The sequence below is a fragment of the Equus przewalskii genome, chromosome 13, assembly GCF_037783145.1.
Source record: "Equus przewalskii isolate Varuska chromosome 13, EquPr2, whole genome shotgun sequence".
Lineage (NCBI taxonomy): Eukaryota > Metazoa > Chordata > Mammalia > Perissodactyla > Equidae > Equus > Equus przewalskii.
The window spans coordinates 34,946,115-35,002,456 of NC_091843.1; the positions used below are offsets into that span (position 1 = coordinate 34,946,115).

The 56,342-nt window shown below is 37.1% G+C and overlaps 1 protein-coding gene across 1 annotated transcript; it reads right to left on the reverse strand.

Annotated features, from left to right (window-relative positions):
* Positions 1 to 4,455: 4,455 nt before the first annotated feature.
* PCDHB1 (protocadherin beta 1) lies at positions 4,456 to 9,746 on the reverse strand. The gene has a single exon (XM_008519677.2). The coding sequence runs from the start codon at positions 9,499 to 9,501 to the stop codon at positions 7,045 to 7,047; it is 2,457 nt and encodes an 818-aa protein (XP_008517899.2). The 5' UTR covers positions 9,502 to 9,746; the 3' UTR covers positions 4,456 to 7,044.
* Between the last annotated feature and the right edge of the window lie 46,596 nt (positions 9,747 to 56,342).

The following is a 56,342-nucleotide window of genomic DNA, read 5'->3' on the forward strand; positions in this document are numbered from 1 at the left end:
CTTGTGTCATTTTAAATTTCTTTCAGCAACGATCTATAGTTTTCCATGTAGAAGTCTTTCACCTCCTTGGTTAAGTATACTCCTAAGTATTTTATTATTTTTGATGCTAAGGTAAATGGTATTGTTTTCTTGATTTCCTTTTTGAATAGTTTGTTGCTAGTGCATAGAAATGCAACTGATTTTTATGCATTGATTTTGTATCCTGCAACTTTACTGATTTCATTTATTAGTTCTGGCAGGGTTTTTTTGTGGAGTATTTGGGGCTTTCTACATATGAAATTCTGTCATCTGCAAACAGAGAAAATTTTTCTCCTTTATCTCCAATTTGGATGCCTTTTATTTCTTTTTCTTGCCTAACTGCCCTAGCTAAGACTTTTAGTACTATGTTGAATAGAAGTGACAAGAGTGGGCATCCTTGCCTTGTTCCAGATCTTAGAGGAAAAGCTTTCAGTTTTTCATCATTTTCTATGGTGTTAGTTATGGGCTTTTCATATGTGGCCTTTATTGTGTTGAGGTGAGTTCCTTATATACTTAATTTGTTGAGAATTTTTGTCATGAAATGGTGTTGAATTGTCAAATGCTTTTTCTGCATCTGTTAGGATGATCATTTGATTTTTATTCTTCATTCTGTTAATGTAGTATATCACATATATTTTCATATGTTGAACTGTCCTTGCATCCCAGAGATGAATCCCATTTGGTCATGGTGTATGATTCTTTTAATGTACTATTGAATTCAGTTTGCTGGTCTTTTTTTGAGGATTTTTGCATCTAAGTCCATCAGGGATATTGGCTTGTAGTTTTCTTTTCTTGTGGTGTCTTTGTCTGATTTGGTATCAGGGTGATGCTGGACTCATAAAACGAGTTTGGAAGTTTTCTCTCTTCTTTCATTTTTTAGAAGAGGTTAAAAAGGAATGGTATTAGTTCTTCTTTAAGTGCTTGGTAGAATTCACACATGAAACCATCTGGTCCTGGGCTTTTCTTTGTTGGAAGGTCCATAATGTTTTGATCTATGATTCTTCCAGGACTGATCTTGGAAAAGGGTATCTGCAGCCCATGCTAACTTGCCATTTTGGCAGGAACCAGAATTAATATTCTCTCTACTCTCTTTTCCTCCATGCTCTTCTTTTGGAACTTCTATTGGTCCTGCATTAGGGTTTTTCAATCTATCTTCCATGTCTTATGTGGCTGTTTTAAAACCTGGTCCAAAGAGTTTTTGACACATCTCTATTCAAGAAGTAGGACCTGTCCCCTTGCCTTGAATCTGGTCTCTGACTGCTTGACCAAAGTCAAGAAAGTATGGTGAAAGTTATATTTGCTCTTGGACCCCAGCCACCATGTTGTAAAGAATCCCAGGCAATATAGAGAGGCCACATACAAGTATTCCAGTTGTCTGCCAGCATCAATCATGTAAGGGAAGTCATCTCCAGATGATACTAGCCCATAGCCACTATGTCACCCCCAGTCTTTGAACCTTTAAACCTGAGGCCTTGGGCACCCCAAAACAGAGACAATTCATCCCCACTATGCTCCCACTGAATCCTTGACCCACAAAGTCCATAAGCATAATAAAATGTCTGTTTCATGCTACTAGGTTTTGGGGTGGTTTGTCACATAACAGTGCATAACTGTAACATCTTTTACTACTCTTTCATAATTTTTATCTTTTTGTTCTGTGCTATTGATGAACTTCTTAGTTATATACCAATTTACTAATTTGTTTTTCAATAGCTCCCAGACTAAATTTTATCCCACTTACTGAGGTTTTATTACATGATTATGTTTCATTTCTAAAATTTCTAATAAGTTATATTTATATCATCTATTTTTGTTTTATTTCAGTCTCTTTGGGTTTTTTTTTTTGTTTCTTTCAGAATTTATTGTCCATTTTCTGGGTGTTACTGCTGAATTAATCTCTACTGACATCTTGAAAAGTTTTATTTTGAATAGTACATTTAAAAAAATTTTGTCTTCTCTTTCTTTCCTCTCCCTACATATGTGCATCTCCTAAACCACCAAGACATGGTCTAGAACCAGATCTTATGATAATGATTTAGGCTTATGTCCCAACATGATACTCAAAATAGTACAATTGACTTCACTGAGCCTTTTGGCTACAAGGTTCAGTACTTAGTCTGTATCCTCCAGCCTCCATAGATCTGAAACATACTATAATGTACAACTTCAGGAATCTTTTGGCAGTGGCTTTTCAAACTTTTTTTCGTGAACAAGATAGAACCATCCTAGCTCCTGGCTGTAGTCAGTGACCCTGGCTTTTATTCTCCATCTTTCACAGAGCACATTTTGTTCCTGATAGCCCAGAAGAGCCAAACTAATGGCAACCAATGCCAGCTTCCCATCCTGTAGCTTGGAAATGCAAGAATTTCATCTCTGCTCAGTTTTATGATTGCTCCATTTCTATTTTTGTGTTTTTAATTTTTGTGCTTTGTTTAGAGCAGAGCATGGTGCACAGAAGCATAAGCTTGCTTCACCAGAAAAAAGGGTTTTAACCAGAAAACTCTTGTTATTTTTACTTTTTAATATCACATATAAGTGTTATATAAACACAACTAATACTTTAATAATATTATAAAAAATGTTACATAGATTTGGAAATGAAGTCAAATTTTTGGTTGAAGAACGAGTGTCTGATTAGTCACAAATTTTTATGATGCTCAACTCTATGGAAAATAGACTTTTATATGAGGGAGTTATATAAATTCTGCTTCCAGAAATGAGACAAATTCATCATTAAATAGAAAACAAGTATAACAAAATACACAGACATGACAGAAAAACCAATATATTTATTTATTTTCAGGAGAATTAAATGAAACCAGACAGGCTAATTCAATTTCTTATATATCTGTATGTCTAATTTCAGCATATAAGTCTATTTTCAAAAGACATCTCTATTATACACCGCTTATAAATATAAACATGTCTACTAATAAAATTTAAAATTTCCATGGTTTAATATCTTATCTAATAGTTTTATAACTAATGGAAATTTAAAATCAAGTTAAATTAATTTTCATTTAAAGTTAAGACAGCATTATGAATAAACCTTAAGATTAAAGAAACTTATGCTTGTTTAAGAAAAGCTAACATATAGAAATACTAATTTACTAATACTAACTAACTAAATACTAATACTAACATAAAAGAAATACTAATTTTAATCAAAAGGTGATCTATGTGGATAATTCCAGTCTTAAAGATCTGCTCTTCATCCCAGCTAAACAGGTTTGCTGAGCAACAAAATAAATAATGATAGCTTTGGATGATAACCTAAATAATAAAGTAAATAGCCACAAGTCCAGATATAAAGAAATAACTAAATAAATAATAAATGGAAGAGAAGTGGCAAGTGTTCCTTACAGAAGAATTTCAACTAATTAGTGTAAAAGGAATTAGGGAAATAGAAAATCACCATTTGAATCTCCATAGTATTAATTGCCTCAGGAAATGTCCAGCAAGGGATACTAAAATTAGTGGGCAAATGTTTAAGCAGAAACATGATACCTGCGTAGTTTCAAAGAGTCTCTCCTGAAGTCTGTATTAATTACAAATAGAAAAACAGTAACTTTACAGTGGAGAAACTTGGCAGATATTATCTTAACCAAGTGCTCAAAATTAACATCACCTTAATACTACTGAATTGTATGCTTAAAAATGGTTACCATGGTAAATTTTGTTATGTTTTTTACCATAATAAAAAAAGATTAATATCACCAGTTAATACAACATATTGACAACATGTGCCACTTGATATGATGCACTGAGAAGGACACAATATCATTTCTGTGGTATTCTTCCCAATAATGCATGAAATTAATCTAATCATGAGAAAACGAAAACAATCTCAGTTTGAGGGACAATTTTGATAACTAAACTTATTGTGGTAATCATTTCACCATACATGCAAATCAAGTCATTATGTCGTATGCCTTAAACTCATACGGTGCTATATGTCAATTCTCTCTCAATAAAACTGAAAAAAAAATTGAGGGATATTTTACAAATAACTGACCAGTACTCTTCAAAAGTCTTAAGGTCATGAAAGACAAGGAAAAGTTAAGGAACTATCATGGGTGGTAGGAACTAGGGAGACATAACGAAATGCATTGTGGAATCCTGGATTGGATCCTTGAAAAGAAAAAGGGCATTAGGGAAAAAACGGTAAAATCTGAATAAAGTCTGTAGTTTAGTTAATAGAATTGTACCAAGATTAATTCCTTAATTTTTATAGCTGTGCTATGGTTATGTAAGATGTTAATATTAAGGGAAGCTAGGTGAAGGGTATATGGGAACTCTATACTATTCTTGCAGTTTTATAAGTCTAAAATTATCACATAAAAAGTTTTTTAAAGAATTTAAATTCCTTATAATTTAAAACTTTCATTAGAAATGTAGATCTATATTCATTTCAAAGTTAAATAGGTAATTGAAGGAATTTGCCCAAACTAGTTAGATATTGTAAATTAAATATTTATCAGGTTGGGTTTTTTTTAAGATTGGCACCTGAGCTAACAACTGTTGCCAATCTTTTTTTTTTCTTTCTGCTTTTTCTCCCCAAATCCCCCCAGTATATAGTTGTATATTTTAGTTGTGGGTCCTTCTAGATGTAGTACGTGAGATGCCGCCTCAATGTGGCCTGATGAGTGGTGCCATGTCCGCACCCAGGATCCGAACCCTGGGCCGCTGTAGCAGAGTGCGCAAACTTAACCACTTGGCCACGGGGCTGGCCCTATCAGGGTCTTTTTATTCAAGAACACATCAAGGCACTTGGGTTATAGCTTTAAATAAATGCAAATAGTTCTAATGTCATTTGACATTGAACTTGAATAATTGTCCTAATTATTTCCATTCTTTATGTTAATTTGCTGATGGAAACCTGGACTTAATTTCAGCTGGTATATAGAGTTCACTCCAAATACAAATAAGTCACATTGTATTCAGCAAGTTGATACAAAGATGTTCTTTGTTTTTAATCATCAGGTACAATGAGAATTTTCTTGGGAACTTGAAGTCTGTATAAAAACGAGGTTTGATCATTGATTAATTCAGCAGTTCTCAATCTGAAGTCAGTGGCAAAATTTTCACTGGTCTAAGGCAAAAATGATAAAGATGATGGCAAAATACATTTTTCATAAAACTATATGTATTTTAAATTTAAAGCATAGTTTCCTCTATGAGATTATCTTTTTTATATTAAAATGTCATTTGCTTTATGAAATAATGGCATGAAATGACAGGTTTTGTTTCATTTAAATTTGATATATATACATGGGAAAAATAAAAAGTTGACAAATCTACATCTCCTGTCCATTTTGTGTATGTGTCATGTGAACTTTATTGCTGTTTGAAATTCAGTCTTAAAATCACTAATCTACATTTTATTTCCAAGCCAGACTCCACTGATTATGCTCACATCACTAAATATAATCAAATATAGTTAATCAATGACAACTATATAATCAAATGCAGTTAATCCTAAGTGACTTTTAGTTAATAACATGTTAACTAATATTTACCCATAAAAGTTAATTCTATGTCCTTTTTCTCTTAAAACCTCTGATTTCAGCATGACAACCAATCCTAACCCAAATACATTAGAACATTATTCTATGTTTTGTGCAAGAAAGATCTTTATTCCAAATGAGCAAGATTATAACTCAATTTATGGAAAATATTTAATATTAATCAGAAAGACAATTAATTGATATTCTGCATTTGCTTCATCTATTCTCAAAATATTAAGGAGAATATTGAAGTCGGCAATAGGTTACACCAATTCTATCCTAAGCGCATCTCCCACATTTAATAAGTAACTTAGCACTAAATTTTAGTATATCCTGGCCACCACATAGACAGTCAGATGGTACCACTAGGTATCAGCCATAATTCCAAGAATGAGGCTCAGATCAGTAAATATGATTTGTTATATTTGAGAAGTATTTCAACAGGTACTGCTCTACCCTTGGAACTCCAGGACCAATACTGTGCCCTTCTGTGTGGGACATATCCTTGTGGGTCTGAATTTACACACATTTTTATAACCTTAAAGCACATAAAGCCTGATTGAAGCAAACATTTTTTAACTTTTAAGGCACAGTTAGTATTATTGATATATTACTGAAATATGTCATTGTTTTAATATTGACTTCTTTAATTTTAGAATGAGAGAACTTAAAATAGCTTATGAAGGTAAAACAAGGATGATCAAAAAGAAGCCCAACTTGATTTCCTACTCCACTGCATTTTATGAATGATTTTCTAGGAAATACCTCTTTTTTCTCAGTTTCCATGTCATCACTTCAGAATGCTCAGAGGGGAAAATGGCTTAAATCAAATCTGGTAATATTCAAAAATGTATTTTTTCCTAAGGCCACTTAATTGGTATTAATGAACTCTTTTTCCTTTAATATATTTATTATTTTGTTGTTGTTCAATAGCACTTGTCAACTACAACAGGCTTAATTTATGTTTTCCTCATCCACCTTTTATTCCCCACATTCAAATAACTGCTCTCTGATAAGGAATGGGATAGACTTCTGTGTATAAAGAGATATTTGAAACTTCCATAAGGCCCCAAAGAACCTTTAAGAAATCTACATCTAACTTAATTTTAGAGAACATTCTTGAAGTGAATCTCTTTAGCCTTATATCTGTTCTTACTCATTTGCAAACAGGTCAAAACCTTTCTTTTCCTTTCCTCCTACCTAATTATCGATGAAGACCACCATTTACCAGGCATTTGTGTGATTATGAATGATGGCACGCAAGATGTTGATTAAAAGACAATTGCCACTCATCAAGGGACAAAAAACTAGAAATTTCTGAGTAATGATAAACTATATTTCTGCTTCTCAAACCTAATTGCTTCCTGATATAACAAAACTAGAAGCTAGTTCTCTTCCTCGTGCATGCATAACTTTCTACTAGAAAATAATTTAAAAGCAAAATAACAGGATATCTCTATGGAACTAAGCATTTTCAGGGCCAGGACTAATGAACTTCCAGGGGAAACATAAATATGAGCTACATATAGTCACCAGATACTCGACCATGGCCTTCTGACCCGCGAGACCTATTGCTATCAGAATCTGGTGGTAAACTGGAGCCAGCCTCTGTTTTTACCTCACCAGTCCCATGAGGGAAGGGGAAGTTGGGCATAAGGCGCTTAAGAAACCGGAACTCACTATTGCCAGTGCCAGTGGCCGAGCACATTTCATAGGGACAAGGCCGGGATAAGGATCCATTGGCTCCTCCTTGCATCAGGTTGTTAGGGAAATTACAGTCATCATAGAAATGCTCTTGAATTGTGAACTTTTCCCTGCATTTAATCTTCTGGTAGATGTGTATAACAAAGATCACTGTGACAGAGAGCAGAAAGAGAAAGGAAAGCACAGCCAGAGAAATGACCAAATATTTAGTGGATGGATTTACCCTTGCAGACTGCTTGGATGAATCCCGGAACTGCAGATAGGGCTCAGAAAAGCCATCTACCAGCAAGATGTTGAGTGAGGCAGTAGTGGAAAGAGCTGGTTGGCCGTGATCCTGAACAAGAATGACCAGTTTCTGCATCATGGGGTCTCTCTCAGATACCTGCCGCAATGTACGGATTTCCCCATTTTGTTGTTGAACAGAGAATAACCCAGGGTCAGTGGCCTTAAGTAGATGATATGAAAGCCAAGAATTCTGACCCGAGTCACCATCCACAGCCACCACCTTGGTCACCAGGTAGCCTGCCTCTGCAGACCTGGGCACCAGGTCATTGCAAGGCAAGGAGCCATTCTGCAGAGGGTACAAGATCATTGGGCAGTTGTCATTGTCATCCAGGACAATCACTCTGACAGTCACCTGGCTACTCAGTGACAGGAAGCCCCCATCAGTTGCCTTTACCACAAACTGAAAATCTTGAATGGCCTCATAATCCATGGTTCTCAGCGCATAGAGCTTCCCATTGTCTGAATTTATGGAGATGTAAGCGAAGACTGATAGATCTCCACTCTTTGGAGGCAGCAAAGAATATGTTACTTGGGCATTCTCCCCCAAATCTAAATCCTCAGCATGAACTTTGCCAATAAAAACCGCAGGGCTGTTGTTTTCTCGAACAGTCAAGATGTAGGAGTCTTCCTGAAATACTGGGGGATTATCATTAATGTCAGATATTAGCACCTCTATCACAGTCTCCGTGGACAGACTGGGTGGTCCAGTATCCACGGCAACAAGGGTGATATTATAGCCTGAGACCTCCTCTCGATCCAAGCCTCTGTCAGTAACCAGCGAGTAAGAATTCCGGAATGTAGGTTTGACTGCAAAAGGAAGGTCTTCTCTTAGGAAGCAAGTGAGTTTTCCTCCCACTCGAATGTCCCGGTCTCGGATAGAGAAAAGGGCCACTACAGTCTGTAGTGGGGAGTCCTCAGGGAGAGGGCTGGACACAGAGGAAACCGTCACTTCAGGAGGATTGTCATTCACATCCACTACTTCCACCAGGACTTTGCTGTGGGCAGAGAGGCCTCCTCCGTCTGTGGCTTGAATGTCAATGTCGTATGTTTCAATAGCTTCAAAATCTAGGGGCCCTCGTAGTCGAACCTCTCCAGTTTGAGGGTCAATCTGGAACGTCTGGAGAATTGCTTCTGTGTTCTGAGCTAAAGAGTAAGTTATCTCTTTGTTGGAGCCCTCGTCTAGGTCCGTGGCAGTCACCACGGCCACCAAAGAACCATTGGCGCTATTTTCTGGTACCTGAGCGCGGTACACCAGTCGCGAGAACTGAGGCACGTGGTCATTGACGTCTAGAACCTCCACCCGGATGTGGGCGGTGCCAGACTTGGGCGGGGACCCGCCGTCCACAGCAGTGATTGTCAAGTTGACCTCAGCCTGTTCCTCTCTGTCCAGGGGTTTATCCAGCACCAGCTCGGCGTATTTGGGCCCGTGGCTTCGGAAGCGGGTGTGCAGGTGGAAATACGCATTGGCGCTCAAGGTGTAGTTTTGGAGACCGTTGAGGCCCACGTCCAGATCCTGGGCGCTCTGTAGAGGAAAACGTGAACCCAGGGGAGTGCTCTCTGGAATCTTTAAAAGAGGCTCCTTGTTTAGGAAAATCGGGGCATTGTCATTGATATCAAATACCCTGACCTCGGCGCGAAAGGACTGCAGGGGCTCCACCAGGACTATTTCAAAGTGCAGAACACACGGGTCGGCTTTGCCACAAAGTGACTCCCGATCCAGTTTCTCCTTCACGAACAGATCCCCCGTCTTGCGGTGGAGCCGGAAATGCAGTTTGCTGCCCTCGGAGACAAGCCGCGCCCCGCGGGCAGCCAGCTTCCCTACCTCCAGCCCCAGGTCTTTAGCCACATTAGCCACAAACGAACCGCTCTCCATCTCCTCCGCCACCGAATAGCGGATGGTTGCCGCACCCCCCACCGACACACACAGAAGAAGGAGAAGACACCTCACTTGCCTGCTTTGCAAGAGTTTTCTGCGCACAACTGCCATCCCTTCTCACAAGCGCAGGTTCTGCAGCAGCCGCCACCTGTTGCGGAAATACTTTCACTTTTCCGCCAGCAGATTCAGGAGACCTCCGCTCTCGGCTTTGCTGGCCTCTAATGGTAGCGCCGCCAATGGCGAGCCAAGCCGGGTAAGCTGTTTTGCACTTGGAAGAAAATTTGCATTGAGCAACTCAACTCCCCAGTCTATCGAATGTATTAATAGATATGTTCTCATTCGGGCGAGTTGGGGAGAGGTTGAAAGTTTGTTGCCAAAGCAACGGCAGACTCGCCTTGTAATTCCCGTTTAGAAAAAAAGTCCTTGGGAATTGAGAAACCAATGAGAATACTCGCTCAAGCTGAAGTCACCGTGTATGTGAGCCGGCTGGGGCCGCTGCAGCAGCTCGCAAACAGAGAGGAGTAAGCTACTCCGCACGCTCCGCACTAGTCCGCTCAGAGACCAAGGGAGAGGAAAAAAGATCCTGCCGTGTCTTCTGGAGTCCGAACCAAAGGGACGGGGGGTTAATGAGGGGGCCTTGGAGGAAGTGCTCAGTAAGAAAAGTAAAGGGGACAGGTAGACATCTTTTAGGAAGCTGGGGTCCAGTAGGTACACTGATAGGGAGAACTGGCCAACCAGCCTCTTGATTTGCACAAATCCATTCTTTTCCCCCAGAACCCCCGAACGCCTAAGCAGCAGCTGGCTTGTCACTTATGATTAGGATGGCAGTAATACTTATGGGGTATGATTTCTGTATACTGGTACCGTGTGAAGTTATTTACATGTATTATCTAATTTAATCCTTGCAACAACTCTGTGAATTGCACAGTACTATTATTATTTCTTTTTTATAGGCAAAGAAGCTGAGACTGGAGAGCTTATGTCGCTCCCCCAAGGTCCCATCCCTGGTAAACGTTAGAGAAGGAACTCAATTTAGTTTTTTATTGTGGTCATAATAGTTTATAACATAGTGAGATTGCAGTTGTACATTATTGCTTGTCATACACCTTATAAGTGCACCCCTTCACCCCTTGTGCCCACCCTCCACCTCCCTTCCCCCAGTAACCACTTATTTATTCTTTTTGTCCGTAAGTTTGTTTATATTCCACATATGAGTAAAATCATATGGTGTTTGCCTTTCTCTGTCGAACTCAATTTAATTTTGTCTGACTCCCAAGTCTATGCTCTTATCAGTACATTACTCTGCTTCCCAGATGACATAGTAGATAAATGAAATGGAGAAAATGTTTGGCTTTGGATTTTAAAGGAAATAAAATAATAGACTACTTACATATATTGAAAATGGCCTGATAGAAATGTGGGAGCTATTTGTCAAGAGTTTTTTTTACAATCGTAAGATCATAGAATGTTTGAGAATGATAAGGCACCTCAGAAAGATGAGGTCCAATTTCCCCCTCGCTTTTTTTATAGATGAAGAAACTAAGGTCCGAATGATGAAATTGCTTACCCAGTTCATACAGATACTCGTGGCAGTATAAGAACTAGAACCTGTGTGCTGACACCCTGTCTCATGCTTGTTATCAAAAGCATTATCAAGCCCAGTGGCGTAGTGGTTAAGTTCTCGAGCTCTACTTCAGAGGTCTGGGGTTCTGGGATTTGGATCCAGGTGCAGACCTACATGCCACTCATCAAGCCATGCTATGGCAGTGTCTCACATACAAAATAGAGGAAGATTGGCACAGGGACCATCTTCCTCAAGCAAAAAAAGAGGATATTGACAACAGATGTTAGCTCAGGGCCAATCTTCCTCACCAAAAATAAAAAAGGCTCCTTATCAAAAGAAATGTTGATTTCCCATTTGTGCTCAGTATTTTGTATACTAGATGCTATAGAAAGTTATTGCCTCTTAAGAGGAGTCTACACCATATTTTCCAAGTGAGAAAAAAGTGAATGAAAATAGCATACATAATGATGACATCCTCACATGAAGAAGTTAACTGGTCCCTCAGTCTCCATTAGATATTTTAAATCTGCATTAAGTTTGCACCCCTAAACAGTTTACATTTGCCTCTTTTAAAAAACTGTGTATAAAGTACACAAAAGGTAATCTTTTTTTGTTGTTATGGTCAAAAAACACACAACATTTATGGTAGGTAATCTTTGAGTCTAGTTTCTTTCCTTCATTATTTAGTTCAATGTGAGATTGATGTTGTTGTATTTAGCTCTGGTTCATTCATTTCCATTGCTATATAGAATCCCAGTGTATTGTCAATGCCCTTCAGCCACAGACCATCAGGAACACACTTGTAGTTGAACAAAGTTATATTTTCTGACATTGCAGCAAGGGAGACTGCACAGAACAGAGACTCATGGGGCATCTCAGTAAGAGGATGTTAGAAAGGACTTATGGCATATAGTCAAGGTCGTTTGGGGGTAGTTTGAAACAGGACTTTGGATGGAATGCTGTCAGAAACAGAGTTAATTCTGTGATTGGGTATATTAATAGTTCTTATGTAGAAGGTGAGAAGAATGGAAAGAGGGTAAAGCTGTGATTGGTAACCAAGCTGAGATTGGTAATTCATATTAGCCAGGATAGAGAGATAATCGATCACTTTGCGGATTGGACAATGTTCTTTTTTGTCTGAGTTCAGACATAATGATAGCATGCTCTTGTTTTTCTCTTGATCCATCACACTCACAGAGTGGACCTGTCTAATGCTGTTGTGCTGTAAGATCGGTTTTGTTTAACAGGAGAACACCATAGCCTAGTTCTAAGTATCTGGCCAGCTCCTAGTTGTCAGGTACAGCTTTTGCCTTTTTCAGTGTGAATACAGCAAAATTCATTTACTCATTCTACTGTTCACAGCAGTACGTCATTGTATTTGTCACTTTGTGCACGTGTAACATTTTGGGGGAGGGGGCATATTCCTAGAAGTGGCATTGTTGTTATAGGGTATGTTCTTTTCAGCTTTATCTGATATTGCCAAACTGCTTTCTAAGAGGTTGTACCAATTTACACTGTCATTAGCAGTGTAACTTCCACTTGTTCAAATTCTTACCAACACCTAGCATTACTAACATTTTAAAATTTCAACCATTCTTGCCATCTCATTGTGGGTGTAATTTGCATTTCTCTGGTTATTAATTATTGATAAGGAAGGGCACTATTTAATATATCTTTAGCCATGTTGATATCCTTTGCATGGGGGAAGGGCTGTTCAGTTCTCTTGTCCATTTTTCGCATTGGATTGTCTTTGTCCTATTGATTTGTAGTAGTTCTTCATATATTCGTAATACGAGTTCTGAGTATCTCTTTATATGTAAGAAAAAGAGACATATTTATCCTTAGTCAACATATATCTACAGTGTTTTGTTAAAGAAAGGAGGTATTTCTCCCAGCGATTCATACGTTATGCAGAAGCTTATGGCATCCTAGGAAGTCTTTTTTTAAATTGAGATATAATTGACATATAACATTACATTAGTTTCTGGGGTACAGCATAATGATTCAATATTTGTATATTTTGCAAAGTTATCACCATGGTAAGTCTAGTTCACATACCTCACCACACGTAATTACAATTTCTTTTCTTTTCTTTTATTATTATTATTTTTTCCCTTTTTCTCCCCAAAGCCCCCCAGTACATAGTTGTGTATTTTTAGTTGTGGGTCCTTCTAGTTGTGGCATGTGGGACACCGCCTCAGCATGGCTTGATGAGTGGTGCCATGTCCGCGCCCAGGATTCGAACTCGCGAAACCCTGGGCCGCCAAAGCAGAATGCGCAAACTTAACCACTTGGCCATGGGGTCGGCCCCTAATTTTTTTTTCTTGTGATGAGAACTTTCAAGATCTACTCTCTTAGCAATTTTCAAATATACAATACAGTATTATTAACTATAGTCACCACCTAGGAAGTCTTAATACAATTTCCAAATAATTCATCCAAAACTCATAATTTAAAAAAAAAATACATTCTTGTGAGTTGAAATAGAAGAAATGCTCCTCTTCAATTGGATTCCTTTCAATCATAATCTGTTTGGTTAGTCCCCAGGGTATGTATTAGTATCTGCTTGATGGGATTAAATTCCAAAATATTTTCTTTTTCCTCTAAAACGTTGAAACCTTTAAATGAGGTGGTAATTTTAAAAAGTCTTCATTCTTTCCAGTGAAGATGAAGATAATAGGGGCCCACAGAATACATATGCCTTTAGGTTGTAGTGTCAGGGTCCTTACCCAAAATCTAGATATTGGGAAGAGGGGCCAACCACAGCTAGAAGAATATCGTGAAGTTTTGGGAGAATGAGAAATCCACTTTAAAACTAGATCTAAGTACTAACTTTTAAGTTCTTAAAAATCTTATTTTGGGGGCCAGCCCAGTGGTGTAGTGGTTGAGTTCACACACTTCGCTTCGGTGGCCTGGAATTCGCAGGTTTGGATCCTGGGCGCAGACCTACACACCACTCATCAGGCCATGCTGTGGGCTGCATCCCACATACAAAATAGAGGAAGATGGGCACAGACGTTAGCTCAGGGCCCATCTTCCTCAGCAAAAAGAGGAAGACTGGCAACAGATGTTAGCTCAGGGCTAATCTCCCTCACCAGAAAAAAAAAATAAAGAAAAAGAAAACAATCTTATTTTGAAATAATTTAAACCTTCAGAAGTTACAAGAGTGCTTACAATTGCCCATTATTTACCCATTGATTTAGCTTGACCAAACGTTCGTCAGGCTTCTCTTCTCCCCATAGGCTCCTGAACTTTAATTTGCCCCAAAACTTAAGCCCTAAAATGCAGACCATGCCCACCTAATGGCTCATTCTGAGACTTGGCCAACCACAGAGAAAAAACATTTCCTGTTAAAGCACCCTGATAATGCCATCTGCTCAGCCCATCCCCTTCTCTACTCTCACGCAAAGTCCTGCTAAACCTGCTTACCCCTCTCTATTAAAAAAAACCCAAACAACTTTTTTTCCTGTTTGATTTTGAGACATTTGCAGAGTTTGTGGTCGGAGAGTTATGCTATTGCAATAGTATTTTTTTAAATTGAGGACACATTGCTTTATAACATTGTGTAAATTTCAGTGTATATCATTATATTTTGGCCTCTGTAGAGAATGCATCATGTTCACCACCAAAAGTCTAGTTTCCATCCATCACCATACATATGTGCCCCTTTACCCCTTTTGCCATCCCCCCACCTCCTTCCCCTCTGGTAACCATCAGTCTATTTTCCTTATTTATGTGTTTATTTATCTTCCACGTATGAGTGAAATAATATGGTGTCTTTCTCCGTCTGACTTATTTTGCTTAGCATAATACCCTCAAGGTCCATCCATGTTGTCGCAAATGGCACAATTTCTTCTTTTTTATGGCTGAGTAGTATTCATTGTATATATATTTGTGTATATATATATATATATATATATATATATATATATATATACGTTGTATATATTGTGTGTATATATATATACACCACATCTTCTTTATCCATTCGTCTGTTGATAGACACTTGCATTGCTTCCAGGTCTTGGCTATTGTGAATAATGCTGCAATGAACATAAGGGTGCATATATCTTTCAAAATTAGTGTTTTCATGTTCTTTGGATAAATATCCAGAAGCGGAATAGCTGGATCATATGGTAGTTCTATTCTTAATTTTCTGAGGATACTCCATGCTGTTTTCCATAGTGGCTGCGCCAGTTTGCACTCCCTCCAGCACTATATGAGGGTTCCCTTTTCTCCACATCTTCTCCAACACTTGTTATTTCTTGTCTTTTTAATAATAGCCATTCTGATGGGTGTGAGGTGATATCTCATTGTAGTTTTGATTTGCATTTCCCTAGTAATTAGTGATGTTGAACATCTTTTCATGTGCCTGTTGGCCATCTGTATATCTTTTTTGGAAAAACGTTTGCTTAGATCCTCCGCCCATTTTTTGATCAGATGTTCTTTTTGTTGTTGTTGAGTTGCATTAGTTCTTTATGTATTTTGGAAATTAACGCCTTATCAGATATATGATTTTCAAATATTTTCTCCCTATTAGTGGGTTGTCTGTTTTGTTGGTGGTTTCCTTGCTGTGCAGAAGCTTTTTAGTTTGATGTAGTACCATTTGTTTATTTTTTCTTTTGTTTCCCTTGCCTGAGGAGACATGGTATTCAAAAAGATGCTGTTAAGACTGATGTCAAAGAGTGTACTGCCTATGTTTTCTTGTAGGAGTTTTATTGTTTCAGGTCTTACATTCAAGTTTTTAATCCATTTTGTGTATGGTGTAACAATGGTCTGCTTTCGTTCTTTTGCATGTGGCTATCCAGTTTTCCCAACACCATTTATTTATTTATTTATTTATTTATTTTTGAGTTCATAATAGTTTACATCATTGTGAGATTTCAGTTGTACATGATTTCTTGTCCATCACCACATAAGGGTTCTCCTTCACCCGCTGTGCCCATCCTCCACTCCCCTTCCCCTGCTAAACACTGAACTGTTTTCTTAGTCCATGTGTTTGTTTATATTCCACATATGAATGAAACCATATGGTGTTTGTCTTTCTTGATCTGGCTTATTTCGCTTAGCATAATACCCTCCAGGTCCACCCACTTTGTTGCAAATGGAATGATTTTGTCTTTTTTTGTGGCTGAGTAGTATTTCATTGTATATGTATACCGCATCTTCTTTATCCATTCATCAGTCAATAGGCACTTGGATTATTTCCAGGTCTTGACTGCTGTGGATAGTGCTGCAATGATCATGGGGTACATATCTTACTTTGGATTGTTGATTTCACGTTGTTTGGGTTGATACCCAGCAGTGGGATAGCTGGGTCATATGGTATTTCTATTTTTAGTTTTTTGAGGATTCTCCACACTGTTTTCCATAGTGGCTGTGCCAGTTTGCATTCCCACCAGCAGTGTATGAGAGTTCCCTTTTCTCTACACCCTCTCCAACATTTGTTATTTTTAGTCTTAGTGATTATAGCCATTTTAATAGGTGTAAGGTGTTATCTTGGTGTAGTTTTGATTTGCATTTCCCTGATGACTAGTGATGTTGAACATCTTTTCATGTGTTTATTGGCCATCTGTATAGCTTCTTTGGAAAAATGTCTGTTCATATCCTCTGCCCATTTTTTATTGGAATGTTTGTTTTTTGTTGTTAAGTTCTGTGAGTTCTTTATATATTATGGAGATTAACCTCTTGTCAGATATATGATTTGCAAATATTTTCTCCCAATTGGTGGGCTCTTTGTTTTGATTCTAGTTTCTTTTGCCTTGCAGAAGCTCTTTAGTCTGATGAACTCCCACTTGTTTATTTTTTCTTTTGTTTCCCTTGTCTGAGAAGACATGGTATTCAAAAAGATCCTTTTAAGTTTGATGTCAAAGAGTGTACTACCTATATTATCTTCCAGGAGTTTTATGGTTTCAGGACTTATCTTCAAGTCTTTGATCCATTTTGAATTTCTTTTTGTGTATGGCATGAGATAGTGGTCTACTTTCATTCTTTTGCAGGTGGTTACCAGTTTTCCCAACACTATTTATTGAAGAGACTATCTTTTCTCCATTGTATGTTCTTGGCACCTTTGTCGAAGATTAGTTGTCCATAGATGTGTGGTTTTATTTCTGGGCTTTCAGTTTTGTCCCATTGATCTGTGTGCCTGCTTCTGTACCAGTATCACGCTGTTTTGATTAGTGTAGCTCTGTAGTGCATTTTGAAGGCAGGGACTGTGAGGCCTCCAGCTCTGTGCTCTTTTCTCAGGATTGCTTTAGCAATTCAGGGTCTTCAGTTGCCCGATATGAATTTTAGGACTCTTTGTTCTATTTCCGTGAAGAATGTCATTGGGATGCACTGAATCTGTAGATTGCTTTGGGTAGTATGGACATTTAACTATGTTTATTCTTCCAATCCATGTGCATGGAATCTCTTTCCATCTCTTTATGTCATTATCAGTTTCTTTCAGTAATGTCTTATAGTTTTCATTGTATAAGTCCTTCACCTCCTTGGTTAAATTTATTCCTAGATATTTTTTTTGTTTGCGATTGTTCATTATTAGAGTATAGAAATGCAACTGATTTTTCTATGCTGATTTTGTACCCTGCAACTTTACTGCAGTTGTTAATTATTCCAATAGTTTTCTGATGGATTCTTTAGGGTTTTCTATATATAAGATCATGTCATCTGCAAACAGCAAGAGTTTCACTTCTTCACTCTCTGTTTGGATTCCTTTTATTCCTTTCTCTTGCCTAATTGCTCTGATCAAAACATGCAGTACTATGTCAATTAAGAGTGGTGATAGTGGGCATCCTTGTCTTGTTCCTGTTCTTAGAGGGATGGTGCTCAGTTTTTCCCCATTGAGTATGATGTTGGCTGTGGGTTTGTCATATATGGCCTTTATTATGTTGAGGTAATTTCCTTCTATCTATGTTTTATTAAGAGTTTTTGTCATAAATGGCTGTTGGATCTTGTCAAATGCTTTCTCTGCATCTATTGAAATGATCATGTGGTTTTTATTCCTCATTTTGTTAATGTGGTATGTCACATTGATTGATTTGCAGATGTTGAACCATCCCTGTGTCCCTAATATAAATCCCACTTGATCATGATGTATGATCTTTTTGATGTATTGCTGAATTCAAGTTGCCAATATTTTGTTGAGGATTTTTTCATCTATATTCATCAGCGATATTGGCTTGTAATTTTCCTTTTTTTGTGTTGTCCTCTCAGGCTTTGGTATCAGAGTGATGTTGGCCTCATAGAATGTGTTAGGAAGTGTTCCATCTTCCCTAATTTTTTGGAATAGCTTTAGAAGGATAGGTATTAAATCCTTCTGAAAATTTGGTAGAGTTCTCCAGGGAAGCTGTCTGGTCCTGGAGTTTTATTTTTTGGGATTCTTTTGTTTACTGTTTCAATCTCTTTACTTGTGATTGGTCTATTCAGATTATCTATTTCTTATTGATTCAGCTTTGGGAGGTTGTAAGAGTCTAAGAATTTATCCATTTCCTCTAGATTGTCCGTTTTGTTGGCATACAGCTTTTTGTAGTATTCTCTTATAATCTTTTGTATTTCTGTGGTATCTGTTGTTATTTCTCCTCTTTTGTTTCAAATTTTATTTGTCTGAGCTTTCTCTCTTTTTTCTTTGTAAGTCTGGCTAGGGGTTTGTCGGTTTTGTTTATCTTCTCAAAGAAACAGCTCTTTGTTTCATTGATCCTTTCTACTACCTTTTTTGTTTCAATAGCATTTATTTCTGCTCTGATTTTTAATATTTCTCTCCTTCTGCTGACTTTGAGCTTTGTTTGTTCGTCTTTTTCTAATTCAGTTAGGTGTAGTATGAGACTGCTTATTTGGGGTTTTTCTTGTTTGTTAGGGTGAGCGTGTATTGCAATGAATTTCCCTCTTAGTACTACTTTTGCTGCATCCCATATGAGTTGGCATGGTATGTTTTCATTTTCATTTGTCTCCAGATATTTTTTGATTTCTCCTTTAATTTCTTCAACGAACACCATTTATGGAAGAGACTTTCCTTTCTCCATTGTATGTGTTTGGCTCCTTTGTTAAAGATTAGCTGTCCATAGATGTGTGGTTTTGTTTCTGGGCTTTCAGTTTTGTTCCATTGATCTGTGTGTCTGTTTTTGTACCATGCTGTTTTGATTACTACAGCTTTGTGGTATGTTTTGAAATCAGGGAGTGTGATACCTCCAACTTTGTCGTTTTTTCTCAGGATTGCTTTGGCTATTCAAGGTCTTTTGTTGTTTCATATAAGTTTAGGATTCTTTGTTTTATTTCCATGAAAAATGTCCTTGGTATTCTGATTGGGATTGCATTGAATCTGTAGATTGCTTTAGGTAATATGGACATTTTAACTATGCTTATTCTTCCAATCTGTGAGCACAGAATATCTTTCCATTTCTTTATGTTTTCTTTGATTTCTTTCAATAATGTCTCATAGACATAGTATAGGTCTTTCACTTCCTTGGTTAAATTTATTCCTAAGTATTTTATTCTTTTTGTTGCAATCACAAATGGGATTGTATTCTTGATTTATCTTTCTGCTAGTTCATTTTTAGTGTATAGAAATGCAATTGATTCTTCTATGCTGATTTTGTAATCTTCAACTTTACTCGTTAATTATTTCTAATAGCTTTCTGGTGGATTCTTTAGGGTTTTCAATATATAAAATCACATCATCCACAAATAGTAATAGTTTACTCCTTCCTTTCCAATTTGGATCCCTTTTACTTCTTTTTTTGCCTAATTGCTCTGGCTAGGGCTTCCAATACTATGCTGAATAAGAGCAGTGAGAGTGGGCATTCTGGTCTTGTTCCCACTCTTAGAGGAATGGCTTTCAGTTTTTCACCATTGAGTATGATGTTGGCTGTTGGTCTGTCATATATAGCTTTTATTATGTTGAGGTACTTTCCTTCTATACTCATTATACTGAGAGTTTTTATCATAAATAGATATTGAATCTTGTGAAATGCTTTCTCTGCATCCATTGAGATGATCATGTGATTTTTATTCTTCATTTTGTTAATGTGGTGTATCACATTGATTGATTTGCAGATATTGAACCATCCCTGCACCCCTGGAATAAATCCCACTTGATCTTGGTGTATGATCTTTTTAATGTATTATTGTATTAGATTTGTGAGTATTTTGTTAAGGATTTTTGCATCTATGTTAATCAGCAATATGGCCTGTAATTTTCCTTTATTGTGCTGTCCTTATCTGGTTTTGGTATCAAGGTAATGTTGGCCTCAGAAAATGAGTAAGGAAGGGAGGCAGAGAAAAACGGCGGGGTGAGAAAATGAGTAAGGAAGTGTCCCATACTCTTTCATTTTTGGGAAGAGTTTGAAAAGGATGGGTATTAAATCTTCTTTGAATGTTTAGTATAATTTATCAGAGAAGCTGTCTGGTTCTGGACTTCTGTTTTTTGGGAGGTTTTTGATTACTGTTTCAATCTCTTTACTTGTGATTGATCTATTCAGATTCTCTATTTTGGCTCGATTCAGTTTTGGGAGGTTTTATGATTCTAAGAATTCATCCATTTCTTCTATGTAATAGTCTTTTTGAATAGAGCTCGTTACCCAAGTCTGGATTTGTTTGTATTTGACATAATAAACAATAATAAATGACCATATACTCTTCACCTAGATCCACCAATTTTGCTACATTGTGTACTTTCTCTTTCTCTTATATATATAATTATTATGTTACTATAAAATATGTAACACATTATATTATACATATACATACACATTTACTATTCAAAAATAGCCACTCTCCTCCTCAACTTCTATGGGAGGAGTATACCACTCTGTCCTCTCAATGTTGAGTTTGGCCATGTGATATACTTTGACTTCACATTGGATTTAGTATACTTCCCCACCCCTTGACTTTGGGCTTGGCCATGTGAGTTGCTTTGGCCAGTGGTATATTAGCAGAGTGGTTTGAATTGTGTCCCCTGGAAAGATATCTTGGAGTCCTAACCTCTAGTACCTGTGAATATGACATTATTTGAAAATAAGATCTTTTAGATGTAATCAAGTTAAAATGAGGTCATACTAAATTAAAGTGAACACTAAATCCAATGACTGGTGTCCTTATAAGGAGAGAGGGATTTGGAGACACACAAACACACACAGGAAAGAAGGCCATATTACAACAGAGGTAGAGACTGAAATGATGCTGCTACAAGCCAAAGAATGCCAAGGACTGCTGGCAACCACCAGAAGCTAGGAAGAGACAAAGAAGGATCCCCTCTAGAGCCTTCAGAGGGAACAGGGCCCTGCTGACACCTTGATTTTGGACTTCTAGCCTTTAGAACTGTGAGAGAATAAATTTCTGTTTTCTAAAGCCACCCAGTTATGGTAATTTGTTACAGCAGCCCTGGGAAACTAAAACACAGAGTAAAGCAAGTTGTGGCTTGAAATGTGCTTCAATAAATGGGCTTCCCCTCTCGCTCTTCTGCCACCTTCATAAGAATATTTTCTGGATAGCCCACTCATCCAAGGATGAAGATGGAACAGCACTGGATACAACCTGTGTACTGAAACCAAGAATACCTGATCTCAGCCTAAATCTGCTGACTCCCAGATACGTCAGTGAGAATTAATGTTGTTTTGAGCTACTAAGTTTTGAGGTGTTTTGTTGCACTGCATTATGTGACAATAGCTGGAAGATACAATATGTAAACATTTTACTTTGTTTTGAGTTAGTTGCAGACATTATGAGATATCATCCCTAAATATCTCAATATGTACCTCTTATGAACAGGAGTATTCTCCCACATAACTTCAAATACAGTTATTACACTCAGAAAATTTAACATGAATACAATACTATTACCTAATATGTATTCCATATTTTAATTTCCCCAGTTGTTCCAATAATGTCCTTTGTGGGTATTTTTTAAAATCCAGGATACAATCAAAGATTGTAAATTGCCTTTAATTGTCATGTTTTTCTGGTTTCATTTAAATTAGAACAGTTTAAAGAAAACATTTATTAATGACTGATTTTTTTCATAACACTGACATTTTTAACGAGTCATTTTACAGCATATCCCTCAATTTGGAATTTTTTTTTAATTGAGTTCATAATAATTTACATCAATGTGAGATTTCAGTTGTACATTATTTCTTGACTGTCACCACATAAGTGCACCCCTTCACCCCCTGTGCCCACCCCACAACTTCCTTGCCCTGGTAACAGCTGAATTGTTTTCTTTGTCCATGTGTTTGTTTATATTCCACATATGAGTGAAATAATCTGGTGTTTGTCTCTCTCAGACTGGCTTATTTCACTTAGCATAATTCCCTCCAGGTCCTTCCATGTTATTGCAAAAGGGATGAATTTGTCTTTTTTTATGGCTGAGTAGTATTCCATTGTATATATATACCACGTCTTTATCCAATTATCAGTCGATGGGCACTTGGATTGTTTCCATGTCTTAGCTATTGTGAATAGTGCTGCAATGAACATAGGGGTGCATATGCTACTTTGGACTGTTGATTTCAAATTGTTTAGGTAGATACCCAGTAGTGGGATAGCTGGATTGTATGGTAGTTCTATTTTTAGTTTTTTGAGGAATCTCCACACTGTTTTCCATAGTGGCTGTGCCAGTTTGCATTCCCACCAGCAGTGTATGAGGGTTCTCTTCTCTCTACACCCTCTCCAACATTTGTTATTTTTAGTCTTAGTGATTATAGCTATTTTAACAGGCGTAAAGTGGTATCTTAGTGTAGTTTTGATTTGCATTTCCCTGATGATTAGTGATGTTGAACATCTTTTCATGTGTTTATTGGCCATCTGTATAGCTTCTTTGGAAAAATGTCTGTTCATATCCTCTGTCCATTTTTTGATCAGGTTGTTAATTTTTTTATTGTTCAATTGTGTGAGTTCTTTATATATTATGGAGATTAACCCCTTGTCAAATATATGATTTGCAAATATTTTCTCCCAGTTGGTGGGCTGTGTCTTTGTTTTGATTCTAGTTTCTTTTGCCTTGCAGAAGCTCTTTAATCTGATGAAGTCCCATTTGTTTATTTTTTCTTTTGTTTCTCTTGTCTGAGAAGACACGGTATTCAAAAAGATCCTTTTAATTTTGATGTCAAAGAGTATACCACCAATATTATTTTCCATGAGTTTTATGGTTTCAAGACTTATCTTCAAGTCTGATCCATTTTGAGTTTCTTTTTGTGTATGGCATGAGAGAATGGTCTACTTTCATTCTTTTGCAAGTGGTTATCCAGTTTTTCCAACACCGTTTATTGAAGAGACTATCTTTTCTCCATTGTATGTTCTTGGCACCTTTGTTGAAGATTAGCTGTCCATAAATGTGTGGTTGTATTTCTTGGATTTCAGTTTTGTTCCATTGATCTGTGTGTCTCTTTTTCTACCAGTACCATGCTGTTTTGGTCACTATGGCTTTTAGGACATTTTGGAGTCAGGGATTGTGATACCTCCAGCTTTGTTCTCTTTTCTCAGGATTGCCTTAGCAATTCAGGGTCTTTGGTTGTCCCATATGAATTTTAGGATTCTTTACTCTGTTTCCGTGAAGAATGTCTTTGGGATTCTGATTGGGATTGCATTGAATCTGTAGATTGCTTTGGGTAGTATGGACATTTTAACTATGTTTATTCTTACAATCCACGAGCAAGGAATCTCTTTCCATCTATTTATGTCATCATCTATTTCTTTCAGTAATGTCTTATAGTTTTCATTGTATAAGTCCTTCACTTTCTTGGTTAAATTTTTTCCTAGATACTTTATTCTTTTAGTTGTATTGCAAATGGGATGGTATTCTTGAGTTCTCTTTCTGTAAGTTCGTTATTGGAGTGTAGAAAGGCAACTGATTTTTGTAAGTTGATTCTGTACCCTGTAACTTTACTGTAGTTGTTAATTATTTCTGTTAGTTTTCTGATGGATTTTTGGGGGTTTTCTTTATATAAGATCATATCGTCTGCAAACAGCAAGAGTTTCACTTCTTCAATCCCTATTTGGATTCCTTTTATTCCTATCTCTTGCATAATTGCTCTGGCCAAAACCTCTAGTACTATGTTGAGTAAGAGTCATAATAGTGGGCATCCTTGTCTTGTTCCTGTTCTCAGGGGTTGGTGTTCAGTTTTTGCTCATTGAGTATGATGTTGGCTGTGGGTTTGTCATATATGGCCTTTATTACATTGAGGTAATTTCCTTCTACCCCCATTTTGTTAAGAGGTTTTATCATAAATGGCTGTTGGATCTTGTCAAATGCTTTCTCTGCATCTATTGAAATGATCATGTGGTTTTTATTTCTCAATTTGTTGATGTGGTGTATCATGTTGATTGATTTGCGGATGTTGAACCCTGCCTGTGTCCCTGGTATAAATTCCACTTGATCATGATGTATGATCCTTTTGATGTATTGCTGAATTCAGGTTGCCAACATTTTGTTGAGGATCTTTGCATCTGTGTTCATTAGCGATATTGGCTTGTAATTTTCCTTTTTTTGTGTTGTCCTCTCAGGCTTTGGTATCAGAGTGATTTTGGCCTCATAGAATGTGTTAGGAAGTGTTCCATCTTCCCTAATTTTTTGGAATAGCTTGAGAAGGATAGGTAGTAAACCCTCTCTGAAAGTTTGGTTAAATTCCCTAGGTAAGCTGTCTGGTCCTGGAGTTTTATTCTTTGGGATGCTTTTGATTACTGTTTCAATCTCTTTACTTGTGATTGGTCTATTCAGATTGTCTCTTTCTTCTTGACTCAGTTTTGGGAGGTTGTAAGAGTCTAAGAATTTATCCATTTCCTCTAGATTGTCCATTTTGTTGGCATACAGTTTTTCATAGTATTCTCTTGGAATTTTCATTGTGTCCTGATTAGATTCAGATGAAATATTTTGACACCAATACCACAGAGCTGATGTTGTATCCTTTTGAATGCATTACATCAGGAGGCATATAATGTAATTTTATCCCATTATTGGTGATATTAAGTTTGATTATTTGGTTATAAAATAATGTGCATCAAATTGCTCAATTGGATTTCATAATTAATTAGTTACCTGTGGGGAGATGCTTCAAAAGTATGTGAATATGCTGTTTCCAAAACAGTTTTATTACTCAGTATTTTCCAACATCCATGAATAACGCTTGCCTGAATTAATGCATACTTGTACTTATATCTTATGAGTATGCGTTGTGTGTGTATATATACATGTAATCACGGAACTTATACTTTGAATTTATTTACATAGGTTTCTTCCTTTGCCTCCCCCAATTTACATTTGTACTAGCCTGTACCAAAGTGATAATCTTTAGCTCCCAACACCATCAATATACTTACTGATTATCTAAATCTTAAATATATATGATACTTTTACTATAAGACCCAGTAACCATGTTTATTGGTATTTACCCAAAGAAATTTAAAGCTTATATCCACACAAAACCCTTTATTCTGATGTTTATAGCAGCTTTATTCATAACTGCCAAAACTTGTAGGCAACAAGACGTCCTTCAGTAGGTGAATGGATAAATAAACTGTGGTACATCCAGACAATGGATTATTCATTATTATTCATTATTTTATTTATTATTCACCATGAAAAAGAAATGAGCTATCAAGCCATAAAAAGACATGGAGGAAACTTAAGAGAATACTGCTAAGTGAAAGAAGCCAGTCTGAAAGGCTATATACTGTATGATTCCAACCATATGAGATTTTAGAAACGGCAAAACTATGGAGACAGTGAAAAGACCAGTGGTTTCCAGGGTCTTAGGGGAGAGAAGATGAATAAGTAGACCACAGAGGATTTTTTAAAATAGATTTGATTTTTTAGAGCAGTTTTAGATTCACAGCAATATTGAGCAGAAAGTACAAAGATTTCCCATATATCCTCTGCCCCTACACATGCATAGCCTCCCCCATTATCAATATTCCCCACTAGAGTGGTACTTTTGTTACAATTGATTAACCCACGTTGACATATCATTGTCACCCAAAGTCCACGGTTTACATTAGGGTTCAATGGGTTTGGCAAATTTGTAATGACATGTATTCACCATTATAGCATCATATAGAATAGTTTCACTTCCCCAAAAATCCTCTGCGCTACACCTCGTCATCCCTCCACCCTACTCCCAACCTCCCGCAGCTGCTGATCTTTCTACTGTTTCCATAGTTTTGCCTTTTCTAGAATGTTATATAGTTGGAATCACACAGTATGTAGCTTTTTTAGATTGGCTTCTTTCACTTAGTAATATGCATTTAAGTTTCCTCCATGTCTTTTTATGGCTCGACAGCTCATTTCTTTTTTTTTTTTAAGTTTTTCTTTGATGTTGGTTTGTATTTTTTATTACTGTAAGTTCTATTTGATTCTTGTTTTTTTTTTTTTTTTTTTTTTGAGGAAGATTAGCCCTGAGCTAACATCTGCTGCCAATACTCCTCTTTTTGCTAAGGAAGACTGGCCCTGAGCTAATATCCATGCCCATCTTCCTCTGTTTTGTATGTGGGATGCCTACCACAGCATGGCTTGCCAAGCAGTGCCATGTCTGGACCCGGGATCCGAACCAGCGAACCCTGGTCCCCTGAAGCGGAACGTGCACTCTTAACTGCTGTGCCACTGGGCCGGCCCCAGCTCATTTCTTTTTAGTGCTAGATAATATTCCATTATCTGGATATACCACAGTTTATTTTATCCATCTACATACTAAAGGACATCTTGGTTGTATTCCAAGTTTTGGCAATAATGAATAAAGCTGCTAGAAACATCCATATGCAGGTTTTTGTGTGGACATATTTTCACCTCCTTTGGGTAAATACTAAGGAACATGATTGCTGGATCATGTGGTAAGAGTATGTTTAGTTTTGTGAGAAACTGCCAAACCACTTTCCGAAGTGGCTGTACCATTTTACATTCCACCAGCAATGAATGAGAGTTCCTGTTTTTCTACCTCCTCACCAGCTTTTGGTGTTGTCAGTGTTCTGGATTTTGGCCGTTCTAATAGGTGTGTATGTCATTGTTTTAATTTGCACTTCCCTGATAGCATATGATGTGGAGCATTTTTTCATATGCTTGCTTGCCATCTGTATATATTCTTTGGTGAAGTGTTTGTTAAAGTCTTTGGCTCATTTTTTAATTGAGTTATTTGTTTTGCTGTTGTTGAGTTTTAAGAGTTCTTTGTACATTTTGGATAATGGTCCTTTATAGGATATGTCTTTTACAAATATTTTCTCCCAGTCTGTGGCTTGTGTTTTTATTCTCTTGACAGTGTCTTTTGTGAAAGAGAAATTTTTAATTTATTTGTTTAATTCATTTTAATTTAATTTAATTTAACGAATTCCAGCTTATCAACTACTTCTTTCATGGAGTGTGCCTTTGGTGTTGTATCTAAAAAATCATCTCCACACTCATGGTCATCTACATTTTATTCTATGTTATCTTCTAGGAGTTTTATAATTTTGTACTTACGTTTAGGTCTGTGATCCATTTTGAGTTAGTTTTTGTGAAAGGTGTAAGGTTTATATCTAGATTAATATTTTTTTCATGTGAATGTCCAGTTGTTCCATTTGTTGAAAAGACTGTTTTTCCTATTGTGATGCCTTTGCTCCTTTGTCAAACGTCAGTTGATTATATTTATGTGGGTCTATTTTTGGGTTCTCTATTCTGTTCCACTGATCTATTTGTCTAGTCTTTTGTCAATACCACACTGTCTTGATTACTGTAGCTTTATGTTAAATATTGAAGTCAGGCAGTGTCAGTCCTCCGACTTTGTTCTTCTCCTTCAATGTTGTGTTAACTATTCTGGGTTGTATGCCTCTCCGCATAAACTTAGAAACATCCACAAAACAACCTCCTGAATTTTGTCTGGGATTGCATTGAATCCATAGATCAAGTTGGGAAGAACTGACATCTTGACAGTACTGAGTCTTCTTATCTATGAACATGGAATATCTTTCCATTTATTTAGTTTTTTAATTTCTTTCATTAGAGTTTTATACTTTTCCTTATATAGATTTTGTGCATATTTTTCTTTGACTTATACTTAAGTATTTTATTTTTGGAGGGTGCTAGTGTAAGTGGCTTTGTGTTTTTAATTTTAAATTCCACGTATTCACTGCTGGTACATAAGAAAGTGATTGGAATTTGTATTTCAATCTTGTATCCTGCAACCTTGCTATAATCACTTATTCAGGAGTTTTTTGTCAATTCATTTGAATTTTCTACATAGATGATCATGTCACCTGCAAACGACAGTTTTATTTCTTCCTTCTCAATCAGTATACCTCTTATTTCCTTTTCTCATCTTATTGCATAATTAGGACTTCCAGTACAATGTTTAGAAGCAGTGGTGAGAAGGAACATCTTTGCTTTGTTCTCAATCTTATTGGGAAAGCCACAGAGGATATTTAGGGTAGGAAACTATTCTGTATGACACTATAATAGTGGATACACGTCATCATACATTTGTCAAAATCCATAGAACGTACAACACCAAGAGTTAATCCTAATATAAACTATGGAGTTTGGGAGATAATGATGTGTCTCTGCTGGTTCATCTCTTGTAACAAGTGCACTACTCTGGTTCAAGACGCTCATGGTGAGGGAGGCTGTGCATGTGTAGGGGCAGGGAAAATATGGGAACTCTCTGTACTTTTGGCTCAATTTTGCTGTAAATATAAACTCCTCTAAAAAATGAAGTATATTTAAAAATATATGAACAAAATAATTTTGTAATTATTACACTATTACCTGAGTACCAGTTTTTTTGTTTGTTTGAAAACCTACTCAGGCCATCCAAAGAAATATAATTAATTTCATATTGGATAATAAAATTTTTTACCCCATGTTCTGTCCTATAAAACTCTATATTTCCTGTTTAAAAAATTAGTTTAGATTAGAATATATTCTAATGTTTATGTAAAACGTGTCATTTATGTTTATTTACCTTTACATCAAAAGTTTAAACGTTTCTAAAATTGTTCTGCTGAGAATTTTTTCACTATTTTCAACTTTTTTCAGAAAAAATACCCTAACTAGAATATTGAAGAATCTCCCCATTTGCTGTTTTTATTATTATATCCAAACTTCAAGTAGTCTTACAGTTTAATGTTTGTGATATTTATTGTTATAGTCATATTTATAAGCAGATTAATATCTAGACTTCCCTCTAATTTTCTTTCATATATACTCCTTAATTCTGATAAAAGCTGTCTTTTTAGGAGCAGATGTCTTTTAAAACATTGAGGTCACATCTGCAGTTTTAGACTTTACTACTATTTTAGAATTCTATTCTTCCATTGAGTCTTTTTATGCATTTGAGGTTTCTTATTTGTTTTGGCAGCAACAGGAGGCTTTGGGGTCTAGAAGTCTTTCTTAGCTGAATTTATGGCAGCTGCTTTTGATCCACCATCTGTTGCTTTAAATGACAATGCCGCCTATTGTTCACCATGTGCTCATGCATATAATGTTTCTGTCTTCCACAGTAACATAAGGAGCCATAGTATAAACCCATACCATTAATAGGTGAGATTTATATTACACTCTTATTTTAGACAGATGGCATGCGTGCTCTTATTCATGATTATTTGTTTTCTACATTGATCTTAGTAGCATAGGTTATAGGTGTCTTTCCATAAAATCTGGCAAGTGTTTGGGAAACTTTCTAATTTAATCAAATGGAGCATAGGTTAGAGAGGTCATTCTTCTCCTCATTAAATTCTGACTTATTCCTCCCTTTTGTTATTGAAGACAATTCAAGTAACAACCCCAAATTCACTACCCAAATTTTTATTGACATTAACATTTTGAAAACAATGTTTTATACCTTAAAACAGAAATGAAAACCATATTTTTGGAGTTAAGATTCATAGAAGGGTAGATGAGAAATGTCTATGAAAGTACTCAATATTAGCTGGGTTGGCTGACAAAACCAAGTGTGCTTCCTGGATAGGTCTATTTTTTTGAGATTTACTAGCTTATTTGTTTGTGAAAGAAATTTATTTTACTCTAAATTTGTTAGAATTGATTTTACACTGTAACCATATATCTGTATGGCAAATAAGACTAGCTATATAGCAGTCGTTTGCTTCAAAAGATGGGAAGAGTGATATTAAACTAATTAGGAAGAAGAGGTTACATGGTCAGTTGGACACAGAAATTTGATGATCAGTTGGAATTTTGACTTCATAGCTTCTAAAAAAAATGTACCCACCTTTTCATAGTATTTTTATAAAAATAACATTTGAATGAGGCATTTCATTATCTCTTTCTCTTATTTTTTCTCATTATCTATCAAAGAATCGCTACACACTCAGTGACCTAAGGGGCTCCCCATATGAAGTTGAATGTAAACATTTCTTAGTAGCTGAATCGTCATTGTGTAAAAGTATGCAGTGTAAAACACTGTAAAAATACACAAAGTAAAAATAATAAGCATACCATAAACTTCCTATATTTTCAGCTCTCTGATAGCTTATATACTAGGCCTGGAAGAAAATGAAAAGAAACCACAGTTTTCCTCCTAGAATTCCTATTACCTCTTACCACATCTAAATATAATTACATTTGTTTCCTTCCAGAAGCTGAAATCAGAGCAGTACTCTCAGCTAAGCTTCCTTAAGGTATTTGGCTAACAAGATAGAGCTTCAACAGAGTATTTCCTTTAGTAAAATGTACCCTGTGAATATTTTACTAAATATTTCTAAATGCCTATATATACAAATACTTTTAAAATACCTATCTGATAACAAGATGTGTTGGGAGAAATGTTTGGGAAATTCAAACATATTTGTAAATTTTTTCTTAGGTAGAAGTGAAAGATCACTCTGGAAATTCTCAATTCTCCTATACCTCTCTATGGCTTTTAAAAATAGGCAGATCTCTCAAAAACCACTTCCTGAGGTCCAAGATCCCAAACCCCTGCAATTTGTTTCTTTAGCGTTTAGGGTCTCAATTCACAGTCCCTTTTGAACTTTATCAAAAGTATTTTCCTTCTCTACCACCAGGTGGCAGATGGATCTACTTTTTGGAACACTACCCCGACCCCGCCCTACCGGAAGTTGTCATGTAATGGAAACCTCTCTGGCCACGCCTAGAGTTCAGCACCCTGGACGCGGACAGCGACACCGCCCAGTTTAGTCCCATGACTCGCTGCAGAGATTTTCACCTGACAAAGGAACCCGCCAATCCCAGCTGGTTCCAAGGGCCGCGTGACTGACTAATTTACAATACCAGATATGGAGGGGGGTAAGATCCCTTGATTTGGGACATTTATACCGGCAGGGGAACCAACTGATATTAAATAATGTCCCATATTCCAAAATTCCGATTTTTTTCTCTCTCGCTATCCGCTGGGTTCTAAGTGCATTCTGGTAAATGCTGTCTTGCCGTGCGAGAGACGTTAGATTATCCAACTTTGGTATATTGGTTTATTCCGACCAAGTGCGTAAGACAGTAAAGGCGGTACAAAAGTCTGTGTGAGTTATGGCGGCCAATATCTCGTCTTGCACAAAGCTGCCTGTCAGCTTTCCCAAGAAACCAGCATGGAGACATGCTTTTTCTGCATTGTTTTCCAATTAATTAGTCTCAAAAACATAAACAGCAGCTATCTTTGTTAACATGAAATTACTATTTTAGGCTAAGAGACTGATTGGACTGAAGCTAAAGTGTTCTCTAGAAATGATGGTTTAGGTGTTATTTTTCCAGTTACCTAGCAACAAATTAGACAAAAAGAACACGTTTGTGAGTTTTAATTCGCCTTTTAGAAAGGCAAAATCCCAAGGGCAAATGAAAATGGGCTCAGAACAGCTGGGGCTTAGAATCGGAGTCTAATCAAATCTCAGTGCTGGGGCAGCAGGTAGGACTAAAAGGGAACAAGTGCCTATTTATGATGGACAATTAAGCTAAATAAACCGAGTTTAAGCTGTAATTTATCCGTGTTACACGGATTGCTTTCTCTCTCCTGCTTTGTTTTGGCGGCGATAATTCAGATCTTTAACCAGCAGAGGGCGAGTCAACTGCATTTTTCGCCCCTAAGACACTCCCTTCTCCTCCCCACTCCCCCCCCACCCCCCACCCCCCCCCCCACCCCGTCCCTTGCCCTGGGGAAACTAATTTATTAGGCTTTTCAAATATAGACCAGCCGAGGAAGGTGTGGCGGAAGGAAAGCAGCACGCAGAACTTGACAGAATGCCCGCTCTGTCAGCTTTACATCTGTAGCTGCTCTGTGTCTCCTTGCTTGGGGCTGCGGAGGGGATTGCAGTGGTTGTTCGGGGTGGGGGGCGGGCGGGAGTAGGGAGGGATGAAAAGCAGCCCCACCCCCAAGGAACCATGGATATTTGGGATCACTCGCTCCAGAGAATTGAGAGGGCCAGAGGTAGTGTAGTTAAACGACGAATTTAACTTCTGAAGGTTCAAAGGAGAAAAGAAGCAGTTTACTTCTCAGGACCAATAGCTCAGTATGCTGGAACATCAACAAAAAAGGCTCTGCTCTGGTTCTGCTACTCCAGGAACAAAAATGGGAGCGTAGGGTAGGGAAAGGAGAAGATGAGAGGAAAGACTAAGAGTCTGGCTGAGTTATCTTTAAAACAGAACAAGCAAAGCAAGCAACTCAGAGGGAGAGACAATGAGACAAAGCCTTCCAGAATGCAGGGGAGAGCAATAAAACCTGCTGTACAAAGTTAATTTATCGTTGGGTGGAGCCCTCCGCATTCTCCACAGGCTTACCATTTGCTCCAGAGGAGGGTTTTACCTTGTATTGTAAGATTTTGCAGAATCTCCTTGGGCAGGCAGCCAGAAATCCCATTAATTGGGCATGCCCTTTCTCCTCCATGTTTTTATGTTTAGACTTCATCTAACTCGGTTTCAAACTAGTAAATTTAATTTTTTCTGGAGGCCATTAAATTAAGTTTTATGCAACATTGCATTTTTTCTCCAATCATTAAATTTCTCTAAAGGTTGTGTTTAAAGGACACCATTTTATTAATAAATTCAATTCATGAGAGAGTATGATACTCCAGGTTGGTTGTGGGGAGGACAAGAGTAAGGTGTCTTAAGAGGATAGATCAACACTTTCAGAAAGCATGATTTGGTTCACAGTTTCAGGATTAATCTTACAGATAAATTGTATTTTGTTAGTGTGTTGCACACCTGTTTCTGTAGCATTCTATCTGTACATAAGCATTAGCAAAATATACTTTCTATCCATATGCCAAACTTCATTCATGTTGCACCAAGATCCAAACAAGTGCTTAAAATTGGCTAACATAATCTCCCCCAAGGAAGTCAAAATTATCTTTAAAAAACTGAAGTAGTAAGTCAGTGAACAAGCACTTAATAAAAGAGAATGTCCAAATAGCTAATGAGCATATGAAAAAGTTTTCAACATCAACTATTAAAGAAATGGAATTTTAAACTACAATGAAATGCCTTTACCCACCCAACACAATGGCTTAATTAATTAATAATAAAAGCTGACATTTTCAAGTGTTGGAATGAATGAGGCAACTTCAACTACCACTCACTGCTGGTGGAGTGTAAATTGGTACAATCACTCTGGAAGACTCTCTGGCAACGTTTACTAAAGTTCAATATACGCATGCCCTACGACTCAGTAATTGCACTCTTTGGTATATACCCAATAGAAATGGTTACATATGCAGACAAAAAGACACCTACAAGAATGCTCATCATAGCTCAAACTTGGAAGCAATCTAAATGTACCTCAACAGTACAATGGATAAACATATTGTTATTGCCATATACAGACATACATACAGCGATAACATTTTTTTAAAAACTACTACTACATGCAACAATATGTACAAATCTCACAAACATAATGTTCAGCAGAAAAAAATCAAAAACAGAAGAAAACATTTTGTATGATTCTATTGATATAAAGCTCAATAACTGGAAAAACTACTCTAAGATGATAAAAGTCAGAATAGTGGTTACCTTTAGTGGAGATAAAGACTAGAAGGAGGGAGGCTTCAGGGATATTGGTAATATTCTATTTCTTGATCTGGATGTTGGTTACAAAGATATGTTCACTCTGTAAAAACCTATTGAGCTATACATTATGATTTGTACATGTTAATTATGTTACACTGCAAAAAAAGGTGTACTTTCAAAAAGACACAAGACAGATCATTTCATATCCATGTTTAAAACCATTGAATGTCTTCCCAACCCACTGAGAGCACAATCTAACTTCCTTAATATAGCGTAAAAGGCCCTGTATAAACTAATCCTGCCTAAATTTCCAATCTCTTATTAACCACTCTCTCCCTTCATCATCACACTTGGCTTACTCTGACCTTTCATCAGTTTCTGGAACATATCAATTTCCTTTCAATCTTGTGGCCCTTGGGCTTGCTGTTTCTCTATCAAGGGCATTATCACCAGCTCTTCAAGATGTGCTCCCTCTAATCTTTCAACTCTCAGATTAACAACACCTTTTTAGAGAAGCTTTCTTTGACTCACCTACCTAAAGTCCCTGTGTCATTTTTCTATTTGCTGCTGTAAATTACCACAAACTTAGTGGCTTTAAACAGCACAAATTTATTATCTTAGACTTAGAGGTCAGAAGTCTGAAATGGGTCTCACAGGACTAAAATCAAGGTATCGGCAGGAGTGCTTTCCTTCTGGAGTCTCTGGAGGTAAATCCATTCCCATGCCTTTTCCAGCTTTTAGAGGCTGTGTAAGCTTCTGGGCTTGTGGCCCCTTCTTCCATCTTCAAAGTCAGCAGTGTAGCATCTTCTAATCTCTCTCTGACTCTGACACCCTCTCTTCTGCCTCTTTTCTCCACGTATGTGATAATGTTGGGTCCACTCATACAATCCAGGATAATCTCCTGGTCTCAGGGTCAGCTGATTAGAAACATTAATTCCCTTTATTATGTAACATAACCTATTCACAAGTTCTGAGGACTAGAATGTGGATTCTTTGAGAGGGGTATCTGCCTACCACGGTTCCCACTTTTTTCTAGCAAAGCATCATGTTTATTTCCTTAAGAGCACTAATCACAATTTTTAGTCATTTTATAAAGTTGTTTACTTGTTCATTGTCTAACTGTTCCCACTTGAATGTAAATTCTTTGAGAGCACAGACCCTGTCTGTCTTGTTCTCTGCTGTTTCCCCAGTGCTCAACATAATGTCTGGCACACTGTGGGAATTCAATAAGTATTAGTGGAAAGAATAAATAAATGATTATGAGTTTAGGTCTACGTTTTGACAATTAACAGCTCTGTTTGGTTTTTATATTTCCCTCTCATATAAAAATATATGTTGTGTCTTGGCAGGAGGGGAATTTCTGGAGGGATTGCAGTATAGATTTCTCAAGCTCTCTATCATACTAACACTAAAAAATCGTGCCTATAGATAGAGGCCCACATATGTCACATATATATCTTCATCTTTTTATTGTATTTAAATGGATAGTCTAAAAGTTACTTCCTCCTGGAAAATAGCATATCACAGGGCTCACGCTGCTGAAGAAAAGATAATCTAGGATGAGGAGTTGGAATTCTTTGTTGCAGTCATGTGAGAAAAAATATGGTGCATGGGGCTCTAAATATGATCCTAGGATGTAGCTACAAAGATAGGTATCATGAGATAGTCATTGTTCATCCCTGTTTTACCAGATTTTAATATCAGATATCAAATATTTTTTAAATACTTGATGATTCATTCATTTAACCAGCAAATATTTATTGATCATCTATTAAGTGTCAGGCACTCCTCTAGGCTCTGGGTACACGGTATGAATAATACAAAGTCGTTCCCTTTAGGGAGCCTACAAATTGATACATAATATTATGTGAGGTGTGGCAAGTGTTATAAAGAAGAAAGGTGATGATGAGAAACCAGTACAGGGTTTTGAACAGAGATTTGATTTATATTGTAAAAAGATAAGTCTGGTTGTTGTATGGGTGGATGGAGGGAGACCACTTAGAAGGCCATTGCAGTAATAAGGGCAAAAGATAATGGTAGTTTGAACTAGGGTGATAATGCTGGAGTTAATAAAAATTGGTTGGATTTGTGACATATTTTAAAGATAAAACTGACATGATTTGATGATGGATTTAATGTGGAATGTTAAATAATAGAAGAAAGAATGACCCTCAGTTTATTTGGGGTATCTTGGTGATTGGTGGTGCCATTTACTGCTATGGGGAAAGTTGGGGTTAGTTTTGGGATGGAAAATGAAGAATTTTGGACATGTTAAGTTTGAAATGCTTGTTGAACATCTAAGTTATGTTGATTGGACAATTGGATATTTGGGTCTGAGGACTTTTGGGAGATATCATATCTAGAAATACGAATTTTACACTAAATATTAGGAAAACTATAATTAAAGCAATGAAACTGGAATGAGATCATCTAGACAATTCACGTAGGCAGAGAAAATGGCCAGTCCTAGGGCACATCAGCATTTAGAGGTCTAAACAGCAGGAGAAGCCAGCAAAGGAGACTAAGGGGGAAGTGGTCAGTGTAGTAGGAGGAAATCTAGGAGAGAATGTACCTTGAAAGTCATGTGTAGAAACTCTGTCAATGAGGAGGAAAGAAAAACTTCTGAGAGTTTAATTAAGATGAAACTTGAGATGGAAAAATGGAGGTCCCTTGTGACCTTGACAGGGCAGACTCAATGAAGTGATAAAATAAAAACCTGATGTAATGTAACAATCCATTATGAAAATGTTATGCAGCTTGGATTCCTTTTAAATAATGCTGCTTAAAGTAGAGATTATACGAATTGCCAAGATTGGTGGTCTCATATACACATAATAAATTAGTTAACCTTTAAATTCGCAGTTCCTTGATATCAGATCCAAGTATATAGATTGCTTCACTGTAATGGCGGCTGCCTGAAGGAAATACTGAGGCAGTTTCTCCATAGCTCTGAAGATACTATTTTATTTTCTGTGTATGATTTCCAACAATAGGAATCATAATTTTAAATTCTTCTCCTCTTCTGAAGTAGTTACAGATACCTACTCTGTGCCTCAGAATAGAAAAATAAGCTTCCTTCGTGGACAGCTGTTTGTTGAATTTCCTGTTTTATCTAAACTAGTGGCTTTCAAAGCATTTTCCAAGACCTCTATTTACTTGCAAACTAGTTCTGTGTATTACTTGTGTTTATATCATGATGAGGCTGTTTCCAGTAATTGCCATCAGGATCGCTAGACCTCCTAATCTTGCAAATTGTCCACTCCACTGAGCTCTTAACTCATTCACATGGGCCCAGTTAAGGAGTTTTAGAATGCAACCACTAATAACCTATGTCAGCTTTTTTTCACAGAAGTGTTAAATCGAGGGACTTGTCTTCTAAAGATTGTTTCCTTTCACCTAACACTCAATGAGCACTATAGTCATTCAGTTACTAAATATTATTAAGCACCTTCTATGAGTTGGTCTGTCCCAGGGTCAGAAAATATGATGTTGAATGAGATGGACAACATCCCAGCCTCACAAAACTTGGATCCTAACAAGTAAGATAGGCAATTTATTTATTTTATAAGCCTTTTTTCTTTTTCTTTCCTCTAAAGATTGGCACCTGGGCTAACAACTGTGGCCAATCTTTTTTTTTTTTTTCCTGCTTCATCTCCCCAGTACACAGTTGTATATCTTAGTTGCATGTCCTTCTAGTTGTGGGATGTGGGATGCCGCCTCAATGTGGCCTGACGAGCAGTGCCACGTCCGCGCCCGTGATCCGACCCCGGGGCCGCCCGCAGCGGAGCGCGAGAACTTAACCACTTGGCCACGGAGCCGGGCCCTGTAAGGTAGGCAATTTAATTGTTACAACGAATACGTTCTAGACGACCATAAGAAAAATATAAGATAATAGAACTCAAAATTGCAAGTGAAGGATGGAAGGTTAGGAAAGGCTGGGCTTTGAACGGTGAGGAATTATTCACGCACAGAGGAAGGGAACTGGTGAGTTAGTAATAGGGAAAATTACAAACACAGGTTTAGAGGCAACGGAAGAATGAAAAGATAGTGCATTTGAAGAATACTATGAAAAAGAGAATAAATTTTATCATTATTTTTCTCTCCTTTAGGGTGACCTGTCTCAATATTTCTTAGTGACTTTCAGACAACCTTAAAATGATGAATTATTATTATTATTAATTAATGTCAAATTTTATTTTTTAACTTTAAAAGGTATTTATTTTTATACAGTAGTCAATATTCATTAGTTAATATGTAATAGCTAATACAGCTAAGCACTATAAATTTTATTAATTTTTTTCTTTTCATTTATTTGTTTATTTTCGGATGTATATCATAACATATTTCGAATTCTGTGTAGAGTACATCATGTTCACCACCCGAAAACTAATTATAGCTATTAATATTTTTGAAATTCTTTCCAGATAAGTTTAGGAATATTTTAAAAGTATTACTCTCTAACTCTCCCAAGATTGCCTAACCAACCCAATTGTTCATTAACCCCCTCTCATGAGGCTCTGGGGAAGACTTGTACATATTAGGTGCTTCCCCTTATCCCAATTCCACAATAAGAGTCATGATAAATACAACAATTTAGTAATAAATATGTATTCAATGATGCCTCATTTCTGATATGCTCTGAGTATGACACTGAAAGAAATGCAATTTATTTCTAACATTTAATAAACCCAAGATAACACACAATTGATGATTCATCCTCTTATTATTTCTGTGTGGAAGAGGTGTGGAAGAGGTAAATGAAAATGGGTGATTAGATGTTATGTGGAGAGTTAAAATTGTAATTTTTCTGTCTGAGAAACTGAAGAGATACCTCGTATAGCTTTCATTTGACATATAAAGAAACTGAGGCCCAGAGAAATGGGGTGTTTTAACTGCAAGTCAGCAACACAATTATCCTGGAAGTCAGATTACAACTCCAAGTCTAGCACTGTTCTCATTAGGAAGATTATCCTTGCCCCTCATAAAAGTACTTTTGATCTTTAAAAGTTTGAGGGCCATTGCTTAGAAATCCATTTATTTAGTCAATTAACCAGTATTTATAAACAGCCTATGATATTTTAGGATTGTTCTACGTGCTGGGATGCAGCAGTGAATAAATAGACAAAAATCTCTGCCCTCTGGGAACCCAGAGAGATAATCAGACAACTGATATCAACTTCACCCTGGGGACATTTATAGAACTGTATACATCTGAACTTCGTGTGTGTGTGTGTGATCTGTTTAATGTGGGGTTTATTGAGATATAACTTCCATGCATTAAAATTCACACTTTTAGGCTGTATGGTTTGATAAGTTTTGACAAACATACATAGTCATTTAACTACCACCAAAATCAAGATATAGAATATTTCCATTGCCCCAAAATATTCTCTCATGCCCCTTTGTATTCAATCCTTCACCCTACCCACAGCCTTGGTAACCACTGATCTGATTTCTGTCCCTATATAAACAGAATCACATATATGTAGCCTTCTGCACCTAGCATCTTTCATTTAGCCTAATGCTTTGAAATTCATCCACGTTATTGTATGTGTCAGTAGTTAGTTCCTATCCATTTTGTCTCCGGTGTTTGGTAATTGAGCTTTGGATTCCACATCCTCACTTAGGACCTCACAAGGACCAGGTGAAAAAGATTTACAATCAGCCAAGGTGGAAGGTCTAATAAGAGCTTCTCCCCCATCAAGACAAGACTTGGAAAGGGAATACACCTCAGTGTCAAGTGAACTAGATATAACTTCCGCACCTGGGACTGCAATAAAAACTACCTGAAACACTATTCCTGAGCCTGGCGGAGGGTAGGAATCACCGCTAAGACTTGGGAACCACTTCTAACACTCATGTAGTTTTGTAGTTTGTATGCACTGGACCTGGATAGGTCAGGGCGGGGGGAGGGGACAAGGAAACCTCAAGTTGAGAATATAACTTTATATTGCTATCAAACTAGTAGTGACCCTGGAACTGGGAAGATGTAAATACAAATTACCCCTAGAATAACCCACCTTTATTCTAGGCTTCAAATAATTTCCAAATACAGAATTTCAGGGAAAGTGAACATAAAATAAATAAACATACAAGGGAACAAGATACAAGAGTGAGAACCAGCAGAAATAAAAACAGCTGAAGCAGACATGGATTGACTTCAGATAATGGAATTATCAGACACAAAATATAAAATTACTAGATCTAACATATTTAAAGAAATAAAAGAGTTTGAAAATAAATGGAGGAACGAAAGACCATGAAGAATGAGCAATTATATTTGAGCAAAGAACAAATAGAACTTCTAGAAATGTAAAGTTGTAATAAATGAAAGTTTAAAACTCCATGAGGAGTTTTAAGAATGTATCAGACAGAGATGAAAAAGGATAATACACTGGAAGACAGACAGAATGTAACAGAGAAAAGAGGTGGAGATTATGAAAAAGAGTTTAAGAGACACGAGAATAGAGTGAAAGGATATGTATAGATCTAATTGGAGTCCCAGAAGGATAAAAGAGAAGGGATGAAAGAAATATTTAAAGAGATAATTAAGTAGACTTGTCCATAAAACCAAGCCACAAATTCAAAAAGCCCAGTGAATCTCATATAGGATAAATGCAAATAAACAAACGCATATGTACATCATAGGGAAATTACAGAATACTTAAGATGAAAAGATTATTTTAAAATAGATATAAAAGATGGATTTCTTTTAAAGTAATGACAGAGAACTAACTTTCCAGCAGCAGAAATAGAAGCCAGAAGGGGCCAGCTCCATGGTTAACTTTGCACCCTCCACCCCGGATGCCCCAGGTTTGCAGGCTGGGATCCCGGGCGCAGACCTAGCACTGCTCACCAAGCCACACCATGGCGGCATCCCACATAAAATGGAGGCACAGATGCTAACTCAGCGAAAATCTTCCTCAAGCAAAAAGAGGAAGATTGGCAACAGATGTCAGCTCAGGGCCAATCTTCCTCACACACAAAAAAAGAATTTGTGCTTGGAAATGTTAAATTTGAGCTGCCTATTAGACGGCCATATAGAGATGTTGAGTAGGCAACTGAATATACAAGACTGGAGTTCAAGAGTTGAAACTTAGGATAAAATTGGGAAGTAATCAGTGAATAGATGGTTTAGAAGCCTATGGAACTGGATGAGAAAACCAAGGAAGTGAGAGGAGATAAAAGAGATAAGAGGTATGAGATTCAGTCCTTGTAGTACTCCAACATTAAGAGGTTGTGGTGATGATGAGGAACTAATCAAGTAGACTGAGGAGAACTAGTGATACAGGAGAAAAACTAGTAATTTGTAAAAACCATGTAAAGAAAGTATTTCAAGGAATAAAAGGAGATTAACTATGGTCAACGCTGCAGAAAGGTCAAGTAAAATGAAAACTGAGAATTGAAAATAGCATTTTAGTGGAATTGTCATGGTGAAAGCAGCAGAGTGGGCTCAAGTGAGACTGGAACATTTACTTAGTATGTTTATTGTTGCCAGTGGTATTGGTGGTATAATTCTGAAACTATTTTGTGTATATTGTAAGATTAAAAAAATGAGCAAATATGTAAGTGCTGCTTAGAACCAGGGTTTTCAGTGAAGGAGAGGAGAAATGTAAGGAAGAACCCAATGTCAGTGGATTTTAATTGGAAGTATTAGAATAAACTCAAGAATACAAGTCCACTGAAGGAGCCCAGAAACACAGACATCTCACAGCAATGAACACATATATCGCCTAGATTTTGGTGTCTAAGTACTGTCTCCCACTAAAAGAACCAGAGCACCTTAGAGAAAGACCCGCTTTCAGGTCTGTGGCAAGAAAAGAATAAATTAAGTCTGAAGCATCACATATTTCTAGAAACCAAGGAATACTCAAAGAATGCAGAAGTTATGTCATCAAAAGGACACAGAGCTTTCTTGAAAGGGATATCACTGGCCAAACTGAAGAGATATTGAATGCCAAAAATAATAATAATGAGGATGTATTACGATACCTTGAATAAAAATAAATCTATTTTCCCAAACTGATTCTCAAAAGAGAGAGAAAAGGGAATAGGGGAAACTTCCATTCTCCTCCCACCCCTAGAAACCAGCTAATAAATGAGGAAGGAATGATAGAATTAGAAAATTAATATTTGGTAACTCCAAACATAATAGATGTTATCAGTGAACAACATAAAATGATGTTAAAACCATCGGGTAAAATCATTTAGGGAGCAGATAATCCAAGTTCGCAAAGTATCATCCCGCAAATTACCTACTAATTTCAAAGGGAAATTTTATCTCTACAAAAGAGAGATGTGGCATCACTCCCTCGACCAAGTAGTCAAACTTAACATTACCAATCATGGGACAACCCGATACCACATACCTCCTGATAAGATGCAATATATATGTAGGGGTACTGTATACACACCTATATAGTATTCTTGCCAAAAAAGTGTTTAACGTCAATCTAATCATGAGAGGACATTTTGGGGACAACTGATGAAATTTGAATGTTGATGATATATAAGGTAGAATCATTGAAATAATATTTATTTCCTTATTTGTGAAAATATCATCATGATTATGTAGGAGAATGTCCTTATTCTTAGGAGATGCATGCTGCGTTATTTAGCAGAGATGTGTCACATTGTTTGAAACTTATATTCAAATGGTTCACAGAGAAGGAGGGAGAGAATAAGAGGGAAGGTGGGAGAGAGAGAGAAGCAAATTTGGCCAAATGTTACAAAATGGTGAATTTTGTTATAAGGAATATGGATGTTTGTTTTAATAATTTGTCAACTTTTATATAGGTCTGACTTTTAAAAAAATAAATCTGAGCCATTGCAACTATCTCTTCAGACCAAGTACTAATTTCTAAAATGAATAACAGTGGTTTCAAATGGAGGCAGTTGAATCTATGGCCAAGTAGGTGTGAGTACTAATTGTTTAAGTGTAATTACTTTAAAACTGGGAAAAAGGAGAGATTAGGTGAGGAACTGGAGATGGTATGTATAGGGAACTCTTTCCAGAATTTTTTTTTAAAAGAGGAGAGAAAAGAGCAGTGGCTGGAAGGAAAAATTAGGTCAATAAATGGTTATTTTAAGATGTGAGAAATAACAATAAGCTTGTATACTGTTGGGAAAGACCCTGTAGAAATGAGAAAGTTGATAATACAGGGGTGGTAGAGAGCAATGTCTTTGAATACATGACATGGGAGGAGATTTGAGCACAAGTAGAAGGCTGGCCTTAGCTGGAATCATAGACATTTCACCTAATAGTCACAGAATGTAAGCAGGATATAAGGGAACAAAGACAGGTCAGAGAGTCAATGTGGTGAGAGCTTGTGGACACACTCCTCAGACCAATTCATGTATCCATGAGTAAAGAAGTGAGATGCTCTACTGACGGAGAAGATGAGGGTGTGTTGAATCAAGGTTGGAGAAAGATCAGACTATGAAGTAGTCATGGCAAAATGGATGAGGATGGTAGGGCAAATGGGCTAGGAAAATACAATATGATTGCGAGATAGCATTCAGGGCTTTTTGAAATTTTTAATCACAAATATAAAGTGAACATCTAGAAATGTTGTGATATTTTCTCCTGCCACTTTAATCTGTGTGAATACAGGCCTGATATAGGCAAAGTTTTGGGTTTATAAAGGGTAAGGAATTTTATGTGAGTGTATTAAAGCGAGAAAAGGTCAGGGAGTTAAGAGTGTATAAAATGGAATGATTGTAATATTTGCCACAGACTTTTAGCTGGATAAGGATAAGTAAGGACAAGAGGGTGGTAGACATGATGAAAAGATGGTAAAACTGATGGATTTTATGTATTGGAGTGGTTGAAATTATTTTTGAAGTTAGGGTCCTAGAGTGAGGGAGCTGGAAAAATTGGAGAGGAGAGTCAAACAGTATGATGTGTGAAATTGATCTTAGGGACGTGTTCCAGGTATCAATAACAGGAAGTCTATATCTGACTTTGGATGGGAATAAGTGGCTGAAGTGGGTAAAGGATTGGCTAACTGGAGGAGAGAAGATCAAGGACTCTAGAGACTAGGCTATTAGAAGAAACATCTATGTAGATATTGAAATTACCAAGAATTATGACTGGAATAGCACTGGAGAAGATGATGAAGAACCAGCAGTTGAAATCTTTAAGAAATGAGGATGAGTGTCATGGAGTCAGTAGGTGACTGCCACAAGGAGAGGTAGTAGGTAGTAACGTTTGATGAGGTAAGATTCCAAGCTGAACGTTGTTAGACAGAATAAAGGTAGAGTGATCTTGAAGTGGCAGTGAGGGGCAAGGAAGAGAATTGCCTATTTTTAGGCCCAGTAGTACTATGGCTAAGGAGAAATCACAGCTAGTTTTTGAGGAAAATAAATGGAAGTAATGTCTTCAGGGAGAGCCTGATTTTAGTTAGTAAGAAGGTGAATTTTCAGAAAAGAGGTCGAGGATATAGGAGTTTTTCTTGACTAACCAAAGGGCACAGTGGAAGGGTTTCAGGAGTTGAGGAGGGTGGAAATAGTATGAGAAAAAAGTCCACAGAACAACATGAAAGTTACTCTGGGGGAAAGGAGATAATGGAGGAGTTCTGAACTTTTTTTTTCTTTTTTGAGGAAAACTAGCCTTAAGCTAACATCTGCTACCAATCCTCCTGTTTTTGCTGAGGAAGACTGGCCCTGAGCTAACCTCTGTGCCCATCTTCCTCTATTTTATGTGGGACACCTGCCACAGCATGGCTTGACAAGCAATACATAGGTCTGAACCTGGGATCTGAACCGGCAAACTCTGGGCCACTGAAGCAGGACGCTGCGCCGCCAGGCCAGCCCTGAGAGTTCTGAACTTTAGAAAACTGATACACAGTGTGAAGTTAATTCTGATTGTCCCAGTAGCAGATGGTGTTGGTAAGGCTATGACTTGGGGGTGAAGGATGGGGATCTTGTCAAAAAACATTCAGTATTCTGGGGCTCTCACTTACCTAAAACTGATGTCTTTCTTTAATCAGAGGGCCACATAGAGACGCCTTTTGACCCCTGCCAATGCAGGTTTGGAGGCCAGAGACAAGGGCCAGGGCCATCTGGCAGGAGAGTTTCCTTCTGCTGTGTTGGATATTATCCATAGTGGGAGGAATCAAGGTTCTGGCTTTCCACCCTTTTGAAGATAAATCTACTCCCGGAGCCCATGCTTCTCAGGAGATCAGAACACTGGGACAATAGTTGTGCTGCCAGAGCTGCCAATTCTTCTCACCTGGGACAGTGGCCTGTGAGAACCAGAGGGCAGCAAGGATGTCTAAAAAGCAGCACTGAGCTGTAGTATTCCTGTTTTCCCTGTGGCTAGGATGGGCACGCGAGGTTTGGAAAGTTCATTTAAAGCCTCCAGATGATTTTTTTTTTTAAGTTTAAAAGTTGGCTACTTTCTATCACCAAGATCAGAAACACAATGGCCTAATCAGTAACTGCGGGCTTTCTGAAACATCCTAATATTTAAGAGGAAATTAAAAGTAAGTCTTGCTTGCTATCGATGTTAAAAATCACAAATAAACACACATACTGAGTCACTGTAATAATTCTCTAGTCTTAGTTCACTGAATCTCTGCAGATTCAATTTGGCATCAAATAACAGCCCATTCTTCTCTATCACAGTTGGTCGTTGGAGCTGATGAGGAGACAGATAGCACCTTAGCTACAGAGAAGAAGAAAGAAGTGCTTTCAGGTGACATTTCGTTTTGGAAAGAGTCTGGAAATATAGAAGTCTGATGGTTTTTCTGAGCAACGCTAAGCAGAATTGCTTTCACCACGTTATCTTTTCTTAAACCAACTTAGTCCAGTAGGAGTTAGGATACCGGAGTTTGCTTCTGGTTATGTCCCTGACGCTTACAAGTCACCAACTTATTCTTACTTACAGTTACTCCATGTATGCAAGTAAAAAACAGATCTGCCCATCAATCAAAGGGGATTTCTGAGCCATTGTTGACCTGAGACCAGGGTGTTTCAACCTCCACTTTGGAGAGAATGTTCACATGTTCAGTTCCAGGCCTTAGCTAAAAGGCAAGAAATGCAGACTGCTCTACTCAGGAGAGAACTCACGTATTCAAAGAGGACAGCTGGAGGCACACGCCAAATTCAAAGTGGGACCCTGTAAGTAATGACTACAAAATGAGTTTGATTCTTAGAGGGGCATAATGCACCAAAAGGGATGGCCATGCTAAGGTGGTGATGGGGATTTAGTCCGCCTGATACCGTTGCACCATAGGTCGATTCTCCTGATGCCAATTTATCTTAATTAGATATTAATTATTCATCTAAAATTAGAATTTCCTAGAACAGTAGTTCTTAATCCTAGCTGTGAATTAGGTGATTCTGACCTGGGGAATTTTTTAAAATATTGATGGCCAGGCCACAACCCGAGAGAGTCTGATTTATTTTGCCTGAAGCAGAACACAGGCATTATCAGATAAACAAATAATACAAATAAAAGAAATAAGAATATTTTATTATAAATATTAAATTACATATTTATAATATTTTAAATTTTAAAATATTTATAATATTTTATTATAAATATTTTCCAAATATTGCATGGGGCATATTGCATGAGACATACTAAGAAATTATTTGCTGTTTATCTGAAATTCACATTTAACTGGCTGTCCTATATTTTTATTTGCTAAATCTGGCAACTCTACCCATATCTCTAGGTTTAGCCGAAATTAACAACCACAGCTCCAGTCTATGTAGAACATACAGATTGGACTGGGATTTGCTTTTATGTTCCCGGGGGAAAAGTAGGAAGAATTGACAAAATGACGATAATTGTTGAAAGCTGGATGATCGGTACATGAGGGTTTATTTTATTATTCATTCTAATTTATGTATTTGAAACTTTTGATACAAAGGTTCTAAATTTAAAAAATAGTAAATAGACATAATAGACATTTCAGACAGGCATTGAGACAAGATCCGGTATTCTAAATAGCAAAGTAATACTAAGTCATGATATATTAATAACGAAAACAAAAAAGCATTTTTTTGGTTTGGTAGAAAAATTGAATAAGTAATATATTCCCATGGTACAATATTTTAAAAGTACAAAATTATATAAAATAAAAACAAGTCTCTCTCACATTTACTCGAAGCCACCAACTTCTCTTCAGAGACAACCCACTGATATAAATCCTGTATCTCTTTCCAGGATCTTCTATACATATACCAGCATATATATACATGCACATGCATATATATTATGAAATACCAGCTTATTATATTTACCACTGTACATCAACTTTTAAAGACCTTTCCATATAAAGCTATCTCATTATTTACCATCTGCGGTACTATTCTATTGTTTAGATATATTGGTACTTATTTAGGCAATCCTATATTTTTAAGAATTTAGTGTTTTTAAAAAAAATTCCTGGCTATTATACAATGCTGCAATGCATATTCTTTCACAACCATGATTTCACACATGCTAAAATATTAGTATATATCTTTAAAATAAATTCCTAAAGTAAAATTGCTAGGTCAATGTTTTAAAAATTGCAGTAAATACTATCAAATTACTCTTACCAGTTTATATCCCATTAGCAATATGTCTGAGCTCAAATTACTCTCAAAAGCAAAGCCTGAGACAAGGGTTGTGTATAGGCAATTTGTGAGGTGATCTGAAGGAGCAGAAGAGAAGGGCCAGGAAAAGTGAAACAGAAAAGAAGCCAATGCAAGGACGCATATCGAGACCAACACTGTGGGCAACTGGGGATCCAGCCACCAGGAACTTCAGAGGATGGTGTAGGAGGCCTCTTGTAACTTTTCACCCAAGCATCAACAGGGAGAAACATTTGTCTATCAGTCCTCATCCCTCATTGGTTAAAGACTGACCCAGAGTTGTTAAGTCCTCATACTTCTAGAGCAAACCAGCACCCTCAACCACCAGTCCCATGATAAGACATCAGAAAAATCCTAGGAGAGAAAGCAAAAGACTTAGATGCATGCTTGAGGCCAGACACTGTCAGCCAGAAATAAATCCAAGTCCACAGAGGGGTTTTTTCACTGCAGCAACAGCTGGAATCAGAGGTGAAATTTAGAGGATATGAAGTGAGGCGCAAGAAGTATCTGATACACGGCATATGAGGGTGACTGTGGACTTGCACCCTTACCAACACAGTGTGTCATTAAATTTCTTGATCATTTCTAATCAGTGAAAAAAAATAATATCTCACTGGAGTTTTATTTTGAATTTGTTTGAACCCTATGTTGAAAACATCTGCATATTCCTTTTCTGTGAAATGTCCTTTGCATATTTTTCCATTGTTTTTGAAGGCTTTTCTTATTAATTTGTAGGAGTTATATATATTTATAGAAATTAGCACCTTCCTATGACATTAATGGGAAGACATTTTGTCTTTTGATTTTGTGAATGGTGGTTTTTGCAATGCAATTTAAAAAAATTTTTCTATACAAAATATTTTCTATTCTATACTTCTTAGTATTCTGTCATACTTATAAAGTTTTTCCCCACTCTGAGATTATTTTTAAAAACTCATCCGTTTTGTGGCAGAGGCTGTAGCCCCAAATTCTCTTTTTTCAGATGGAGAGCACTGCCTTTTAGTTGGCCACATCCTTGCCTGTAGTTTTGACTGATTTTTTTTTTTTTTTTGGCAGTCACATGTAAACAGAAATGTTAGGTGGGATTTCTGAGAAACCTTCAAAGACTTCCCTTCCTCCTTCCTGTTTCTCAAATGGCTGGAGATCTAGCAGCCATATTGAATTATGGGAGACCTTGACAATGAGGAAGTCTCCTGCTGAGGATGCAGAGCTGAAGATACGACCCTAGGTCCCTAATGATATAGTAAAGCTACCTATCAGTTTTCTTATCTATCAGACTTCTTTTTATGAGAGGGATATAACTTCCATCCCTTTTATTTTGAGTCTTTTAAAAACATATTAACTTAAACTAATCCTAACTGATGCATCACATTTGCTTTTAATAGTATTATTCTCTCTCTCTTCTAGTGTATGTGTTTTATTTCATCTTGAATTATTTTAGTGTATACACTTTCATAAAGCCATAAAAAGTAGCACTTCCTAATTTTAAAAGACCCTAAGGGGGCCAGCCCGGTGGTACAGCAGTTAGGTGTGCACGTTCTGCTTTGGTGGCCCAAAGTTCACCAGTTCGGACGTGGCACTGCCTGGCAAGCCATGCTGTGGTGGGCATCCCACATGTGAAGTAGAGGAAGATGGGCATGGATGTTAGCCCAGGGCCAGTCTTCCTCAGAAAAAGAGGAGGATTGGCAGCAGTTAGCTCAGGGCTAATCTTCCTCAAAAAAAAAAAAAGACCCTAAGAAGCATATAGTCAGAAAGAGAATATCAACCTCTGTTTTACTACTTAAAAAAAAAGTTGTTAAGGTTTTTGGTATATTTCCTTCCAGCCTTTTGTCTTTGTAATTTATATAGCAAAGTTCTTGGCTCATAATACAAGCTAAAAAAAATATTGGTTGAATGAACGAGTATGTATATTCTCTTGCATCTTGATTTTTGCCTTTTAGTGACTATCTTGTTAGTGGATACAACATAGATTCGTTAACCACCATTGTATCATTAATAATAAAGATGTAATGAAGATCTAAGTTCATAAAGCTTTGTCTAAATGTAATTTCCAGAAATGGACAAAAGGCTTTGAACATCTTTAAAGCTTTGGATACACAATGATGAAGTGTTGGATTTTGACAGGCCCCAATAAGTAGTACCCTTCGTTATGGCCAATATCTAAAGCAATAGAGATATAAAACAAGGAAGAAGACAAATGGAGACCAAAATATCACTGTTACCACTGATAAATCTGATATTAGAGAACATGCTTATATCTTCAGGAAAATATGCTTCTTATAATGATCTCTTCAATTAAACCCAAGAGAGGCCTCTCCTTCACACCAGGAGGACTGGAGTAGAACGTGGGCTCCAGGTGAATGGTTTGATTCACAAGGAAGAAAAAGGAACAGGGATGGTTTGTGCATGCCCAATTTATCCTTTGAAACTCTCCTATCAGGTAAGTCTTTTCCTTTAGGAAGGAGTGAGGAATTGGGTAGAGACTGGAAGGACCAAGTCGTTAGAGCTCCCCTAGAATGAAAGAAAGAGTGGAGAAGAATTGTCATCTCATATCTTCATAAGGATCAGAAATTATGATTTTTTTGGTTTTTGGTTTTTTTGAGGAAGATTAGCCCTGGACTAACATCTGTTCCCATCTTCCTCTACTTTACATGTGGGACGCCTGCCACAGCATGGCTTGATAAGCAGTGCGTATGTCTGCCTCCAGGATCCGAATCTGTGAACCCCAGGCCACTGAAACAGACATGCGAACTTAACCACTGCACCACAAGGCTGGCCCCAGAAATTATGATTTTTAAAAATATTTAATAATTTAGTAGATGACAAATGGTATCTAATTGTTTCATTTTTAAACCTTTGATTATTAATGAGGTTGAACAGTTGAACATTTTCGAAAATATTTTTAAATTACCTGGTCTGTTCATATCTCTTGGAACCTGAGCATTTTTCTTATCAATTTGTACAGTTTCTTTATTACATAAAAAATATTTTTTATTATATTTTCTGTTAATATTTTTGGCAGTCTGTTTGCCTTTTAGCTTAGGGATATAATATAAATTTATGTAATCAAATCTATTTTTCGTGTTCAATTTATTGCCTTTAAGCTTGGAAAGTCCTTCTCCCCAACAGGTCTTTAATAGACTGCACTTTTGTTTTACTCTGCTTCTTCGATGGTTTAATTCATATTTAACCCTTTAATCCAAATGGCATTTATATTTTGTTGATGGTATGAGTGAAAACCTTTTTATCTGCCTCTAGCCACCTATATTCCCAAGTTTCCTCCTTGTAGCCCTCTGCTTTCTCACTTAATCCATAGGCAAACAAAGAGCAAGGGAGAAAAGTGAAAAAGAAATACAAAGTTATGTGATTTTTGTTTTCTTAATTAGAAGAGAATTAATTTTCTTAATTAGAGAGTTGTCTCTGCAAGTGACGAACTGTTTCTGGACACTTTCCGCTTCTGACTAGTAGCCTAAAATGTGCATGTTTTCTTGAAATTAAAATAAAAGTAACTGTGAAATTATCCAGCAGGAACCCTTGAGATGTAAGAGAGGAAATGTCATCTTAACTTACTTTTAAAGCATGCAAATACAAGAAAAGAGTAAACTCAGTATGTCCCATATGAAATGCATTGAATTGAAAAAATTAAATTTTAACCCAATTAAACATTAGGTAAATTCACTTTAGGTAAATTGATTTTTTACAGCTTGTTGACTTTCTGAGTTGTTATTGAGAGTTTCAACCACAACCTGACTGTCACTGGAGAGGAGAAGATGAGAAAAGGATTTAATAAAGGTAGCATGGGAAGAAGGAGGGAGAAGAGGAGTGGAAAGATAAGGAGGAGAGAAAAACATGGTGAGGAGGGGTAGAAAAGAATCAAGGGAGAAGAGAAGGAGCATGGGAAAAAGGATAAACTGGGGAGCTGGGAGGAGGGAGAAAGAGAAGGAAGAGAAATGGAAATTGACTCCCAGTCACTCAAATTGGGCTCAGGTGCCATATTTTCAACTTTTAAAAAATAGCTCACATTTATTAATTACTTCCTGTATGCTTGACCTTGTCCTAAGATCTGTATAGATATTAACTCAATGATCTCTCCTGATGTATGCTTAGACGTGTCTAAATTTCCTTTGTTGGTATTAACACACATTACCGACTCTCTTAATAAATCTAAGACCCACGAGGAACAGGCTCCAGGTCTGTTGCTTAAGGAGTTAGTCAAACTTTCATCAATGTGCTGAGAGAACCGGGAACAATGACATGTGGGCTGTTTTTCAGGAAAATGAATCTGGCATGCCCTGGATGAGGACTGAAGGATAGAGCTATGGAAGCAAGGCCGTTGGCTCACTATACTTGATGGTTTCTTAGCTCCTGATCCAGCAAGCCCTCTGGGACACAGGCCTAATGCACTATGTTCCTTTTACTAAAATGCCAAGTCTGCATTTATTACAGTAATTATCCATTGCACAAATATATGGACTGAACATTGATTCTGAGATCACTCACAGTAATCTATCTAATATATCTACTGAGCTAAATAACACCATCAATTTTTCACACTGTTTTAAAGCCAAATTTGCTGCTTAGATGCTTAAAGGCATCTCATATTCTGGTAAATAGTTGACACCTGTTTTGTTCCACAGCTATTGATAACCAGTGTTGTGGCTGGATCAGCCCTTGTGGTTCTTAATATGATTGCAAGATGCCCTTAGCAATAACCATCAGAAAACTTGAAGACAAAAAGGTTTGTTACGCACAGATCCTGGAAATTACATGGCGTACCTGGGGCCACACAGGAGGTCTGTTTGGGGTCAAGAGTGGGGGCCTAGGATTTCGTGGACTCACTATTGGTGAATTTAAAACATAAGAGTGAGAATTTAAAGCGCAGGAAAAGAAAAAGCAAGCAGTCCAAATGGTCAGTTATCGAAATCAACCAAGATCTCTAAAACAAAGGAACGTGGCAGCGGTGGGGGGGGATGCGGGGGGGGGGGGGGGACAGGGTGGGCGAGGGAGGGCCTGCTTCTTTATCGAGTTGTGTGGCTGTCAATGTGTTTATTCGAGATAGCCACCTTTGAAGTGGATGCCTCAGCAATCAAAACTTAAGTCAGGTACTTGCATTACAAAAAGAAAGCCAACCGTCAGGGCTTACACTAAAACACCGTAAATCAGACCAGTCAAATCATAATCTTCTGACAGAAAAGATGGAAAAAACATGTGTGACTTTATGGTAATCAAAGAAATGCAAATTAAACCACAATGCTTTGCTTATCATATTTTCAAAGATGAGAATAACTGATAATATCCAATATTAGGGAAGGTATAGAAAAACTCATAAACTCTTGGTAGGAGTATATTGCATTTCCAGGGGCCAATTTTTTAATATGTAGAAAAAGTTTAATGTGCATATTTTTTTACTTAGTAATTCCACTTTTGGAACTTATCCGGAAGGAATATTGGACTAATATGCCATATGTAGTAAAAGAGTGTTCATTGTAGCACTGGTTATGGCAGTAAAGATTTGGTAGTAAAAATTAATATCTATTACCAGGGACTGGTTAAATAAACTATGGTATAACCATATCATGGAATGTATGCAAATAATTTAAAAGACTTATATTTGTGTGGGAAAAAGCAAGTTACAGAAAGTAACTTAAAAAATATATATACTATTTACAGAAAAAGGTATCGTCTCCCTACTGAGGTTCCCTTCTATGTAAAGGGAACTCAGAGTCACACTCAGCTTTTTGTGCCCCTTTATTCACTCTGCTTCACAGGATTGGAGCGACTTATTTGATTGCAAAATGGGGAAGAATAAGCAGTTAATACTTGGCTCAACTCTGCCCCTTTTCCTCTTAGATGTGAGCTGCCTGCTGAGAATACTAGTTCTTTTCTTCTTCTCCATGCTGTCTTTCTTGCCTGTACTGGGATGGAAACCCTGACTATTTCTGGAGTTTCATTTAGCGGTCCCTAAATTTGGCACTCACGCTAATCTATGTCCTCTAACTCATCTTTGTTACTAATAAAATAACATTTTTGCCTTCTATGCCATTCATTTGTCTTATTTATCAATTTATTCATCACTCCAGACGAGGAAGAAGCCTTCTATTTATTGAGTCCTTTCAAGTACCCAGTTGTATATGCATCGAAAAAGGCATTCTGTGGAAGAATAGATTCCAAACTCTCAGTGGTGGCTCTCTGTAGATACTTTATTTGCTACTTTCTAAATTCTGGGCTTCTGTATATTTTATTTTTAAATATATAAATATATTTTTTTAGATTTATATTTTTTAGATATATATGTATACATTTTTGTATTACTTTTAGAACCAATAAAGAGAACTCAATATTGATATTTCCATTTTGAGTAAAAAGAGGAATAAAATTATATAATAATAATACACTACTCTCCATATAAAATAAAAAAGCTCCCCTAAATTATACTACTTATAGCTGTCAAAGATACAATGAAATGTATATTGTCATTCACTCCTGGAGGCCTCTGGTCTTGTAGTCCATGCTAATAGGATAATGACTTTGCTTTGTCATTGACTAGCTGAGTGACCTTGAATGAGTCTGTTCCCCTCCCCAATTTTCTCACTTGTTAAATAAGTTTCCTCTAGGTCCTAACCTTCTAAGATTCTATATACTGATGTTTAGTGTACACTTGAGGAATGTCAGCTGGCAGCAAGGTATTTAACTCATCTCTAAGCATCTGATCTCTCCTTTTATCTTTCTTCTCCACAGCCCACCGGCCCATGGCTAACAGGACCACAGGTGGCCACCTGACACGTGGTGATCCAGTCAGTTTTTCTTTCCATGAAGAATTTAGAATGGGGAGTTAGAAAGAGAAGGTAGGTTTTTGTGGACAACTAGAACCAAGGGTAAATAAATTTAGAAGCTGTGGAAAAGAGGAGAGAAAAACTGGTCTGCAGAGATAAGGAAGCATGAAACAAATTAAGAGAGAGAATTATAGAAGATAAAGTAACGAAAAAAAGAGGTCTTCTGGCTTTCTAGTCTCTGGTTTCTTCTGGAACGCCCAGCTGCCTATTTTTAAGAATAAGAAGTCCTATTCTAAGTTTCAATGAGACAAACTTGTGTCCTTAAAATAAACTGTTCTTTTTAGCTTAAACTAGATGCACTTGGTTTCTTTAACTTGCAACCAAAGAATCTATTCTACAATGCACATCTCTGCCAGCAAAAATGGACCTGTCCCTTAGCTCCTTGGCCTTATCACTCCAAATCTGTGCAAAGAAAGTAACTGAATGATCCTAAATTTCTATCTGATTTAAGCTCAGCCTGTAGCAACCCACCTCCCTGCCCTACAAGCATCCCCAGGCTAGATGTAGCACTGCTTAACCCAGCTACTGCTCCCAAATATGTGCGCCCCCACCTAGGTTCCAGAACTGGTTTACCAGACATCTGAGTTGGGCTCTAAGCCAGCCATGCCATTGTGAAAGGGGGGATGAAGCGTCCAGACTCGAATGTCCCTGGAAAATTGCCCCCAGGCTTGAGGAGGATGAAGAGGAAGGTGATCTGGAAAGCCACTGCAATTGAGAAGAAATGTGTGCTTCATCTGGATAACGAATGCTGTTAGCCACAGAGCGCGGAATAAACCTAAGGACTTGGGAGTGTAATTCTTTCTTGAAAGGCTGGTTTGTATCAATAATTCAGTGAGGAATATTTTCCAAAGCTATAAGCCAGATGGTTTTGTAACCAAGATTTTTTTTTTTTTAAAGATTTTATTTTTTTTCCTTTTTCTCCCCAAAGCCCCCGGGTATATAGTTGTATATTCTTCGTTGTGGGTCCTTCTAGTTGTAGCATGTGGGATGCTGCCTCAGCATGGTTTGATGAGCAGTGCCATGTCCGCGCCCAGGATTCGAACCAACGAAACACTGGGCTGCCTGCAGCGGAGCGCGCGAACTTAACCACTCGGCCACGGGGCCAGACCTGTAACCAAGATTTTTTAACACATGCATGGTTGCCTTGATCCCTGGCTGTCTCAGAGTCATTATTGATAAGCAATTTATTTTTCTTAAAATGAAGTCAGCTCCACAGGTTCTCAGTTCATATGTCTACTTCTCAGCTAAGATGTAACAACCTAGAAGAAAATTAGACTGCTTTCTACACAATATTCAACCAGATGATATTAATAAATCATAGGTCTAAGCAAGTATTTGAATTGTCATTGTGGCTCCCTCTTTCATATATGCATCTCAATCTGTGATTGGATGAAGAAAAGTCTTTGGGTGAAATGGAACTCCCAGGAAATTATTTTGGATAAGTAAATGAAAACAAATCTTTCTAACTTCTGTCTTATGGATGTCTATTCTGTTTTTCATCATTCATCTATACAAATAGAGCCACAAATGACTGGTTAGCACTAAAAATGAGTATGTGTTCAGATAGAAGACTGTAGTTATGATAGAGGGAGTCACATACAATTCATAAAACCCTTCCAAATTTCCTCTTTGGGATACATCCAGACCAGGTTTTGTAAATTTCAGGTACTGAATTTTTCATTGCACACAAGCACTATTTTTTGTTTCTAGTAACAAAAATCTGTATATAACCCAGTTGTCCATTAATAGAGGACAAGGTGATTGCATTATGACATTATAATCTGGCCAGTATATGCAATTTGTATAGAAATTAAAAAGAATGATTTAGAGTTGACCTGGAGAAATCTCCATGTTACTGTCTGTTAAAAAAAAAAAAAGCTGTAGGGTAATGAGCATGATATTAACTTGTTTTTATTTAAAAAAGAAAACAAAGTGTCCATCGATAGATGAATGAATAAAGAAAATGTGGTATACATATATCAATGACCATAAAAAAGAAAATCTTACAACATTTGCGACAACATTGATGGACCTAGAGGATATTATG

Bases quoted from the DNA above. Each gene is read 5' to 3' on its own strand.
- PCDHB1 (XM_008519677.2), bottom strand. From the start codon at position 9,501: ATGGCAGTTGTGCGCAGAAAACTCTTGCAAAGCAGGCAAGTGAGGTGT.